This window comes from Magnolia sinica, chromosome 11, assembly GCF_029962835.1.
Source record: "Magnolia sinica isolate HGM2019 chromosome 11, MsV1, whole genome shotgun sequence".
Lineage (NCBI taxonomy): Eukaryota > Viridiplantae > Streptophyta > Magnoliopsida > Magnoliales > Magnoliaceae > Magnolia > Magnolia sinica.
The window spans coordinates 20,931,295-21,003,383 of NC_080583.1; the positions used below are offsets into that span (position 1 = coordinate 20,931,295).

Here is a 72,089-nt window from a genome sequence, read left to right on the forward strand (position 1 = left end):
GATCTGGTAGATCTATGGAAATGGACCAAAAGGCAGGTGATTATATATCAAAACCCCTTTTTTCTCACATTATCCCTGCAAAATACAACAAAAATACAGCGATAATGTTTAAAGGAGAAAAAAAAAAGGTTCCTAAGCACTTCCCATTTTAGAGCAGGTTGGATATCGCAGACATGTTGTTCCATGTATTCTATGATCCGCCTCCCTAGCCCGGCAGCCCAGCGAGCAGAAGAGACCTCATGACCAACCTGTGGTCTGCCAATCTACCTGGCTTGTCGATAGCGGACCCATTAGTGAGCTGGTCAAACTCAGCCTAGCTTATAGCCCCCTCACTTGGGTGGATAAGGCCACACCCCCTTCCATCTGACCATGACATAGTGGGAGACACGGCCTAATGGTATTCGGCACCGGTGCTCATGTTTCCACTCAGTCTAGACATTGAAGCATCTCCTTATATAAAAAAAGGTTTGGAGACTTTCACCTAAGGACATCCTACATGCCTATAGTGCTAGAATTAAATATTTCTGTGTCTAAATCTGGCCATCCACGATGTGCTTGTGGAGGCTACGACCTTGATGACGCTAGGGCGAATAATAATCCGTGTCATGAAAATGTGAGATATATGCAACATACCAATCAACCATGCATCAGTCCTGCGCATACAACGCGCTCATGTAGGGCAACTCCACCACTCAGGGAGTCCCATAAACAACCTGCCCAATGGCACATATCATAATCAATCACTCCCCAACCAAGCATACACATGATGTACATGGGAATGAACCATGAAAATAACTAAGTATGACGAGCGATGATGTTGTACTCTCCTCTTAGCAAGGTCAGGTCTAGGTACTTGGACGATTCTACATAGTATGGAAGAAGCATAATCAATAATGGGGGCCCAACGATTTGGGTTAGCCCACAAAATTTAGGTAAGCAATACTATGGGCCCAATAGATGATAATGGGCCTAACAAAGGTCCTAGAGAGGTTTACAATGTGGACATTTAACCACCATTGTTCCTTAGAAGGTAGCCCAACATGGATATAGCTAAATTAAGGCTCGTGGCCCAAGTACAACTATGAAAAGAAAATGGGTAGCAATCCATAACATCCCATACCACATGATGGGCCTCAAGAAACGACCCAAAGCCTATATACATCAACATGGGCCCAATGGGACAAACCATAGCCTAAGAATCATGGCCAACGAATACATGCATTATGATGGGTCTCACGGGCAGCCCATATGCCCCAAAATAAATGGCTAAGGTACTTTTAACATTCACTTTGTGGGACTTATAAGTCAACCCAAAAGTTGGCAAATTAGAAAATTGGATGAGCCATAAAGATACAATCACATACACTGTAGTGGGCTTATAACTAGCCCACAAGGCCTAACACAATGGATGGACAACACTTGCATTTGGAAAAGTATTAAGGCTGGATATCCAGCCCATATGGGCCTGATTGGACGTCTAAAAAATCTGGGTAGCAAGGTCTAAATTCAATCAGATGGATAGTGGGACATCCAAGACACAAAGGGGGCCCAAAACCTCAGAAAAATACAAGCATGGTGTGTATACATAACACCCTCAATTTGCTGGGCCTCACAACTCCCAAACATAAAACTATATGCAGCAATTTTGGGCCCTTGCTGGAAATCCAGCCACCTAACTTCCTGGGCCTGCTAAAGTCCAACAAAATAGATTATCTGGATAAAACAAACACTCCATGGTAACCCATACATGTTATAATGGGCCCCACTAGATGGAAGGTGAGTATATAACACATAAATCAAAAACGGCCTGGGCGTCCCAATGGGGCTGGACGGCTGGCCCTACAAACATCTAAGGTGGGCCCCACTTATGGACGTCCTACCAGAGGGTGGACCATGTCCAAGTGGGCCACACAGGGGGAGGACGGCATGGACAATACACATCATCAAGGTAGGCCACATAGGAGGGACGACCAAGCCCTACTGGACGTCAGCCTAGCTGGAACATCTAGTAAGTGGGCTGCTGGCCCAGCCACAGTAACCCCCAAAAATGGGTGGTCAGGATGGCCCACATACACCTAAGGTGGGTCCCATCAAGGTGGACCACAAGGAAGGTAAGGGGAGAGGCCATACATACATACAAACAGAAATTGAAAATATGGACAATAAGGTTTTTAAATAAAATTCTGCTACTGGAAAGTTGTTGTCTCCATCTTGTACACCTAATGGAGTGGGCCGAGGCCTGCCTAATCAAGAGGAAAATGGGTGGATTACATGCACCCATGAATGAACAACAAGTGGGGTCCACATGAGTGGCCCACTATCCCCAAAACCAAGCTGATATATGTGTTTTTCCTTCATGCAGGACTGCTAGACAATCTAGAAACTTGGACCGTCCAGCTCTCTTAGGCCTGCTCCATGAGGCTCCAATCACGAGTGGATGTAAAGGGGTTTCACCATACATCCATGTGGGGTCCACACCTCAGAGAAACACTCAAAAAATCAGGGAGGGAAGAACTATAAATAGGGCTTAAGCATTATATAAAACCATATAGCAATGGGCCAGAAATCTAGACAGCAACATGTTGCTCTCCATTCCAGTCCAATGTGTAATAGATTGAGGGATTTATCTTAGATTCATTAAGGTGGGGTCCACCTAAATGGGTCACACATACTCCAGACCCAAGACCTATTCAAAACAACCATACAATCAGGCCTTAATGGCTATCCAAACCATGCAAACAATTATGGGCCTAGATGTCCCTACAACTGGACGGTCTGGAAGTATGGACACATTAGGTGGGCCACACACATTAGAAACCAAAGAAAGGGGAGAGAGAAGGAGAGAGAAAGAAGATCTCGGCCATAGGGAGGGCTCCGCCACTATGAGCCCTCCTCAAACAATCATAACCATATGATCAACTACACATGAGTCCTATGTATGCATGGGCCCTACAATAAAAAATCTGAGGGTCTAGATGACCCACCATGGATCTAGGGTCTAAATGACCCAATGAACTATAGATCAAAGGAAAAGCCTCATGATGAGGTCCATGGAGAATGGCCCCATCATGGCAACATGCATGCACAAAGTGGGCTATTAGCCATACTCATGGAGTCATGTAGGATCTCCACCATTGATTGGTGGGTCCTACACATTCCCTAGCAATGGAAAGAAGGATCCATGAAAGAAAAATGAAAGAACTAAACCTAGAAGAGCAACCACCTCAATGCTTATCTTTCTTCTTCTACACTTGGGTTCTATAGCTCCAATAGGGTAGTTTCAATGGTGGGGATGAGTTTTAGAGGGTTGGATTAGGAGAGATCTAGCTTGGAAGGGGCCGGAGGGATGGGTTCTTATGGATGTCCAAGGGTTCTCTCTTGGTTTTCTAGAGGAGAGAAATTAGCGAAATGAGAGAGAAGGAAGGGGAGTGATGGGTTGTAAGAGGGTAATGATGGGTTTGTAAGAGCCTAGGGAAGAGAAGGAGGCATGCTTGTCCCTCATTACATGTAAGGCATGCTCGTAGGGATGATGTCATCAACCTAGTCTAGATGGGCTAGGCTATAGGTAGCTCTCATAGGAAATGATGGAACTAGGGTGGGTTCACCTAGGAAAATGTGCACAAGCACCAGGTGGGTCCCACATCATGATCAATGGCCCAAATATAGCGCGGGGTACATCTTTTGATCTACACCTTAGATTGGCATACAAGACGCGGTGTTGGAACCGCGACGATGATGTTATGCAATGGACTTGAACTCCTCAGTGCACCTCAAAGATCTAAAAAGACAGGTTTAAGTGTCAAATATTCGGGCCATTCATCAGATAGCAGGCACTATGAACATGCCATATACCAAAACTCAAGGTTGTCCACTCATTGAGTGAGTTGTGAGCCCCACATTTAACATTCACTTTGGAATGTTGGGCTATTTTTGTAACGGCTCATTTTTATCATACAATTTGAGCTACTTGATCAGTGGAGCAACATTATTTTTGGTCCATGAAATGTTTACATTCTACCCTACCTGATGAATTGACTAGGGCCCGCATCTTCTGCCATGGGATCAAATACATTTTCTTGAAGGAAAAAATTTTAACCATATGAGGAAAGAGGGGTTTGTTGGAATGCAGATCTGGTAGATCTATGGAAATGGACCAAAAGGCAGGTGATTATATATCAAAACCCCTTTTTTCTCACATTATCCCTGCAAAATACAACAAAAATACAGCGATAATGTTTAAAGGAGAAAAAAAAAAGGTTCCTAAGCACTTCCCATTTTAGAGCAGGTTGGATATCGCAGACATGTTGTTCCATGTATTCTATGATGCCTCCATCGCACAGCTCGATCCCGAAAAGAGTCCAAAACTGCCTTTGCTTGGAGCACATCCGAGTAGGCCCATAGAAACTTCTAGCAACAATCATACATTTTTTTGAAATTTACCAAAGCAATCGTCTATGCATAAGAAAAGACTACTTAATTTACTGCTGCAATCAGGATGTTTTTCCTCGAACATTTGCTTTGTTCTTCCCCAAAACAACCTACACATTAATTCCAACCCTTTCCAATTAGTTAAAAGCACAAGTGAGCACAGAAGCAAACCAAATCATGCATTAATGGGAGGTCAATAAATAGGCCTAGGTAAACTAGCAAGGACAAGCCCTGTTTATATAAAGAGTTCATTTAGATAGGGAATCTAGCATGATCAGAATTTAAGTCTAATCCCAATTTTGATGACCACATGCCCTCTAAGTCAGATTTGCCGCACTAAAGCGGCACTTTCCTCCACACAAATGCAATTAGTGGCATTTTTGGTTTTTGGTTCTAAAACTTCCTTAATTGTGTTTATGCAGAGGAAAGTGCCAGCCCACCAAAATTGGGATTAGAATCCGGATTATACAGGAGATCCCCTACCCAAGTGGACCCTTATGTTTGAGTCCCAAAAACAGGCCCAAGCGCGGCCTGTTTATGTTCTGGTGCTGAAAATAGACCCAACCCCCATGGCCCACCACACCGGGCTCAAATTATCCTCAAGACCAATTCAGGCCATGACAGCAATAAATGAACCTGGATGCAGGGATGACCATCCAGCGCCTAAGCTAAGGGTCTGATTGCAGGCCAAGCCTGTGCTTTTCACGGGCCCTAACAGGCAGGCATGCTGTAGAGAACAATCGACAGTGCAGATGGACGATTCGGAAAGCTTAATGGGTTCTAAATAAAATGACATATAAAGTTGTGAGAAATTACTTATAACTCCTTTAAGGCGTGTTTGTTTTTGTTGAATCCAATATGTGGAATATGGAATAAGAACATCGAATCAGTTAGAAATGGAAAAGAATGGATTCCATGAGGAATTCTTTTCATTTGCAGTGTGGATTCATGTAGAAATGTAAAAAATGTTAGCCATCAAACAGTCACCAGCCCCTTCACCTCAGAAATCAATTTAAACATTTTTTGGGCAACATGAATATCTGTGTTTTTGCAGATACACTTGGAAATGGAAAATGGATTCCAAGCTTTCTTTTTTCACAAAGGGTTCACAAAGGGTGGAAAGTAGGATACCATGGATATCGTTTTCATTTCAAAGGGATTGCAGGAAAAAAAAAAAAAAAGACCTAGTCCAGAGGGACAGACATGCCCTTTATAGAGGAATTACATGCTACACCCACAACTTTGCACAGCATACAAAGATTTTCAATTTGGAAAAGTGGGGCCCATATTCCATCCTGAGTGAGACGCAACAGACCAACGATCTGGAATACTGAACCATGGGTCCCCCTGCTCACAATTAAAAACATGTACATACCACACCGTCATGTAATTCCTCTGGTTATAAATGGCGTATCTTCATCGTGTAAGGCCAAATAAAGATCATTTAATTGTTTTTCTAATGTCCATTTTGACATCCCCAATTAGTTAGATCACTGTTCTCATGGGCTCAAGACAATGGAATCCATCCATGCTTGGAGGGGACCCACAACTCATTACATGTGTCCCCATCATTCTTGAGTGGATCTGTCATTTTCATCAATTTGAGCCCTGAAGAGCAAATAATTTGACACTCCAGCAGTCTTTAATCAATTTGCACAGAGGAAAGTTGCCAAGTTGTAAAAAGAAGATGATACTTGCCTCATCTATAAGTGGCAAAGCATGATCTTCCCACTCAGCGGCCCACCTTGAAGTGGACCCTGTTTCCAAGGCGCCATCCCTCAGAGATTTCAGAGCATGGCATTGATCTGGGAAACCCTTGAAGAGCATCTGCATGGGTTTTATCAGCAAAAATATTAACAGATAACGTAATAACAAAATTGACATGAGTTTCCAAGAATTATCTCACTGTAAATAGAAAGAAAGAAGAAAAGAAAAGAAAAAAAAAGACAGAAGAAGGTTATAAAGAAAACAAAGAAACAGGGAAGCAACATTGACGACAAATATGGTAGTATAGGCTCGAGCATAGAACAGATGCATCATGCAAATGAAGGCAGCAAATGAACCTTGCTAGATTATAATCAACTCCTGCATCATGTTTACACGTGCCTTTTCTTTAAGAGGAATTATACAATCCTTGAGGTGAGGATATGCACACTATACTCAGGTTTCCAGGAGTGGAGCCAATGGTTCAATGATCCAGACCATTGATCTGTTGTCCCAGCCATAGATGGGCTATGCATAGGAAATTTCCAAGATTGGAAGATCCTAACCATCAATCTTAGACCTTTTGTCAACTGAATATGCACATTGGCTTATGTCACTTCTTGCCATCAACTCGCAGGCCAAAAATTGAAAGGTCAGGATTGTCCTATTGGAAAGAATTTTGGGTCATGGTCCATCCACAATCAGATGCAACAGACCAATAGTCTGAAGAACCAAATGATGGGCATGAAAATGAAAGAATCGAGTATAAAGCTTTGCTATGCCCACACGCATGCTTAATAGAACTCATATATGTGCCACAAGTGATTATAGGTCCAAGATCCAACCCATCCATCATAAAGGCAACGCTATATTGATGCCCTAACCCCATCCATCATAAAGGCAACGCTATATTGATGCCCTAACCCAAGAATCAAGTTAATCCACTGGTCAGGTGAGTCACAAATATATGGCTCTGAAAAACTTGGCTGAAGTTTTCTAACCCATCCACCTGTTTCCAGTATTAGGGCCCAAATGCTGAGTAACCCAGATTCATTATTGGGAAACATGTAGAAGATCGGACCAACCTGATGGATGTATTGGATCTCAAACTTGTGTGCCATGCTGGCACATGTGTGGCATGTACATGAGCTTTCACACACATGCGCTTGGCAAAGCTTTCCAAGTATATTGTGCACATCCTCAGGTCAGCAATCGTATCATGCCGCTTCTTTTTTTTTCTTTTTTCTTTTTTCTCTTTTTTACAGTAGCAGGCAGTTTTTGTCAGCATTAGAGCAAATGCCACCATTAACAAAATCTCCAGTTTTTCTCTTTCTCATAGATAACTATTCTCATTAGTCAAGGGGAAAAGAATACATCAAACTAAGGGAAACTTGTTCCTGACACAGATGAAAAATCGGATCTTGTCCCACTCCCTTTCGCTAAAGAATCAGCAACCCCATAAGCCCTACATTGGCAGACAAAATGTTCATCCTGGAAACTACATCTTAGCCTCTCATGTCAAATATGAAAGAAAGTCACCACGGCTCAAACCCATTCTTGGCAGCCCACACGACATTAACTAGGAAACTCCTTCCATGAATAGGACCCCAAGTAAGATGTCAAACACATGTCAATCCTTCAGAAAGAGACACTGCCTCCACCTCACTTGAATCGCACCACCCAGCTAGTCTGGGAAAGGTCTCCATTATTTATTCAAGCTTTGACAACAATCAAACCTTAACATGTAAAAGGGAATGATCTTATGCAACAAGTTCGAACCATATTATGATGCAAATTAGTCAATCCAACATTCATTCAAGACAAATCACACTTATTGGAAAATCCTAACCATCCTATCGGTAGCTTGCAAGATGGGCATTCCTGATAAGTAAAAGACATCTAAGCATGAAACTATCCAGTACATAAGGTATACCCCACTGTGGATTGCTTATGTCCCTCAAGATTGATTCTCTCAAGAATCACTTTGATCAGATGATCATAACCTCAACCAGTGTCATTAGATTCATGCTTAATCATGCTTATCGTTGTAACTTATAATCCTCATCTTCTTCTCGTTTCTTCTTTTATTTATTTATTTTTATGACGACAAGGTGTCCCCACCCCTTTTTAAGGTGAGACTATTCCCTGTGGATGCATCCAATCACCTGCAAACCATGTGCATCGGGTAAAGCACTAGAGGGGAATTGAACTCACGTTTGTGGGGAGCAAGCCCACAACACTAGCCATTCGCCCAAACCCCGGGCGGGTAGAATCCTCATTGTTTTTAATCTCCTTTATTATAAAAAGGACCACCAGGGAGAATGGGAGATATCTTTTCTTCATTCAACAGTCCCTCTTTCTTTTGTTCCTTTTTTCTCCTATTTCACATGGTACAAGAGTGATGGTTCTGATTTACTGTGTCCCCACCACCATCTGATCCTATCTCCGATCAAGCCAGCCCAAGGCAACACACCAGCACAATCATTGATATCTATCACACCACCGTAGGGAACCCCTCTGCAAATCACCATCACCATCATTGGTCGTCCGATCTCAATCTTGACCCTGCTGGTTTCATCACTATCCCCAGCAAAACCACCATCTCCAACGATCAGTGTGGTGCCAATCCCAGCGCCCTTTTGTCGCCTCCATCACCATGCCCGTAGCTGCTCAAGGGCAACTTTCTCTTGCACGCTGCAGCAACGGCTGTAATTGCCGCTCGAGGGCAACTTCCCAACACAAACCATCTGGCCACCGGGGCCCAGGGATCTCCATCATTGCTGAACCTGGGTGTATGCCTTATTATAACTTGTCGCCATCTGCTACAGCCGATCTAATCACCCAAACCCATCAGATTTACGGCTGGCCATCTCAGATCCAGATCTGAAACCCATTCTCTGTTTGATTCACTTAACGAAATCCAACTGCAACCATTCTGAGCCACCATCATCTCTATTTCTAGCAACCTACTTCATAGTTGCCAGATCTGGTCCCATATCAGTGTATCACAACGTGGTTTCCGGCACTCCTACCTGCACCATCACGTCTCTCTTCTCCACCCAACATCCATCTTCTCCTTCTCGGGTCTGCATCGAGCCAACCACCAAGACACAGCCATCCAGTGCCTAACGTCTTCATGATTGAGCAGGTCCTCCTTCACACCGCTCTATCCTCTTTGTTTTTCGTTTCCACCACTGTGCTCTCATCCCGAACCTGAAACTGATCCACCACACCTATCTTCATGATCCGACCTTGTCATCAGCAATAGAACAATCGTCTTTGGCTAGAGATCTCCCATATCATCAGAGATCTTGCCATTCACAGCTAAGACCTCTTCTTCTCTTTTGCAACAAGAAGAAGCATGGTTGTCTTATTAAGGTCTTCCTTTGGTTCTCTATGTGATCTTTGATTTCTGTGCACATTTGTTGTGCATGTGCACTTGAATATCCGCTACAACATGTGCATACACTCCTATCACCATGCACATTGGTTGATCTGTGTGCATAGTTGTGTTTCTAGTGCAAATTCATTTTCAGCCACTGTTATAGTCACCATGACCCAACACCTGCGTTGCCACACCATCATTGCCCTTGGATCACCACCCATCGTCATTTGTTTGTTTTTCGTTTTTACCAAAACTATTGTGTCGTGCTTTTTGACTAGGATGTGTTTTTTTGTTTGTGCCAGGCTTTTGAACCAAACTTGTTATTGTGCTGGTCGTTTAGACTGAACTTCTTATTGTGTTGGTCGTTAGACCGGACCTGTTGTTGTTGTGTCGGACATTTGGATTGGACCTGTTTTTTCTTTGTTGTCAAAACATCTAAAGCCACTAGAAGAAGAACAATTAAACTCCCAGCCCCCAGAAATGTGTATCCACCTGAAAAGCAATTGTTGAAATCCCCGCCACCGAAAGTGCCACTAGATCATTCGCCAGTCATTGGATGTGCCAATGGTTCACATACCAAAAGTCTGCATGCTTGCCTCATGCTACTTGCTGTTTCGTCACCGTGTTACCATTAAAATTTTCTTTCTTTTGAATAAATGTTCACTGTACCTTTCAAACTCAAGTTACTCCTTCAAGAGCACCTTGAGTTTGAAAGGGAATGTGTTAAGAGTAGATTAGGGTAACCTTACTAGATTATGCTTAATCATGCTTATCTTGTAACTTAGAATCCTTATCTTTTGTAAACTCTTTTTAACATAAAAATGACAATTGTAGAGGGGGGTATACATTCTCCATTCCACACAATCTCTCTTTGTTTTCTTCCTCCTCTCCTATTTCAGTATCCAATACAACTTATTTGCACCATAATTGGGGGGGTTTGTGGTTGTTGTTACTGTTGTTGTTGTTGTATATGGTCATTCCAAGTATCGGCAATGTATCACTAAGTTATCGCCAATGTAGCGCCAGGTATCTCCAATATTATCGAAATATCCCCGATATTATCCGTATCTCTAGCTTGACGATACCGATAACACTGATAGTATCGGAAATTTCAGGTATTGGCGATGTATCACTTAGTATTGCCAATGTATCGATATCGCCAATGTATCACCAATATTTTCGACTATGTAAATTCTAGGTGACGCCGTGTATCACAATTGTATCGGCGATATATCGATGATATCGCCAACGTATCGATATCACAAAAATCTATTTATTAAAAATATTCCGTTTCAAAATTTTTGTGGGCACATGGTTGTACGCAATGTTCAATTTGTTGATGATAATATTGATAATAAATCGATATTATCATTATCGCAACATGCGCGATATCAAGACCACAATCTTTTGTTTCCTTTCCATTTGTTGATGATTTCTAGGCGAAATATCATGTGTTATCAATATTCTGAAATATCGATGGATGGTTGGATGGTTAGACGGGATGGTTGGACTGATTTCTTACGACATCACATGCTCTTAGGCCCCCATTAAATGGAAACTTATTATGTATGCATTCTTTTTAATTTTTTTTATTCCTAAATAAGCATGTGTATTTTAGCATCTGCTGAAGTTTCATTGAAAATTCCACCCTTTTCCCTATGTTTCCCCTCATTTCCAGTTATGAGCGATATTATCGGCAATATCGATATTGTTTCTGTAACCCTGGCCAGCGATACTGATACTTCAAACACTGCTCACAGCAATGTATTCATTGCTTCTTCTTTTCTTTTTCTTTTTTTTTTTTTCGTGCATAAAGAGACTAAAGAGGGCATCCAAGATCACACAAGCTAGTTAGGTATACTATGTTTAATCTACTTGTAACATGGACACGAACATGTATTTGGTGTCAGAAATTATCACAAACTGCTGGCTAGAAGGACCTTGAAAAACTAACAGGACAACACACCCATATAGATCACCACCATGCAAATATGCAAAAGAATAGAGCTTACCAGAGGTTATCGCTGAAAGTATAAATCCTTTCCTCCGAAAGTTAGCCATTCATGGCTCTGATACCAATAAACCCTAAACCCTAAACCCTAAACAATAAACAATAAATACCCTAAACAATAAACCCTAAACCCTAACTACTGTAACAAAGTTACTGTAGAAAAATGGATACCTGAAACTGTTGGAACCCAGACATTTATTTCAAAGTTGCTAAGGTTTTTTCATAAAATATCGGAGAAGTAAACCACACAGTATGACCATTATATAGACCGTAAATCCTACACAGGCAATAACACATGGCGGACACATGGGTAAGAAGGAAGTTGGTAATGACGTAGGGTAATACTGTGGGGACAAGAGGCATAGAAGATATATTTTTAATAAAAATAAAACACGAAATTCGAAACCCTGATAGTCGTCTAAGACGAACTTGGAACTTGAAATAGTTTTTATTTCTCATAAACATTACATCATACTCAAGAAAAGACTTTTCAAATTTAGGCAAACTCTGCCTATTACATAAGCATTTCGGCTATTTATGGATGGAGGTGGTGCTTGTGGATTCTAGGAGTCTTCGAATCCGCGGACTTCAAATGTATTCGAATCCGGAAATCTCATCTCTGGAGATGTGATGCATCGGCTATCATGCCACCTGTCATAGGAAATAAGTTCCTTTGTCGGGACGCACAGACAACATTTACAGCTATCATCTTCCTTTGTCGGGACACGTCGGCAGCATTTACAGCTGTCGTCTTAATGTTGACAGATCTTCCAGCTGTCTGCAGTCACGTTGTCACTTCAGCTTTCTGATGACACTGGATTATCGGGCCATTTAGGCGCTCGTGTTTTGTGTGATGTAATTCGAAAAGTGTGTGAGGGTAAGTAATTCATTCATTTCTGCAATTGAGTTTGCCCATACTGACCTGTTGTTGTTGTGTCGGACATTTGGATTGGACCTGTTTTTTCTTTGTTGTCAAAACATCTAAAGCCACTAGAAGAAGAACAATTAAACTCCCAGCCCCCAGAAATGTGTATCCACCTGAAAAGCAATTGTTGAAATCCCCGCCACCGAAAGTGCCACTAGATCATTCGCCAATCATTGGATGTGCCAATGGTTCACATACCAAAAGTCTGCATGCTTGCCTCATGCTACTTGCTGTTTCGTCACCGTGTTACCATTAAAATTTTCTTTCTTTTGAATAAATGTTCACTGTACCTTTCCAACTCAAGTTACTCCTTCAAGAGCACCTTGAGTTTGAAAGGGAATGTGTTAAGAGTAGATTAGGGTAACCTTACTAGATTATGCTTAATCATGCTTATCTTGTAACTTAGAATCCTTATCTTTTGTAAACTCTTTTAACATAAAAAGGACAATTGTAGAGGGGGGTATACATTCTCCATTCCACACAATCTCTCTTTGTTTTCTTCCTCCTCTCCTATTTCAGTATCCAATACAACTTATTTGCACCATAATTGGGGGGAGGGGGGGTGGTGTGGTGGTTGTTGTTGTATATGGTCATTCCAAGTATCGGCAATGTATCACTAAGTTATCGCCAATGTAGCGCCAGTATTTTCAATTGCGTAAATTCTAGGCGTCGCGTGTATTGCCAATGTATCAATATCGCCAATGTATCACCATTTTCGACTCTATAAATTCCAGGTGTCGTTTGTATCACAATTGTATCGGCGATATATCGATGATATCGCCAACGTATCGATATCACAAAAATCTATTTATTGAAAATATTCCGTTTCAAAATTTTTGTGGGCACATGGTTGTACGCAATGTTCAATTTGTTGATGATAATATTGATAATAAATCGATATTATCGATTTATCGTTATCACAATATGCACAATATCAAGACCGCAAGCTTTTGTTTCCTTTCCATTTGTTGATGATTTCTAGGCGAAATATCATGTGTTATCAATATTCTGAAATATCGATGGATGGTTGGATGGTTAGACGGGATGGTTGGACTGATTTCTTACGACATCACATGCTCTTAGGCCCCCATTAAATGGAAACTTATTATGTATGCATTCTTTTTAATTTTTTTTATTCCTAAATAAGCAAGTATGTGTATTTTAGCATCTGCTGAAGTTTCATTGAAAATTCCACCCTTTTCCCCATGTTTCCCCTCATTTCCAGTTATGAGCGATATTATCGGCAATATCGATATTGTTTCTGTAACCCTGGCCAGCGATACTGATACTTCAAACACTGCTCACAGCAATGTATTCATTGCTTCTTCTTTTCTTTTCTTTTTTTTTCTTTTTTTTGTTTTCTTTTTTTTTTTTTCGTGCATAAAGAGACTAAAGAGGGCATCCAAGATCACACAAGCTAGTTAGGTATACTATGTTTAATCTACTTGTAACATGGACACGAACATGTATTTGGTGTCAGAAATTATCACAAACTGCTGGCTAGAAGGACCTTGAAAAACTAACAGGACAACACACCCATATAGATCACCACCATCATCTAAGCCTCATCCCAACTCATTGGGATTGCCTACATGAATCCTATTCCACCATTCCACTATCATAGACCATATCCTCAGTTAAACCATAGGCCATCAAGTCTTTTTTTACTACGTCTAGCCACATCCTTCTACGCTTTTTTTAGCGTTCAACTAGAACCAACTCAGTCCTAACCAGTACAGTTCTTGGTCTCCGTTGCACATGTCCAAACTTCCTCTTCTCATGAACCCAAACAGATACATAACTATCATGGCTTAAATTTTATTTCATATACATGACAATACAGAGAAAAATGTATCCATCTAACATAAGACAAACTAGGAACCATAGAAGAAGTATACAACTTCAGATAAAAGGGAAGAGAAGATAAATTAAAAAATTTACTCTGGAGTGTCAGTGTGTCCGACACGCACATGTAACATGGCTTTTGGAACTGCACTTCTTTAAGAAATGAAGCATCCTTGTCACATGGTTTTTAACTATCGGAAACAGCCTACCAAAACCAAACAAGCTTACCAGGAGTTCATCAGCTAGTTCAGAAGATGATGAAAAGAGAAGGCCATTTTTCTCTACTTTCACAAGCTCCTCAATGCTTCCATACAATCAAGCAATGAAAGAATCATCACTAAAAGATGCAAAATCGTATCAAAATGTGCGGTAAGTGTCACCTATGCATTGGACATCTGATCAAGGCTTACTGAGGAAATTAGCAGTAAGAGATTACCATGAGAATGAAACAGCACAAACTGGTAATCCACAACCAAACATATCTACAACCTGTTACCATTCATTTTCAAGGAATCAAATATAATTAGTTTTTCAGAAGGAAATCAGTTAGAACAGTTAAAGCATGAGATAATTTGGGCTCTGATCATAGTAAGCTACCTTCATGGGAAGGTCTAAGCCAGATGAAGATGTATGGAGGCATACACCTAAATCTGCTGATCCTGCAAATATATAAGACATAAAGAGTGCAGTTCATCACCAACAATGATGTTCAATAAAGCATAAGAAAAGCAGCGCTGGACCATAATCTTAAATGCATGTATCTACAAAGACCGAGTTAAAAGCATCCCTTGTAGACACGGCACACATATGAAGATCCAGACTGTTCATTTGTTGAGCCCTACTGTAGATGGATTGTTGAAAATCAGTGGTCAAATGATCATAACTGCCAAGTAGAGGATGTTTCCCCATTTAATGTCAACTTCTGGTTGGAAATACTCAAGACGGTCTCTCTGTCATCCCCTAAAAACTCCCCACTTGGTGTATAGGACCATTTGGGCAGTGTAATTTGAGGGTAAATCCCATCGAAGATAGGTCACATGAACTGTTCTTATCTCATAAATGCATATCACTTGTGTGGTGATAGGGTACTTGATAACCTGGATATAGGTGAAAAAAAAACACTGGCTTTTCCATAAACAAAGACTTACCAAGCAACAATGGATAATCCTCTGCTGATAGCCACATTGTACGGAAGGCCACACGTTTGAGATGCAACTTCTTAATTTGCTCTTCATATTTTTCTCTTTCCGGACCTTTACCTTTAAGGATTAGAGGTATAAGATCTCGACTCCAGAAATATAACAGTAAATGTTGGATTTTGCAAAAGAACTTCAAAATATTCATAGGAATAAATAGCAAGCGAAATATGCTAGTTGGCACATGTGGGCAAAATCTGGATCATTATCAGGACAGCCCCACCCTTATCATTCCCTGCCCAAAAATTAGGCTGGTTCTGTCACCGAGTGGACCACACATGTATGTTGAATGTGGACCTTTAGTTCTCATTCTCATTTAAACAGTCCATATTTCGATATATGTAATCAATGGAAGGTCAAGGCGGGCTTTGGTGGTGCTGAAGCAAGAGACCGGAAGCAAGAATGGCAAGAGCTGTGAATCTATGGTAGTTCAAGGAGTGCAATGTGCTGAGGAGCCCTTGTCAGAGGCACTCACCACTCCCCCATTACACGCATCTGGTGGTGAAGGCGTGGAGGAGCTTATCGGGGATTGATCCCCAGGGAACTACAGTGGGTTACTGGAGGGGAGGAATGGTGATTGTGCCTCAATGGCCAGGGGTACACACTGAGTCAGATATGTGTTGGGTCACATGGAGAGGATGGTTGGCATCTCTTTCAGAGATTGCAACAAGGAGCACTACACGTTGTTCAAGTTCATGAAAGAAAGAGCACAGAAAAGTATGGTCGAGCTCCAGAAGAAAATTCAGAGATCACTAAAACGACAGAGGGAACTGGAAAGGCTTGAGTCCTCTATCAATTATAATGCTGGAGCCCTCTCAGGTAGCAAGATGAAGTGAAGACAGGGAAGGCCAGTGTCTCAATGAAGATCCTCAACTGGAATGTTAAGGGATTGGGGTGTTGGCAGAAGAGAAAAGGTGAAAAACCTCTGCCGTGGATCAAAAGTTCAACTAGTGGCATTCCAAGAAACTAAGCGATGCAAGCTGGTGACTAGAAGATGGTGGATTCATTGTGGGATGTGGGGAGAAAAGACTGGGTTTCTCTAGATGCTATTGGTTCAGCAGGGGACATTGTGGTAGCCTGAGATACGACAATTTGGGCTAGAGAAGAGTGGTGGAGAGCTTTTGTCTCCACCATGCTTTATATGTAGAATGTCTAAAGGATTTTAGACCAATTAGCTTGAGCGGGGGACTGTATAAGATTCTAGCGGAAGCTCTAGCATCAAGAGTTTGGGTGGTTCTCAGATGTGATTTTTAAGGTCCAAAAGGCGTTCGTTGCAGGTAGGCAAATTCTCAACGGTCACATGAGTGCATTGATCCTAAGAATAAGATAGCGGAAGCTCTCGCATCAAGAGTTTGGGTGGTTCTCATATGTGATTTTTCAGGTCCAAAAGGTGTTTGTTGCAGGTAGGCAAATTCTCAACAGTGCACTTATTGCACATGAGTGCATTGATTCTCAGTATAAGACAAGAAAAAAGGATATTGTATGCAAGATGGATATTGAAAAGGCATATAATCACATAAATGGACTTCTTTGACTACATGCTAGGGAGACGGAGAGGCTAGCTTTGAAAATGCATCCAGTCGGCCCCAAAAGAATTTTTCAAGACTTCTAAAGGAATTCATTAGGGAGATCTGCTCTCACCATTTTTGTTTGTGGTGGTGGAAGCTTTCAATAAAATGTTGAACAAGGGTTGAGCGGCTAGCCTCTTTTGAGGTTTTGGGATAGCAAACGCGGGTCTTCAGATCTCCCACCTTCAATTTGCAAATGATACTATTCTCTTTCGCGAAGCAAATAGTGTTATGGTGGATAATTTAAGAAAAGTAGTGAGGTTCTTCGAAATAGTCTATGGGTTGAAAGCAAATATTTCCAAAGTGAGATATTAGGTGTGTACTTGACCACAAAAGAAGTGGAGGATTTCATGAGGGTCTTTGAGTGTGACACAAGATCTTCCCCCTCATCATGCCTCAAGCTCCCTCTTTGCATCAACAAACTAGCAAAACATCCATAGGATAAGGTAATTGATAAGGTGGAAAGGAAGTTGTTGAGATGGAAGAGCCGCTATCTCTCCTTGGTAGTGTTCAAAATATCGGTATCGCGTTACGTATCGCACCCTTGGGATACAGATACGTATCGGTTATCGCACGGGATATATCGTTTGTATCAGGTAATTTATCACACTTTTAAGGACACATATGGAAACAATGGGAAAGTGTTGAATTTTTCAATGAAACTTCAGGGATTGTTAAAAAAGACCTTAATGCAGACTTTTAGATCATAACATCTCAAAAAAGAAGCGCACATAATAGGTTTCCTTTGTATAGGTCCTAAGTTATGCGTTGTTTAACTGAACTAATGCAACTATATTCAAATTGATTGAATAACATTTAGAGCATATGTGATGATCGTTTCATCAAACACTCCTAAATACTTCGAAATTAGTCTCAATTGACAGCTAGTTGAAGGGAAATTTCAAAAAATAAAAATATTTTAATATTTTTTAAATATTTTTTTTTTCAAAAATTAACAGCGACTGAACAAATCAGTAGATCAGCCCTAATCCATGCTTGATTTCATGTTTGGAGTGCAAAATTGCAAGCAATTTAGGAGAAATTGGTAAGTTTCGAATTTTTCACAAATTGGACCACCTACACTCAAATTTCGAAATTAGAGTGTATGTGATGATCATTTCATCAAATACTTCGAAATTAGTCACAATTGACAGCCGGTTGAAAGAAAGTTTCGAAAAAATCATAGAGAACATGCAGAACCAATAGATATCAAAATCAAAGCTCCAACTCCATAATTTTTCATGGAAAACATGAACCAATGGATTTTTAACCATTCGACACTACTTCAATATAATTTCAACAAAAAGATAAAAGGAAACGAAAATTGAAAATGCTCACCAAATCGAACATGTGGGATATATTGGCACTACCTATGTGTTTCATATCACACAGGTGGGACACGATATATATCAACCGACATCGTTGATATTTAAAACATTGTCCTTAGGTAGTTGGTTAGAAGTATCCCTGAGAGAACCTTGTGGAGATATGAAACAAAGGAGGAGAACCTTTGGAGAGAGGTAGCTGCCAGTGAGGCATGGGCGTCAAGCTTGTGGAACGGAGCTTCAAGTGTGGTGGGTAGGTTTAGGCAGTGTTTTAAATATCGACGATATCAGTCGATATATCCCACGATATATCTTGTATCCCACCAATGCGATACAAAACGCAAAAGTAATGCGATATATCCCACATGTTCGATCTGGTGAGCATTTTTGAATTTCGATCCTTTTATTTTATGTAAATTATGTTAAATTAGTATCAAATTGTTACAAATCCATGATTTTTCAATTTTTCACGTTTTGCATGAAAAATCATGGATTGGGAGCTTTAAGTTCGAGATTTGGAGGAGATAGGCCGAGTTGAGGAAAATTGAAAAAAATCAAAATTTTCCAATTTCTCGCAAATCATTTGCAATCTTTTTGTTCAAACATCAAATCAAACATGTATGTAACCTAATCTAGTGATTCTTTTTTTTCTTTTGAATGTATCACTTCTATTTCCACGTCTTCTTACATTTATAAATTATATGAATAGACATTGAATATATTTGCATCAATTCAGTTTGACAACACATAGATTAGGACCCCATACAAAGAAAACCTATTATGTGCACTTGTTTTTTGTGATGTTTTGATTTATAAGTGTGTATTGATGTCTTTTTTAAGTTTTAACAATCACTGAAGTTTAATTGAAAAATTCAACCAATTTCCCAATGTTTCCAACAATAATGATACATTACACGATACAACTGATATATCCCATGCGATAACCGATATGTATCCGTATCCCAAGAATGCGATACGTAACGCGATACCGATATTTTGAACACTGCTATAGACAGAGCTCACATACATTCGTAGAAAGATTGAGCCGAGAAACGACCCAACTTGTTCTTAAGCCAAATCATCTTGTCAAGATCATAACGAATTGTAATATAAAGGAAAAGTTTGTTAATAAGACTCATAAACTCCTCTACATCTTCATCATTTAAGTCACGGCGACAAGGGTGACACCAAATAATATTATTTTCCATGATGGAGAAGCAGTCGGAAACTTAATGTCTTTAGCCGAAGAGAGGGTAAGCGCCAACCCACACATCTTCCCAAAAGCAAATTCTCTCACCATCACCTAAGGAGAAGCTTAACCCTTCTCTAACTCCATTCTTAAGCACCGAAATACCCTCTCATATACCAGAAGCTCTATATATAGAAGAGTCATTAACCCACCATCCCGCATTCTAACATCCATCCTTTCCGGCTATGATTTCTTTCCACCACGAGCTTTCTTCCTCCCCAAAGTGCCATATCCATTTTCCTAAAAGAGCGCTATTCATCCACTCCAAATTCCAAAACTCGGCTCCCCTATCCTTCAAAGATTTACAAACCCCATCCCACTTCAACAAGTGGAACTTTTTTCCTATCCTCCAACCCTTGCAAAAGAAAGTCCTTTCTCAACTTCTCAAGCTTGTTGATGACAGAATTTGGCAGGCTCAAAAGAACAAACTTGACAAGCATTATCCATCCACCTAAAGAAAAATAACAACCTTTCCATTTTGCTAATTTCCTTTCCAAATCTCTCCACTACTGTATCATGCTTAGTTGGCTTCCGAATATAGAACAGGAGGCCGAGATAGGTTGTCAGGAAAGGACCCGTTTTGCACCCCAATACCCCTGCCAACCGATCCAACTCCTCAGGACATGCACCCCCAACACTTCGCTCTTAGTAACATTCCCTTTAGTCTTTCCATAGGATGACCTGAAACCGCTTCAAAACCGAGGATGACCATTCTCGATCTTTCCACTATAGTCTCGTTGGCTCCATAGAATAAGAGTGTCGTCAGCAAACTGGAGATGAGAAATAAGCGGTTTCACCCTATCCATTATGAAACTCCGAAAAGACCAACTTCTTGCCCTTTAGATAACACCATTACCAAAGCCTCGGCCACAACTACAAACAAGTAGAAGGATAACAGATTTCCTTGCCTTTTCTTGTAATGAGTACTTAATTTTATTGATAAGCCACAAGACAAAAGTCATAGAAAAGAAGAATACAACCCCATATTACAACCTGAGCAAAGATAAAACTTTACAATCTTTGAAATTCTTAACCCTGGATACCCACTCTTGCACATTTCTTTTAGACTTCCAAATTACCTCCTCCCAAGAACATTTATTATTAAGGAAACACCACCTATTTTTGTTCCTTCCAAATGTTCCACAAAACTGCTAGCAAGACCATGCGCCAGATGACTAACTCATCATTTCCTAGGATCCCACCATGCCAAACCCCAAAAAAGCGCATTTACTAAAGAAGGCATTATCCAATCAACTTCCAATATGGCCAAAAAAGCAATCCAAACTTGCCTCGCAAAGTGACAGTGAAGAAAGAGATTATCCATCGACTCTGCATCGTTCATATACAAGAGACAAATGTTGGGGAAGAATCATAGACTGTTTACGGAGGTTGTCTATGGTTAAGACTCTCTCCCGACCAGCCATGCAAAAGCTGACACCTTAGTTGGAGCTCCATAGAACAAAAAACCATGAAAAAATTCCTGACTTGGAAAGATCAATGATTTTCAGATCAACTTGTAGAAAGCTTGAACTATAAACTTTCCTGATGGAGAACTTCAAATTGGAGAATCTATTAGAACCGAGGAATGATAAATATTCTGCAATCGCTCCAACAATTTGCCATAATCGATCACCTCCTCGTCAGATAAATTCCTCTAATAAGGACACTGAACGTTGTTGCCACCATGAAGCAAATAACAACCAGCTAAAATCATTTTTTTATGGGGCTAGTCTTGCTAGTGATGAAAACTCTCATTCCAACGGATTATACCCACACCAAGGGTCCTCCCAAAATCAGACGCGAGTCCCATCTTCAAAAGAGAGTACCAATCCTTGCTTGAACGAGGGACCGATAGAGTTGAGAACTTTCCATATACCCAAAGCTTGATACCTCTTGATGGCTTAAAGAAACCTTTTAGGGACCCGTTAACCAAAACAAAGAACCAAGCCGAATTAACACATTCCCTTATCCAACCCCTCATTTAGATCCACATGCCAACCGCTGCAACAAACTATCCAAGAAACTATAATTGACATGGTCATAAGCCTTCTCCAAGTCCAATTTACACACCACGCCACCACCCTTTTCATTGTATTGAGTCGATCATTGGATTAAACTTATGAGCCATACTATGAAACTTTAGGAGAGAATGATTAGGCAAAGACTAAGGCATGAGACGAATGTATCAGAAAATTAGTTTGGTTTCATGCCTGGGAGGTCTACCATTGAAGCTATTTTCCTACTTAGACAATTGATAGAGAAATATAAAGAGTGGAGGAAGGATTTTCATATGGTCTTTATTGACCTAGAGAACGCATATGATGGGGTCTCCAAAGAGTAAATGTAGTACATGTTGGAAAAGAAAGGAGTCTCAAGAGGATATATTGACATTGTCAAGGATATGTATGAGGGAGAGAGAACCAATGTGAGGACCACTAGTGGAGAGACAAGTGAGTTCCCAATCATTACTGGCATATATATCAGGGGTTTCGCATTGGTAATGGAGGAGTTCACAAGGACTTTTTAGGAAGAAATACCATGGTGTATGTTGTTTGCAGATAACAATCTTGATTGACAAGACAAGGGAGGGAGTAAACACAAAGCTAGATTTATGGAGGGATGCTTTATAATCTAAAGGATTGAAAATTAGTCGGACTAAAACAAAGTATATAGAGTGCAATTTTAACCATATAGGAGCGAAAACGAGGAATTAGTTAAGACTGTTGACCAAGAAGTTTCCCAAAATGACCACTTTCGATATGTTGGGTTGATAATTCATGAGTAGAGCAGGAGAAAAGGACATTGCCCATAGAATTCAAGCTAGGTGAAAATCGAGATGTGGCCTTGGAGTTTTATGCAATCATCATGTACCACTTAAATTGAAAGGGACGTTTTATAGGACAGACCAACCATGCTTTATGGGACATAATGTTGGGTAGTTAAAGAATAACATGTTCATTGGATACATGTGGCTGAAATGAGGACATTGAGATGGAGGAGTGGCAAGATGAGGAAGCAGAAAATTAGAAATCAATGCATTCAAGCGAGCTTAAGAGTAGCACCAATACGTAAAAAGATGAGAGAAAGTAGACTCGTATGGTTTGGTTGTGTGCAACGGAGACCAAGAACCGCACCTGTTAGAAGAAGTGAGCTGGTACAAGTTGAAGGTGCTAAAAAGGCAAGGGGATGGCTCAAAAGGACGTGGATGGAGGTAGTAAGAAAAGACTTGACCTATGGTCTAGTTGAAGGTCTGGCCCTTGATTGAGTGGAATGGCAGGACAGGATTCATGTATTCTCCCCCAACCAATTGCGATAAGTCTTAGATGATGATGATGATGACATTTTCATACATGTCTTACCCACTTGATGAGTGTTGGGCTGCGGCACATTAACAGGCCAGATCTTAGACAGATGTGCCACATGTGCACATGGAGCATTTGGCTTTTGTAACTGCAGATGTGGACCTACAAGTTGCAGTCTTCATGAACTAATGCTTACCGGTTATGATGAATAGTAGCCTTGGGTACAAGTATTGCTTCCCCTTACAAATGTCCATCCAAAGCATCTCTTCCTCAACTGAGTCGTCCTCGTTTAGGATAGCTGCAACACGCCTATCAAACATAACTGCTGCTTCCAGAAGCATGCTAAAATCTTCATCTGCAGTCCTGAGAAAAGCAGTCAATTTCTAAGATGTTTCATGTCTGTGAACCCAAGGTATTCTTGCCTCTTGGACCCCTTAATTTCAATTTGATTACATCTGTTTATCTTTGTTTACAGTCATTTGCATGACAAAGAATCTCCAGATGAATTAAAAGTGGAAAAAAGGAATAAGTAAACCATCATGAACATCTAAAATTTACAATTATTCTTTCTAAAGTTCTGGTTTGTCATCATTGAATTGCCAACCCACATATATCGACATTTAGTCTGAGATTTGCAATGATTGTCTGATAATAACCCCTTTGTGCAGTCAAAAAAATTATTACAAAGGAAATCAGACTTAAGTTCTATAGATAGTGAGGAGAGTCTTATAAGTCCACTCACACCTCCACATGGACCACTAAAAGTGATCTCACATGTCAGAAATCAACCTGGCACATGTTGGACATCCAGTGGATCATCTCTGTAGATGAACTGACCCAAAAAATCCAAATTAGGTAGATCATATATGTATTTAAGTGATAGACAGTTCAATTTCAGGATGCAAGCTTACAAGTAGTCAAGACTATTAGGCAAACAATAGTTGAGTTTCAACATGTGAAGAATAATTGAATTTCGACATGTGAAACACTGGATCAACAGAACATTGGTCAACACTTGGTCAGACAAAGTCAAGCACTCAGCATTTTATAGCACACAAAGTGCAAAATGAAGCTGAATCTAGCATCAAAAGATGGTTAACAACGACTAACATGATTTCACTTTTTGATGGGCAAAATTCCTACAGGATGTCAGTGCAGTGTGCCAGTCAAATCCATAAATGGACACCAAATACAGCATGTGATTTTGATTTCTTTGCAAGGATTAAAGGGAGCAGCAATGGACATAGCATATGTCAGATGAAACCATAGCAAGACAAACCAATAACTAAAACAAGACCTAAGCCACTCTGATATCATGATATATGATCAGGAAAGGGCAAGTGAGTTCGCACACATGCACGCACACAAAAGCAGATCTACCGATACCATAATAAGATATAAGAAATAGGAAAGCACAAAAATATCCCATATTTAATGAGTTGGGATACACTGATAAGACTTAGAGCTCCTTAAAATAATAATAATAATAATAATAGCAACAACAACAATAATAATAAAAGAAAAGAAGAGAAAAGAAAAAGATCCAGAGCTCCTAAGTGCGTAGACACAACCTCAAGACTAGCTATTATATTCCACTAGCAGATCAAAGGCCCTTCATATAGATAGAGGTCTTAGACTCCTAGGTCACTTTCTATAAATAACTGGTGGATTTCACCTCACAGGATAAGAATGTAACAAGCAAACTTCAGAAAATATTAAGTTTCTATACTCCGTATTTTCAATATATGCCATTAAAAAATAAAAAAATCAAACTCAAATTATAAGTTTGTCTCACCAGCTAGTACTGCTAACAATGAGGGCTGGCCTACTCGGCTTTGCGAAAATGTCATTGCCAACTTGGGTGGTAAAGAGAGTGTTATTTGCATTGAGCTCCTCCGTTTGGAATGCAGCATTGCCATCTCTTCCTGAAGAAAAGTTTAAAATGTATCACAAAGAACATTCATATTTGACTGAATTCCAATCATACCTACAGACTAATTGAGTTAACTAATTACCAACATTACCAAAGCTGATACAATCACGAATGTCACAAAGATTACTGAGATCTCCTTTCAATCTGCAAAACAACTACAAAGGAATCCAAATGTCACATTTTAAAAGCTTCTAAAAGAAAACTTCCTCGAAGAAGAGCTGACAAAACACAACCGACTCACCTCATGCTTCTCTTGTAGCGAAGCAGGATGGAAAAACTCAGGAGGCTGGTCATATAGAACTGTTGCCCTAATCATTTTAAAAGAGGTAATTAACAGAAATTTCACTTCAAGAACACTTGTGATTTTTAATGCACAAGCCAAAGGAATGCATTTGTTTTAACCCTGCCTACTTGATTCCCCAATTTTGAGCTAGTTCATGCTGCATTGCCTTTGTAACACATAAGGCCCCATCAGCTTTCATCCCAAAATGCTTCTCAGCCCTAGAAAAGAAGAGACAAAATTGTTCATTTTCCGTGCAACCAATGGAAGTTATTCATAAACAAAGGGAGAGTTTTTGGAGCAAAATCAATAAATACCAATGGTAGATCTTCACCAAGATATTACTTCTCCCCAGTGATAGACCTAGCAGAGTATATCCAAAATTGTGCCAATCTACTACAAACGCAGACTGCCTCCACCAGCTAGCAAATTTGACAGCAATCAATGCTGGAATAGAAGGTGGGTTCTGCAGAAGCCCAAAAAAGAGAATAAGACAACCAAATTGAGAACTGCTGCTGGACTTGTTGGGCACTAACTACCATATCTCAAGTGAGAAATATAAATAAGTTTATTGAACCTTCTGGTTCTGCCTATGAAAAATGTATGCCGATAATTTGAAACAAAATGTATGAGATGGGGGAAAAAAAAAAAGACCTTTCCATAAATGAACCATGTGTTGCAAAGTACATCCTTTGAGGACAAAACCATCAATTCATTGATTTACTTCAGATTGAAGCATGGTGGACAAATATAGATCTCCATGAAGCATAGACATGCTCCACATGGCTACACATGCCAACATGGCACGTGTTAAATGCCCAAGCAGGCGACAAGTGGACCCTAACTGGCCCAAAAACAGGCAGATCAAATTATTAGGTGGCCCATATGGAAACAACAAAGTTTTAAAATTGCTAATTTACAATTTTTTTTATGACGACAGGGTGTCCCCACCCCCTTTCGAGGCGAGACTATTGCCTGCAGATGCATACAATCACCTGCCAACCACATGGATCGAAGCTTGGCCACTCAGCAAGTCATTATTGGGATGACGATGGGTTGCCAACCCCCTGCCTGCCTGACACTCCAATCAAGTATTCCTTTCGCAGGACTTCGGTCATGGGTGTTACAACAAGTACTCATGTACACAAGGAGTCTGACATGGCAGACCCCCATTTATCAAAGGTTGGATAAAGGCTAGGTTGAGACCCTCATTTAATGGCATGGCATCATTATGGCAGGGCAAGGAAATACAAGATCAATGGGATACTGTGTAAATACATGCGCCAGAAGGGCATAGGCCCTTCCTAGGAGTTGTCTTGCAGAAGGAAAGATGTAAAGCTCCTTTGGAGCTGATTATAATACATTTGACACATGGCAGTTGCCCCTTTCTTAAAATGGAAGAAGCCTTTACTTGGCAGGGCTTGGACAAGGCTAATACAAGCAGTAAAAAAATAAAAATAAATAAATAGAGCACCATTCCAATTTCAATTTGGAGAACTTTTGCCTATAAATAGGCGCTCATATCCCCTCCATTTTCACTATTCTTTACTCCAAAGCTCTAAATTTCTTACTCTTTCTCTCTTACTCTAATCTCTCTACAATCATTTCAAGTATGTTTATTTTTTGTATTTTAGAAGTTGTGCTTACTTTTTGTGTAATTAAGTTGTAAGTTATAACTTGTAAGTTGTTTCAAGTTATCCATTTATCAGTAAAATTTCTTTGTTCGAAGTTTATAATAATTAGTTCTCTTTTAATGTAGCTTGATCGTTTTGTTAAAATTTATATAATATAATATAAGTAATTAAATATATAACTTAATGAAACACTCAAACTATAATGAAATAAGTAAAATAACCCAATCCAATCATGTGTACTAATTAGGCAAGTTTTTCTTATTTTTTAAGAATTTTTTCAATTTTTATTTTTCCTTTTTTCAAATTTCTATTATTTAAAATATATATATATATATATATATATATATATATATATATATATATATATATATATGCCATGGCATATGAGATTGTGCGATCGCATAGGCCCTTCCTAGGAGTTGTCTTGCAGAAGGAAAGATGTAAAGCTCCTTTGGAGCTGATTATAATACATTTGACACATGGCAGTTGCCCCTTTCTTAAAATGGAAGAAGCCTTTACTTGGCAGGGCTTGGACAAGGCTAATACAAGCAGTAAAAAAATAAAAAAAAATAAATAGAGCACCATTCCAAATGCACTTATATTATGGATAACAAATTGAAAAAGCTAGACGCAGACATCAATGCCATGAATTATCAAACTCGTTAGAGTCATCTCCAATTCAAGGGAAATTATGTAGGTTCAAGGCACGGCATAGAGCCCACCATGCAGTGAATTTTTTGACAATTCATTAAAGATTTTTGGGGTTCTAACTTCTTGACGGCAGCCGTTATTTTTGGAAGGTTATTATGGCCAATTTTTGTTGATCCTGATATGATTTTGGGGGTTGATTTTCTGGATGGGCTGATTTACTGGATCTACACATGCAATTTTTGTCCAAATTCTCTGATGATTTTGGAGGTAATTTTCTAAATCTACACATCTTATTTTAGGCAATTACAGTTTAAACAAAACTTTGCAGATACAGGCATACAGATACTTGTCATGGTCCAAGTGCTTCCCCAAGCATGGATGTGCAACACTCATTACCACATTTCTGTCGTGGATGAGTTAAACTACCCCAAGTGCAAACACCAAGTGTTGTGCACTAAACCCCGATGAGATGCAATAGAGATAAATGAGAATAGAAAAGTGATTCTATTAAACAAGAGCTCCAAAGCTTACAATTTTCTAAGGATTCCGAGGGTTCTATGCATGGTTACAACTTACAATGTTTGAATTATCTCCGATGTTATCTTTATCTCTAGCTCATCGATATCAATAACGCTAATAGCGATACCGATAATGTTGGTAGTATTAGAAATTTCAGGTATTAGCAATGTATCGCTAAATATCGCCATCGTATCAATATCACTATTGTAATCACCAATATTTTCAACTATGTAAATTCTAGGTGTCGCTTGAATTGTCAATGCATCAATATCGCCAATGTATCGCCACTATTTTTGATTATTTAAATTCTAGGTAATGCTTGTATCATAAGTGTATTGACGATATTTCAATAATTTTGTTTATTAGAAAAAAAAAATTTATTTCATTTTTTTTTCATGGGCACATGGTTGTATGTAGTGTTCAATTTGTCATTTATAATATTGATAATATCTCGATATTATCGATATCGCAACATGCGTGATATTGAGACCACAATCTTTCGTTTCCTTTCCAATTGTTGATAATTTCTTGGTGAAATATCATGTGTTGTTGATATTTTGCAATATTGATGGATGTTTGGATGAAAGGTTGGATGGTTAAATAGGCTAGATGAGATGGTTAGATTGATTTCTTACAACGGCACATGCTTTTAAGGCCCCATTAAATGGAAACTTATTATGTATGCATTTTTTTTTAATATTTTTATTTCTAAATATGCAAATATGTACATTATAACATCTCTTGAAGTTTCGTTGAAAATTCCACCAAGTGTTGTGCACTAAACCCCGCTGAGATGCAATAGAGATAAATGAGAATAGAAAAGTGATTCTATTAAACAAGAGCTCCAAAGCTTACAATTTTCTAAGGATTCCGAGGGTTCTATGCATGGTTACAACTTACAAGCAAGGACCTCTCCTCTTTATATAGATTATAGACCTAAGAACCTTCTAGCTACTTTACATGGATGGCTAGGATGAGGCCATGTGGCAGCATCTAACAACCCAAAATCCTTAGAAACCTTCAACATAATTCTACACTTCTCTTCCTACAAAGGCCCATTTAGAGAACCCTAGAATATTCTAGAGCTCTCTACACTACTCTATGCAACCCTACATGAGTCTAGCCTTCTCTAAAATTCTCTACACAACCCCACACACTGTACAAAGCCTTTAGCGTGCAATTGAGCACAAATTAGCAAAGTCTTTGATCTAGTCTCTTGGAAGTGTCATGTCCGTGGCATACTGCTACTTGGCATCCTATTTTGGAAACATTTGATTGATCTGGGATCCATCTAAGAGTCGGAATGTCCTGGTTGAAGATTTCATAGGCCTGCATCACATGGCATATGTTGCTACATTGTGTTCACACACAGGCATCAACCGATAGTACCCTCAGATAAAGCTAATAACAGGTCAAGCCATCCAATCTGGTCTTCAAGACCTGCCCCATGAAGGGAGGGGCTCAAGCCTAGACTTGTTGGCCTACGGATCAGGTTGGCACTACAGGTTCAGGCCCAATTAGTTATCAGGCCTAGATCGGTCAAGATCATTGGTCCATTGAGTCAGCTGCCGGTCAGGCCTAGTGCCATATACGTATCACATGCCATTAGTATAGAAATTAATTAACAGGCATTGTATGTTCAGGTCAAGCTCATGCTGACCTTGACCAGGCCCAGGACGCAACATCCATACGCCACAATACATAAAGTTCAGAACGAAGAAACATTAACAAATAGCATTAAAATAATCAATAGGGCCAAAAAAAAAAAAAAAAAAAGAAAGAGTACATAGTACAACACTAAAGGCAACATAAATGTTAGTGAAAAGTGAAAACAAAACCCAGTATGTTTCCATTCGGTGGTGATAATAAACAACACGGAAAAATCTCAATGCATGGAAACATTTGCCCGCACCTGCACAATAAAAACATCTGGAGGAGGTATCTTTACACAGAGAAACCAAAGAAGCACAAAAAATTGAACCAATGCCTTAAGTGGAAGCACCAACAAATGCAATAGCCTCGGCAAGCCCCTGATGACTATTGGCTTCTGCAAAAAATTTAAAATAATAACAAATAGTTAATGACATTATTTTTATAACCAACAGATTCAATGACAAGAAATAAAGTGAAATATATAAGTTTTTTGTTTTTTTGTTTTTTTTGAGAGAGAGAGAGAGAGATGAAATATATAAGTTTTGTAAGAGTATGACAAAAATGATGTACAATACCATTTTGTGAAGATGGATAGATGCATTCTCTAAAAGAGCACCATGGGGATCAGTACCTGTCCAAATATGGAACTTAGAAATATTTGGTGAGCCAAATTAAAAAGGAGATTGATGCAGTAAGACAACAAATTTGTAGAATTGTTAGGAGCGGTGTAGTCAAAGGCGTTCGGGCATGTGGCTAGTGTTTTGGGCTACCTGGCCTCCAGGTATAGCTCTATCCCCCAGCTTGCACCTAGTCACGTGCCTAGCGCCTAATGCCCAGGTGTGCCTAGGTGCACCAGGCTGCCACCTGCATAATGTTGTCTCGTTTTACCCTATTGGATGCCTCAAAGAATGCTATTTCTAGCATGTTGACACCCATAAAGAGTGGAAAGGCGTCTTATAAACCTCCTTAAGAGCATATTTTCCCAAGTTCTATTATATGAGGAACAGTTTTAACGTAACGAAATTGCATCCAGATGGAGAATGAAAGCTACAAAAAAAAAAAAAAAAAAGTATGCTATCATAAGGAAATAATAAAAGGATAAACCATGGAGCTTGTCGAGATAAAAGTGGATGCAGAGATGGTACAAATATAAAAATTTTGCGTCAGCTCTAAGGAGTCCATTAACCACCAACTAAATGAAGGTGACTGCAAAATATGTGTGCTCCCCATGCATTGCCTTCATAAAGCCAAAACTAAAGGAAATCCACAAAGACTACCAAAGGGATCTTAAAACCAAAATTAAAGGAGATCTCTATGGTCACTCCACGGGCCTTCCTATACACAAAACTAAATGAAAACCCAAAACAACATAGCATGACAAATAGCATGAAGCAATAGATGGCAGCAACTCCCACTAAGTCGAGCAAAAGATAAACTCTTCAAAAGAGAGAACTATGTTTACTGTTAATCTACTCTTGCATTAGGCATAGAGCATACCTCCATACGCAACAACATCCACCTCTAAAAGTGCCTGCAAGACCAATAGACTCGGAATCACAATAGCTTCAATGAAATAGCTGAAATAAAATCTGACATGTGATAACAATTAAAAGAAATACAAATACACTAACAGCATACAAACCCAACAAGCAGCAACAATACATGTGTCTCCAAACAATTTGTGTGCTGGTTTCCCTTCTTTCTGCTCGTCACATTTTCCCTTTTCTTTATCCAAAGAGTAAAGTAGGGTAACATTATAGCATACCGCTAGACAAACAACCTAGATCCACCACCCCACCTGCCATGTTTTCAATATTGGACAATTAATGCACAAGGAGAACTAAGACAATTTGGAGCAACAAAGTGGTCGACTAATCCCTCCAAAAAGGGTCAAGTACTCATTCAAAATTGCTGCATCCTTTGTCTGATTGATACTGAATATGTAAATTATTTGTTCGCACATCGACCCATCACATGCCTAATGCATATCTACTCAAGTAGTTTGGAGCAGCTTGGTCAATGCTGGAACCCCCTGCTAAGCTGATGCAAGTATGCAATTTTGACTTCCAATTCCCCCAAGAGCATTCGTTGGATCCTAGATCTTCTTGCTATGATGTGGTCCATTTAGAAATAAATAAATAAAATAAAATGTCTCATGACAAGATGGAGAATTTCGATGTGGTTTTTTAAAGAGCCTGTGGGAGAATTATTGTGGAGGGGAACCGAAGAAAATCACAAGTTCCATTTACTCAAGTGGGAAGACCTTGCAAGCCTATCAATGAAGGAGGCATCGGTTTGTGGGCCTTGGAAACTATGAACAAGGTCATCTTAGGAAAATGGGCGTGGCAATTCAGAACAAAAGAGGGTAAACCTTTAGAAGGAGGCCATGTAATGCAGGGGCATTTTCACATTGGGCTCAAGTGGGATGGCCTGTGTGAAGTGGGGGCACACTTAAGGTGGGTGGCCCGTCGTGTGAGGCAGTGTGGGACTTGGAAACTATGAACAAGGCCCTCTTAGGAAAATGGGTGTAGCAGTTCAGAATGGAAGGGGGTAACCTTTGGAGAGAGGCCATTGCGTTCAAGTATGGGGTCCATAAAGGATGATGGTGGGTGAACCATTCCTCTCTTTATAGGGCTTCTCATGTTCGGAACTGGATGTCAAGGGCGGCATCCCTGGTTGAAAAGCGGGTATTCTTTTCCCTTACTGACGGCCGATAGATCTGGTCTTGGGAAGACAGGTGGGTGGGAAAGAGACTCTTAGGGTTTTCGTTGCTAGCTCGGCTTTCTACGGTTAAGGGCATTGAGGTTGCTTGATGTTTCTTAGTGATTGGAAATAGCATGGTTTAGTCTGCCCCTTGGCAAAGACATTTTTCGAATGAGGAAGCGGTTGATTTTGTTAAGCTCCTGGATTTCCTTCATGGGTGGTTACCTTCTTTGGGGGCAAAAGGATGCAATGGTGTGGAGTAGAGAAAAAAAAGGAAAGGTTAGATCTTGCATACGTTGTGAAGTCTCATCCATACTGATTTACCCTCTCATCCGCTTCATCACTGGTTTTATGGCACCCTCCCCGAGTTGCATTTTTGTGTGGTTGGTTGCTAGGAAGAGAGTGTTGACTATTGATAATGCCTATCAGTATCACCAATGTTTGTCTTCTATGTCTTCAAGGAGTGAAATTGGTGGATCATCTCTTCATCTATTGTTCACTTGCAAGAAAAGAGTAGGACTTCTTTATCTTGTTTGGTATTGAATGGGTTTTGCTGGGGTGTTGTGAAGGACACTTGAGGGACTTTAGGAACTAGGTAATGATGAGAAGGGTTAGAGGAGTGTGGAGGATGGCATTATTATGGGCAATTTCTAGAAAGCCTTTTTTGTGGGGGTACATCTGGAAAGCTGGATGTTATTAGAAGGGATGTTAGGGATTGGGCATCTGTGGCCAAGCTTGAGGATGTTTGTAATCTTTTTTCCTTTGTTTAATTTGTAGTTGGGCTAGAGTGCGTAGCCTGCGATTTTTAATAAAAGTTGTGTTACCTATCAAAAAGAAAGAATTATTGCTTCAGTGGCTCATAAAAGGCTATTGAGGACAAAAGTAGCATGGAAAGTCACTTGGTTTGGAAGACTACTCTAGTTGGGATGCTAAAGACAGTTTGCATTGAAATTTAGTCCAGTGGGATTGGAGGCATAATTCACCAAGCTGGGATCAAAGAGGTTGCCCAGACATCCCTTTATCTGATAATCATCAAAGGATACTACAAAATACTAATGCAATAAAAAAGGATCTTCCAAATTGTAGGTTTCTTTGGAGGATGGGTAATTGAGTAGATGAGATTATGGCAGTTTGCATGGACATTTCTAAATCTTTTTCTCATGTTCCTGGGGAAGGAAATTTCCAATAGCTAGGAATGGACCCAAGAGTCCTTCCCCTTTGTTTATAAATATGGTCTCTCTTTAATGCAACTACCTTGCTTTTTCATTTTAATAAGACATCATTACGGATAAAGAAAAGGGGGTCCACTGATCCCCAAACAATGTGCCAGCATATGCGATGTATGCGATCGCATATTGGCCAACGGTCAGATTTCTGACCGTTTTTTGACCTTTTTTTTTAAAAAAATAAAATAAAATCCGGATTTTTACTCTATATATATATGCATTCTAAGCATTCCTACTTACAAAAAAAGCTCAAACTCTCTCTCTCTATTCTCTATTTCTCTTACTACATCCTCTCTTACTAAGCACTTTACATTTTACAATCTACATTCTACATTCCATCCACTCCTCTCCATCCATATTCCATTTCCATATTTCTTTTCTTTTCTTTCAACTTTCAAGAATCAAGAGGGTACAATAAGAATCAAGATTCAAGATTCAAGAATCCAAGATACATGATACATGATACATCATACATCATTCATACCATCCATATTCAAGATTCAAGATCAAGAGTTAAGACAAGAGTCAAGAGACTCCTCACTCCTCTAGTCCTCTCCAATCTATATCCACTAAGTTTTCTAAGTTCTAACTTCTAAGTTTCTAATTCTAAGTTTCTAACAACTTCTTTCTATCATTTTGTTTTTTTAAAAAATATTTTGTTTGTTAATTGATTTGTTAGTTGTTACTTACTTACTTTGTTAATTGTTAGTTGTTACAACTTATAAGTTTGAAGTTACAATTTACAACTTACAAGTGACAAGTTACAACTTACATTACAAGACTACAAGTTACATCTTACAACTTACAAGTGACAAGTGACAAGTTACAACTTACAAGTACAACTTACAACTTACAACAAGTTGCAACAAGATTTCAAGATTACAAGTACAAGACTACAAGTTACAACAAGATTTGAAGTTGGGAACCTCTTTTAGATTTGTTAGTTGTTAAATTTGTAATTTTACTTTTATTTGTGTGTAAATTGCTCTCTCTCTCTCTCTCTATCTCTCTAACTCAACTCTCTCTCTTTTTCTCATTTTCTTTTCCCTCTTATTCTCCCTTTCTACAAGTGTAGGTGTGTAAGTGTAACTCAACTCTCTCTCTCCCTCTTCTTCTCCCTTTCTAGTTTCTACAAGTGTAAGTGTGTAAGTGTAAGTGTGTAACTCTCTCTCTCTCTCTCTCTCTCTCTCTCTCCCAAGTCCCATCTCTTTAGGCTCTTTAGTCTTTACTCTTACTTACTCTCTTAGTCTCTTAGATCTACTTCTTTCTTACTTCTTAGTTCTTCTTCTTATACTTCTTAGTCTCTTACTTTACTATTCTTTTTATTTGTAGTTTACTTTCTAGTTTCTAGTTAGTAGCTAGCTAGTTACTTTTTAGTGCTAATAATATACACACACTACCATTATCCACCATCATAATGTCTTCTTCCCAATCTTCCTCTTTGAAGCCCAAGTCGAATGACCCGGGTTGGAAGTATGGGCACTACCGTAGCGCTATCGAAAAGAATCATATAGTATGTGAGTTATATGGGTTTGTGAGTTCCAGTGGCATTGCAAGGCACAAGCAACACCTTGCACATTTACCAGGGTCAAATGCAAAAGCATGCGACAAAATTACTCCAGAAACCCAAAGGGAGATCGTGGAGTATATGGAAAAACAATCAAGAAAGAAATGCGATAGTGCCCTACGTCAGGAGGAATATATGGAACAAGATGCATATGAAGATATAAATGTAGTTAATGTAGATGAAGCTAGTCCCACTCCCTCTACTTCAACAGGCCGGTCTAGACCACAAGTACAACCATCGAAAAGAGTCTGAGGGCATGAGCCCATAGATAGATGGTGTAGACCACACCCCGAGGATGTGGTCGACCAAAGGGGTAGAGGGAAAGGGCCGGCTCAAACAACTTTAGAGAACCGGTATAAACAAAAAGATAGGAAAACCACAATTCAATATATTGCTAAGTGGTTTTACCAAACCGGCGTTGCTTTCAACGCCGTTAAATCGAAAAGCTTCAAGGTGATGATTGAGGCTATAGGTCAATTTAGACCTGGGCTTAAACCTCCTTCATATCATTAAATGATGGAGACATGCCTAAAAACTAAAGTTAAATATACACAATCCTTCATAGCTGAATATAGGAAATCATGGAAAATATATGGTTGTTCACTAATGGCCGATGGATGGACCGATAGATCCGGTCGGTCTCTCATTAACTTTTTGGTAAATTGTCCAGCTGGGACAATGTTCTTGAAGTCAGTGGATGCGTCGGGCCATTCACACACAGGAGAATATTTGTTTAACTTACTAGATAGTGTAGTTGAAGAAATAGGTGAGGACTACGTTGTACAAGTAATTACAGATAACGCAGCCTCGTATGTAATGGTCGGTCGTCTTCTTATGGAGAAGAGGCGACGTTTATTTTGGACCCCCTGTGCGGCCCATTGTATTGATCTTATGTTAGAAGATATAGGTAGATTATTTATAAACGTGATTGCAAGGGCTAGAAGAATCACGGTCTTTATGTACAAACACGCCCTTCTTCTCAGTCGAATGAGAAAACACATTGGGGGTAACTTGCTACGTCCAGCAGTCACCCGTTTCGCTACAGCCTTTTTAACACTACAAAGGCTACATGCAAAGAAATCAGAACTTAGAAGCTTTGTAGTGTCGGCCGATTTTACAAGTGGGCCTTGGTCAAAGAAGGCTGAAGGGAAACGGGTTCAACAAACAATTCTTTCTCAAAGTTTTTGGACTCAAGTGGTAAAGGCGCTAAAATCATCCGAGCCCTTAGTCACTGTGTTGCGATTGGTGGACGGGGATGAGAAGCCCGCAATGGGCTACATATATGATGCGATGGAGAGGGCGAAAAATAAGATCATGGACCATTTTAACTATAGAGACCGTGATTACAGGCCAATTTTAGATATTATAGATAGAAGATGGGGCAGCCAAATGTCATCCCCATTGTATTCGGCTACTTATATCCTTAACCCAGCCTGTTTATTCGCTTCTGCTAATTTAGCAGAAGTACTAACTATGCATATGGTTGGATTTATTGATGTCTTAGAAAGAATGATTCCAGATAAAGGAGAACAGGAAAGATTTCAACTTTGCTAGACTTCTACACAAAAAGTGAAGAGATATTCTCAAGGTATATCGTAATAAGACATCGGACAATGAAATTACCAAGTAAGTACCTCTATGAATGAATGTTACTATGTTAGTGTAGGCATGTCAACTGTGTATTGAACTCTTACAAAAAGTTTTTCTACAAAGTGTCTCTAAAAGATCTAACGATTCTAACCTATACTTAAACTGTTTTTCTCAGCTGACTGATGGGCTACCTATGGAGTGGACTCGAACAGGAAGGATCCAGCTCTAAAAAAGTTGGCTATGAAGATTCTCGGACTCACGTGTTCTGCCAGTGGTTGCAAGCGCAATTGGAGCACGTTCGAGTCGGTAAGTAAAAGTTTAGACTGTTTAGTAATTGTTTTGTTTTTTTGTAAACTTTAATTTTTTAGTGGCCTAAGCTAAATTAATTACCTAAATAGCTAATGCCAAATGCGCTTTCTTTCTTGCAGATTCATACCAAGAAAAGGAATCGCCTTGAGCAAAAAAAGCTCAACGACTTGGTTTTCGTTCAATACAATCAAAAATTGCGAGAACGATTCCAAAGTAGGAAAGAAAAGCCCGGCTTCTTTGACCCTATCTGCTTAGATGAGTTGGATGCAGATAACGAGTGGCTCGTAGAGACGGAGGACCCGGTATTTGCTGGAGAGGATCTGACATGGGCACAAGTTGAAGATGTCGCATATGGATCGACACCTGGTGAAGGTAGTAGTACCACTCGAAGGCGAAGGACGGGGGGAAGCCGGGGGGCGAGTAGTAGCCGTCAACCCGTTGATGAGATTGAGGAGATTGAAGAAGGAGAAGGTGATAATGATGATCAAATTGAAGATCATCCACCATTGGATGTTGATGAAGTATTAGTACGTACAGATGACGAAGAAACGGAAGAAGAAGAAGTGTATATGGAAGAAGGAGATGACTCGAATGATGATGATGGTGGTGGTGGTGGTGGTGGACTTGGTGGTGATGTGCCACAATGGATGCTAGATCAATGTATATCATGATTATTGATTAATGATTAGATAAATAATAAATACATAACTTCTTAATTTTGTTTAATGGTTGTCTTGTCTCATAAGTCTAAGTGTGTTGATGTTGTCGATTGTTTGTTGATAACTTGATATTGAATCATTGATAACTTGATATATTATGTATTGTATTTGTATCACTATCATGTACATGTAGTGTTGAATGTTGAATATGGATATTTGATATTTCATATTTCATATTTGTTATTGTTATTTGTTAAATGTAAGTATGTAACTACTAGTACTAACTAAAATGTTAATTGTTAATGTTAAGATCATTTAAGAAGTTAACTATATTGTAATTTGTAAATTACTAAATTGTAAATGTATGATGCATGTATCATGTATGGAGTATGGTTTTTTTTTTTACTTAAATTAAATGTATTTCATGTCCCAATGACATATAATAATTTATTTTATTTTTCTGATTTTTTTTGAATTTTTTCTGATTTTTCTGATTTTTTTTTTTTTCCAATAGCTAGGAATGGACCCAAGAGTCCTTCCCTTTGTTTATAAATATGGTCTCTCTTTAATGCAACTACCTTGTTTTTTCATTTTAATAAGACATCATTACGGATAAAGAAAAGGGGGTCCACTGATCCCCAAACAAAAGAGTGAACTAATCTCGCCAGCATAAAGGTCAACTAATCACTTTTCTTACTGACTCCTTAAAACAAGTAACTATAATAAACCACCCTCAAAACTAGTCAACTGCCCTGGTTATTTGAGGCTATAAAAAGGAGAGGTTGAGGCTTGTCTAAGGCTGGCCCGTAAGCTAACTACCCAGCCCCAGGCTGACCCAGCCAGCTAATAAAGCTTGGCCCCCTAGCCAAGAACCCTATCCAATAGTGTTGAATAAGTTGGATTAAACCAGGCTATACTATTGAGCCTGTTTTATCTAAGTTCCTGCAGTTGAACATTTTTAAGAAGTGACTCTTCTAAAGATCCTCAGTTGTGACTCCTCTAGTTTGCTTCCTTGTGGGCAGACTCTTTTATCTCTTCATCCTTTGTTTTTTCTACATTCTTTCTTCCTATACCATACAATACCCAGTGTATGAATTTATTGGAGAGATTGAGGTGACTAAAGCATTCTACAACTGATCTACTTTTGGAAGCCTAGATTTGTGGAATAAGGTACATCAATGAACTGTTTTAAGATCGAAATCATCGAAGCTATAAATTTCTGATTGCTCTCCATCAGGAAGGATGAATAATTGTCACACTTTCAAAAGGGCTAATAAGTATTGGAGCTTCCCGCTGTATTAGAACTTTTGCTAATTGCCTTTCTTGTTACTATTCTTACTTCTTCTTCTTTTTTGAATGATTTCTTACATTGCATTTTCTTCTTCTTTCTTTTTTTTCTTTTCTTTGCATTCTCAAAATAGATCTTTCTAGCATCTATCAAAGTAAAGAAGAATACTAAAACCTACATAGTGAGGAATTAACAGGGCACCTTTGGATGAACTCTTTCTAGCATCTATCAAAGTAAAGAAGAATACTAAAACCTACATAGTGAGGAATTAACAGGGCACCTTTGGATGAACAGCTAACCAGTTTTCGTTTGCCTTCTTTAGTTGAACCATTCTTTTGAGCTTTTGTTGCAGTAAAAGAAAAGGATAGACGTGGATCCACAACAAAGCTTTGTAGGATAAGATAATGCTACAAAACATTTTGTGGAGCCCACACTATGATGTTTTAATGACATCTAATGTACATCATGTGCACCCCATTATCTTCTCCTTGGAGCCCAAAAATCAGGTGGGCTTGTTTGACAGGCTACGCCATGTAAAATCATGCCAAAAAAATAAAAATCCAAAACCATATTTTTCTCACCCTAACATAAGTTTTTGAATGGCCTGATTTTTGGGGTGTCCATTCATCCTGGTCAAATGCATCTTTGAATGGATTGGACAGCGTACACAAGACAAGGTGAGCCCCACACATAACCCAGAAGCTCCCCTGTGGGCCCCAAATCACATGTGTCACCCACCCCGAGTATGTCCTCGCATCCCACGGGCTACCCCACTCGAGCCCGGTGTGAAATGCCCCTGCATTAATCACCCCCAGTGAGGAGTCTCGAACACGAGACCTCCCGCTTTGATACCAATTTGATGTAGGACAATTAATCACTTGCTCTAAAAGCTCGAATTGTTAGAGTATGGTGAATTAATCCCTTTATCTCATAGCCTAGGCCCTACATCTCATGGGTTAGGACCTCGGCCGAACCCCCCTCATGGGCCTCAAATCACATGGGCCGCCCACCCCGAGTGTGTCCCCGCATCCCACGGGCTACCCCACTCGAGCCCGGTGTGAAATGCCCCGGTGAGGAGTCTTGAACACGAGACCTCCCCATGGGCCCCAAATCGATGGGTCACCCAAGACAAGGTGAGCCCCACACATAACCCAGAAGGTTTTAATGGTGGGTGTTCCCATCCCAACTTTTCACCCTGGTGTGGTCCACCTGAGTCTCGGATCAGCCCAATTTTTGGCAGCCAAGGAGAACATGAGGAGACGCACGTGATAGATGGATTGGATGCTTACAAATCACGATGGTTCCCATGAAGAGTTTTGTATGATTAGCTTATCCCACGAAGCTTTGTAGTGGATCTGGCCTCAGAACGGAAACCACATCAAACAAGATTTTATTTTCCGTTCTCTTGCTAAAAATATAGGTTAATCTGCGCAAATGCAATAGGGCATCCATCTGCTGCCGCAAGACAGTTGCCAAATGGGCCCTAAGCAAAGGTACTTGAATTCATAGTTCTTGATTTCAATTCCCAACTCTTTTTCCCAAAAAAAAAAAAAAAAACCTTCAGTTTTCTTCCCTTCTTTCATTGTCAGGTTGTGCAGACGTCCTGGCAGCGTGTAACAGATTTGGTTGATCCAGACCATTGATATGAAGGGGGGGGCCACCCAAAAACCTCCTGCATTGGCAGGTCCCAGAAACCCAATCTTCTGCCTTTTCCAATTGAATGTGAGCCGTTGACCCATTCATTCCTCTACTGTTTATGCGAAGGCCACCGGGACGGTTAGGGGTTTGGCATCGCAAAGATAACCGTAGCACAATCCATCAACGTGGGGCCCACCAGATCAACGGTCTAGATCACCGGGCAGTCGATACCACTTGTGTGTAAACTACAAACTCAGGGACCGAGTGATGTCATATCATCAATCCAGAAAAAGAAAACAAAAAATTCAACGGTAGAGATTACCTGGCGGGAGAGGGAAAGAGCGTGGTATTGCATCCGAGGGCTGCGGCCGAGATCGCCGAGGACCACCACAGCTGCCCTACCTCTCCTTCCCATTCTCTCTCTAACCTTCTCTCTCTTTCTTCCGGAGGTATACTGGGAGCCTGACTTTCTTCCTCCAAGCTCCACGCGGTAGGAAGAATTCATGGAGGGAGATGAATTTATGGCTGCCAATGGCCCGGGTTGGCCCGTCATGCTCGTGCTTGCCATTGTTCTCATCCAGCTTGGGCTGAAATGCTGGGCAGGGGAGACGGACCAAGGCCGAAAATTTAAGCCCGTTTGTTAAACCCGGTGGGGCTCGGGTTACAGCAAACAGCCCAATATAGGTTGAAGGGAGCCCATCAAGCGTAAGCTTTGTGGCACCCACCCAGTCTCATTAGTTTCATCGGCCCATGCGAGAACATCAGCCCATAAATAAAGAAAATTTTATTTATAAGTAACTTACAAGCAAATTTTTTCCCTAACTGTTAAGGATCGAGGGTGAAAAATCACTTCCTTATAAGTAGGGGTGTACATCGAGTTGACCTCAGCTCGAACTCGGCTCGGTTCGGTCCTCGAGCCTGACTGGCCAGGTCGGCAGCTCGGGCCAATTCAAGCCGAGTTCGGCATTGTAGCATTTTCTTAAACACCTGGACTGCACCTTCAAAACCCCACTGTATTTGAGACAACAGTAATGATTTTACAGGTATTTTATCAAACACCTTCTAAGAAACATAAAAATCAAGAAAAAAAGGGTGTTGGTTTCATATACATACCTTCCTTGCCACTAGCCACACTTCTTTGAGTCATTTCATCAAACACTTGGTGAGCAACGTCAATATCAAAGTAACTGAGTCACCGAACTATTTCGATCTGAGTTCAATTTGAGTTGGGTTCGATCCGAGTCGAATCTAGCTGGGGCCAGCTCGAACTCATTTTCAAGCTTAAAAAATCAGCTCAATTTGGCTCGAACTCAGCTTCAAACCAAGTCGAGTCGAGCGAGCTAACTGAGCTAGCTCGACTCGTGTACAACTCTACTTATAAGTACAGTCGTATACAAACTAAGTTAGCTCAATTAACTCGCTCGAATTGACTTGGATAAGCTCGACTCGACTCGAAATTGTGTTTGGGCTAAATCGAGTTGAATTTTTTAGCTTGAAAAAAAAATTGAACTGAGTCCAAGTTGGCCTAAGCTTGACTTGAATCAATCCATGACTCAAACTTGGCTCAGCTCGAATCGGTCTAACTTAGCCCAGTTAGTTGATATAAATATCAACTTTTAAAAAATAATAATAATAACTACCCCCCAAACCCTTTTTCCTCTCTCTTTACCCAAGACACTTGTCCATCCGTCCTCTTAACCTCTGGTTTGACCTCCAAGCCCATCCCTCACTGTCATGTTCGTCCTCGTCCGACTGTCCTAGTCTCTAGTCCGAGCTCAGCTCGTCACTGCCTTGTTTGTTCGTCGGCTAAACAATCTAACCCTCTCACATTTTTCATTGTATTTGGGCGACCATGGCACCCTAGCCAAACATTGTTCATAGCTGCCTAGGATTAACACTATTGAGTATATTATATTATATTATGTGTGTATATACATATTACAATTTAAAAAATATATATTAATTATTAATTATTAAAGCAAAACCCTAAATCCTAAAACCTATATTATATATATAAACCTTGTATGTGTGTATTGTTGATGTTGTTTTTTGGTCGTCCCTTCCAGACCGTCGCATACCTGTAAAAACCAAATGACAATGGGGACCCTGGGCTACGACAGGGGACCCTTTGAAGCCAAAGTTAGATTGGGCACTCTGGGTATAGGAGGGTTGGGGTCTTTTTTCATACCTTTCCCTATAGGTGGGTGTTTTATTTATAATTACATGGTGCCAGTTACATAAATGGTATCTTCCCTACTTGGCAGGCATGTATCTTGGAAGGGATCTCCTTATGGGCATGTCACCCTTATCTTTCTGAGATATCTAACGAGGATCCAGGGGGGACCTGATCTTAGTAACAACATCTCCAAGTGGTCGGCCCCCGAGGGGCACGTGGTTGATGACCAAGTCCGACCTCATAAGCGAGGTGGCCGAGGTTTGTGGTCAGTCTTGAATGACCAAGGCTGACCTCAAGGTCGAGCTGGTTGAGGTCCTACGGACCAAGTAGAATCATTAATTGTGGTCAGCATCCACCTTGAGGCTGAGTTAGTACTCAACCATTCGTTGGTCATGATAGTGGGGTGTTAGCTAGAGTCAAGGTCACACCTTGTGGTCGGCCCTCGGGCTGGTCGCAGGAGTAGTGCTCAACAGCAACGGCTGAGCTGATCTCCTCTTTCTTGCTTTTGTGTTCTCTCTCATGTTGGTTAACTTGGTTAGCTCATTTTTTTCCATAACAATAGCTGTAACGCCCCAAAAATCGAGGGTCGAGCAGATGCTCAACTCCTGAGTTCTAACGTATCACTTATGCAATATAGATAATGATGATTAAATGTTGTTCATATTTGTGCATTAAACATAAGTGGGGTTATAATAAATCAACATATCATACTCCAGAGGCGATTAAATTAAGCAAGCGGAAGACTGTGGTAAATATATAAAGCATATAAGTGAATATAAACCTCATAGTATGATCATGTCATCAGGCTGAATAATTACATGAATAGTTTCAAAATATACAAAATGATAAAGTGTAATGTCATCTAATCCATATCCCTATAGCCCCGGTGACGCAACTCCAGGTCTACATAGACCCTCCAGAGAGTTGCAGGTAGGAGAACTCCTCCTCCTCGTCATAGAAGGTAGGTTCCGTCTCGTAAGCCTCGACGTCATCTGAAACTACAACAGAGCCTGGTTGGTGTTTTAAAATACCGTAACAGAGTGGGAGTCAGTGATTAACTCAGTGGAGCTATAAGGTAAAGGTTAACATGTTATCAATTCAATCAAGCAGTATGATAAAGCAGTACAAGAAGCATTCCTAAGTACTCTGGTTAATGCAAGGATGATATGTATTAATGATGCATGCCCTCACCTGCACTCCCTCTGCGACATCATCTCACAATCACGTATGCAACACTCCCGCTGTGCTTAACTCCAACGCCAAAGGCACATGCAATGCTGTGCATGTGCGTGATTAGTCAAGTTCTTAATTAGACTTATTCATACAGCAGGTTCGGGAAGCTAAAGTATCTCATTTTATATCATTGACCCAAACAATGATCCATCTAGGGTCGTCAATCCTAGTTAATCACATACGATAGCAAATTTACGAGTTCACATTGTAGGTTGCTACAGGAGGCTCGCCACCTCAGCGTAGGCTTAATTCATACTCGAGGTCACTATAAGAGGCTCGTCACCTGATCGTAGGCCTATTTTATACTTGAAGTCACTATGAGAAAGGCTCATCACCTTAGCGTAGGCTGACAACTCAAATACAGTGTCTCATACTACCGTATTCGGCTCACAAGTTTGGTTTGCTCACTGGTCACTATGGGGAGGCTCATCACCCCAGCGTAGGCCGACAGCTCAACCACAGTGTCTCATACCACCATGCCTGGCTCATGAGTCTTAGCGGATCATGGTACCAAGGTTAAACGGGCTTTTCACTAGTAAGTTGGTACCTTAGATTCAAACAATAGCGTTCATACATGGTTAACATACATTAAGTCAATCAGGTTACTAGACAAGCTCGACTGGTACGAGTGCACGTTGAATTAATCGATATAGAGTATGTAAGCACTCTGCATATCCTAACCACTATCGACAAACAGCGTACGACTCGGATTCATCGAACATGTCTTGTATGGCGAAACGACCTCGACCACTAATTCGGGAATTATTACCGATTACCTGGACTACGCAATAGTCCCAATCACATTCAAACACAATAGCCATTCATGTGTGATAGTCAAAATAACATGTGATAATCAATTCAAATATAAATCTCATTTGAGCATTTTAACAAACACATAGTACACATGTTATTATACATAAGCATTTCATTCATAAAGCACATAATAGTAAGATAGGTTACATGAAGGAAACTGTAGCTATAGATAAGGTGGTTGAGAATCCTATCTCAACACCCTCATTAAATACATTTCAACAAGCAATTTCTCATTTAGGCATTTTAACAAACACCTAGACTACACATATCAACATACATGTAATAAATTAGTTATAACGTATATTATAGCAAATCCTTTCGCAAGGGAGTTGCCACACATACAACAATCATGTATTCTTAAACAACAATCATGGCAAGCATAAATCATAATTCCATATTCATACAAACATTTCAACAAACACATGGAATGCATTAATTTCAACATGGTTCATATATATATGTGTGTGTGTGTGTGTGTGTGTGTGTGTGTAATACGCAGAAAACATCGCATCTAAGCATATGTGATAGCAATCAAGTCAGTCATAAATCATTAACTGATATTGAAAGCCTTGAAAACCATAACCTAAATATTTATAGTCCACACCTTCCATCGGTAAACTCGTATTGAACTCAGTTCTTTCTCTAATTTGTCGTCTACGACACAACGACAACCTAAAGTTGAAATAGGTTAGCTATTTCATCGATTCTTCTACTTGGATACCTAAAACATTTTAGGGTTAGGGTTCCTTACCAAAAAATGGAATTGAAATTGCCGGTATAGCAATGCAGGCAGGATGATTTGGCATGTGGAGCGGCGGGAACGAATCCCAGCATCTATCTCCCACTCTCTCTCTTTTCTCCTCACTTTTTCCTTCTCTTTTTCTCTTTTCTCTCTTTTAGGGTTTGAAAATTCGTATGGAATGAGAGAGGGGTGGGTTAAGGCCCTTATATAAGCCCAAAACTGGTGTCAATGACCCTAGGGCCATGGTATACTTAGGTTATATCCAAAGGGTGGCTGTTTCGGTCCAACGGATCCCATCTAGAGGCCCGTTTTCTACATACGATCCAAAGAAAGTTCCCTGGCAATGGATCTATGTCAGTTTAAAGTTTCAGTTCAATCAGATTTTTAGATCGACCGTGGAGGACCAGTTTCAGTTTAACGGTCATCGTCTCTCGATCAGGGCCACAAGTGCACTGACATGTGTAGGAAAATTTTCCTGATCCAAGGGTGTAGTTGGGTCAGAATCTGATGGTCTGAAACCTTAAATTTGGCCTGCAAGTGAACGGCCCAAATCACTTAAGTTTGAGTTCATTTTCTAAAGATATTCGCGTTTCTCACACACTTCGCTCCGGGCTCAAGTTGTGCATTTCTGGATACTATTTGGACTTGATTTCTGAGATGGTTGTCAAGCCCAGTAAGGTGGTCATAACCGTATAGTTTCACGATAATCGGACTTTCGACGCGCGGTCCAGGTCCGATACGGAGTTTCAGTGTGCTCTCAAAAGCAACTGGGTTTTGAGATTCAAACAATAGCGTTCATACATGGTTAACATACATTAAGTCAATCAGGTTACTAGACAAGCTTGACGGGTACGAGCGTAAGTTGAATTAATCGACATGGAGCGCGTAAGCACTCCGCATGGCCTAACCACTGTCAACAAACAGCGTACAACTCGGATTCATCAAACGTGTCTTGTATGACGAAACGACCTTGCCACTAATTCGAGAATCATTACCGATTGCCTGGACTACGCAGTAGTCCCAATCACATTCAAACACAGTAGGCATTCCTATGTGATAGTCAAAACAGCATGTGACAATCAATTCAAATATAAATCACATTTGGATGCTTTAAAAATCGCACCATATTTTTTTCATTTAGATCACATTCAGCTACATTCATGAAGGTAACCATTCACGAGAATAAAATCAAATGTATTTATCATTTTATAAGAGTAAAAGAATTTAATAAATTATCAAATGCCCTCTCAATGGGAGCTTATTACATTATTGAGTTTGTAGTAGAAATATAAAACTAAATTATAAAACTATCTTCTTATTTATTCAGTATAATTGTTTTGACAAGAAACGAATGTGGTTTGATAGGGAAAATCTCATTTAATAATTAACAAAGAAAATAGAAGAGCATTCATCATTATAGATTTCATTAATTCTGAGTTCATTTACATCCCCATGTTTCCCTTGATTTTGAAATAAAATATAATGAATCTGTCCAATGAAAGAAATGATAATCAATTCAATAGCAATTTCGGCAGCATTTCGTTGTATTTGATGTCCGTTAAAGTGAAAGATGGGTTGTGCAGGTCCAAGATCATTTGCTTCAAGTTGACGCTTGAGAGGTATCTGTATCGAAAATCGAACTACGAAGAGAACCCTCAAAACTGCAAAGCATAGGGCTTTGGAGGCCTTTTATTGCACGATCGTGCAACAGACCCATCAAATCCATGCAACACTATTCATGCACAATAAATTTTCCAAAGAGAGGGATGACAGAGAGAGGGTCACGCAAATGGGAGAATGCTGCGTAAGGGGAGATGTAAAGAGATAGAGAGGGCCGAGAAATGGGCAAGGCTACCTATCTTGGATCCTTGATGCGCAACAATCCAAACTCTTATCGACTCATGCATTTTTTGTGCCCCCTCGATCATTCTTTGATTGATTTACGAAATCAAATGGAGGATCGATCTTCCTTCTGCACAAAAATTCTTTCATGTTAAAGAAAGATTCTTCATGAAAATAGAGTTGGTCGCATAACGGAGAAGGGTTCGAGCTCAAGAAAATCAAGCTCGGAGGAATCGTGTTCGAATGAATTGTTGTCAAATGAATCACAGTCGAAGGAATCAAGCTCAAATGAATTGTGGTTGAAGGATAACTGAATGATCGCGTTCGAACAAAAGACTGAATGATAACGCTCGACGAAAGACTGAATGCCCTCAGTCAGAAGTACCGAGTGAATGCTTCAATAGAAAAGATAATGGCGGCAACGAAAGCACTCTGTCTTCATAGCAGTCAATCGGATAGAACATCTTTCTATTAACAGGGCCGCAAATGCATCCTCCAAGGTTTTAACTCCCTTATTCACGCAATTTTCTTTTCATCAAAACTTGTCGCTGTAACAATTGTAGTGACTTCATCTTTGAGTAACTTGATCAGAGAACTGTCCTTCAATATTGCTCCTATTGTAACAATCTCTTTGATCAACTCCGGCAACTTTCTTTGAACTCTGTGGCTAAGGAATTGTTCTTCGTTGTTGTTCCTACTGCAACAATATTTAAGAATGTCTCCTTTATTCATGGCCTGCATAATCCAGAATTTTTGGTGATAATCTTTCCTACCAAATTAATCGAAATTAGTATCTCAAGATATCACAACTTTCTAGTTCAGTCTCATGAAGTATTGATAATTTTAAAAATAGATTCAGAATAATTATGGACAATTCTGAAATAATCATAGCGTATTGACGTCTTTGAAATAATTAAAATGTATAATGATTTGAACTGCATGTTCCCTTTATTTGTGATATATAATATGACAATGATTTGATCATTTCATTTTTTATGCTTGTCGGTGTACTTTGTATTGCATTTGTTGCATTCTTTTTAGAATTTAGTCCGTGAGATTAGTCATATCAATATGATTAATATGTCAACTTCGGTCCATAGTTTAAGCTCTTAAGGTATTAGTGCGAATATAACTTTTACTAGACATACTTTGACTAGACCTGACTTTAATTGGACTTGTCCTTTACTAGACTTGACTTTGACTGGGCTCAAGAAGCAATTATAGTTCACCCCTGATTTCGGGCAGGGCTCAAGGAGCAATTATAGTTTACCACCGATTTTGAACTAAGCTCGAGAAGCAATTATAGTTTAGGCTCTTTAAGTTGTTGGAGCATTGTATATAAGTCTCATGCGTGGTTGACCTGCTTGGGCGCTCACTGCTGTCATATATAAATGAAGCCTTATGCGCGGTTGGCCTTCTTGAGCACTCACTACTGTCATATATAAATGAATCGTCATTACTGATAATATAGGGCGTATGCATGGTTGGCCTTCTTGGGCACTCACTACTGTCATATAATTATCAATGTTATGTAGTCAACAATAGTAGTGATGATCGATAGTCGGTAATATCATTAACGTGAATACAATTTTCGTTATGTTGATAATAAGCGATGACGTCTGATAGTGCTCGACGATAATAATAGCTCATTGATAAATGATAACATCATTTTGTCGAGGTGATAATATTAGCTTGACAGCAATCATGGCAATATCAACGATGATCTGTAATAATATTCTACAATAGATGATATCTTAATGATCGTCGATGCTTTGTAATAATTTTCATAACCAATGATCATTGGCGATATCAGCGATGACCAACGATATTTTGATAATCAGCAATGCTTTGTAATGTATATAAGATGATAGTTCTTTAACAGTTTGTGAGAATGATTCTGTTGATTGACCGATGAAATATTTTGTCATGAAAATTGATATAAGGTGGCTATCGTCTTGTTGCCAATAATTGTCACTTGCAGAAGATATAATATGGGCATGACTTTAATAAATATTCAGGCGATAGTACGCTTATTACGGCTATTGTATAACTGTTACCTGATATGTCCCATTTTGATTAGATGAGATCTTCTTTAAGAATCTTTACAATCAAAACTTATTTACCTTTCTAGAACAATAATTTTTTATATGATGAATATTTGCAGGCATTCCGATACTTTATTCATTTTCATCTCTAGCTTGATAAGTTCTGTTGATATAATCTTCAGTGATAATATATTGATGATCTCATTTAAGATTTAAACTTGGCTATGGTCTCATAGTTGACCTTTAATAAATCCTAGTATATCATCTTTCTTAAAGAATATATGTTGAATCTCTTTATGTCTTAATTGGCATTATAAGCTTGATAATTATCGATAATCTGGATATAATTATTGCTTCATAAATCTCGCAGATAAATGGCCAGGGCTGAAAAATAGTTTTCAGATGGCTTTCCTTTTTTAGAATATAAATAATTTTGGAGCCACTTTTGTCGGTCGTAACAATAATCCAATCACAATAATAATCGCGGGCTTCATCATTAATTTATAATAATTCAATAATAGTAATAATTCTTACCCCAATGTTGACCAGCAAAAATTGATATCAACAATTATCATCTTAGGAAATCAACAATTACCTTCTTTGGGATTAGGTAGATTGAGAATTTCATCTCGCTACTTAAAAAGTATATGAACATATTTTTAGAAATTTTCTTTCTTTGACTCTTTCATTTGCTAATCATTCTTCATATTTACTTCGCTAAGAGATGAAAACCCATGAAGATATATGACTGAAGATTACTCTATATCAAGATTATTTGTCTATTATGTTGTTACATAACTCTTTTTTTTAATGCATAAGCATGATGAACCATACCAATAATAGAATCTTGTTCCATTTCTTAAAAGATTATCAATGTTTTGGACTCGCTATTCTTTTCTTTCTGTCATATTCTTCCATCACAATTTCTCTCTTATTGATAATCTTTTGTAGCTTTTTTTAGGGCATTATAACTTTCTGTATGATATCCAAATGTACGATAATAATGACAATAATCCTTTCCTCTTGTCTTTTCAATTTCTTCGGAGTGTTTTAATCGAGGTAATTCGATACTCTTCATAGCCAACAATTGATTCATCATAGGAAGTACGTCTTTTCTTGCGAATGTATACTTCATATGGTCTTTATATTGTCTATACCTTTTATATGTCATCGTAATTGCATGATCGTTTCTATCTTCTTCGTCACTATTTCTTTCGTCATCTTTATAATCTTCTTTATTTTCTTCTTTGCTAGTGATGTTGTCCGATGTTTCATAAAAATTATGATATAATGACTTTATATAAAAAGCAGATACTTTTTTAATCGTCTTTTCAAGAGCATAAGCCTTTGTAGCAAGATCACGAAAGGTCTGTATATCTGCACTAATTAGATTGCATGTCACTTCTAGTCTTATGCCTCCTAAACATTGCTTAACCCGTACTGATTCTCTTGGAAGATATCAATATAATGCCCCCAAGTCCTTCCATCGACTGATGAATTCTTCGGCTGGTTCGTTTTTCCCTTGGCGAATAGAGGCTAATTCAGTCAAACTAACTTCTCTGTCGAAAGAGAAAAAGTTCGACATAAAAGTATCTTGCATCTATTCTTAAGTATGAATAGGTCCTGGATCCAAAGTTAAATACCATCTAAAAGCTTTTCCTGTTAAAGATTACCTGAATAATCGCAAACAATATTGAGAAATGCTAGAAAAATTTCTCATCATTATTATGAAGTGCATCATATGTTCTTCCGGTGACCAATCCCCATTAAATTTTTGAAAGTCTGGATGTTTGAAATCAACAGAAAATGACATTTCTTCTATTATAAGGGGATACGGTGTCTGATATCAGAACCTTTTATTCTGATTTTGTTCATTCTCTAGATGAATGGTTTCGATGACTATCTGTCAGATTTCTCCCTGCGTCATGATTTGAACAATATTAGGTGTCGATTCATGAAATCTAACCACTCGTGGTTGTGGCCTTTCTACTTGTGGTTTAATGTTGTTCATGGCAGTCATTATCGAAAGATTAGGGACTTCTTCAGCCACGTGCTCATCTGGTAAAAACCAATTAGGCTGATTTATATCTGTCGACAAGTTTTATGTTTCTTTATACTTCGATTATCTTGATATTGAAGGAAGAAGCAAGCGTTGCATTGCTGATGCCGTTGAGAAAAAATTGTTGTTTAATTTGAAACCAGCGTAGTGCCGCTTCGAAGGACCAATTGACTCAACTCACAATATCCTTAGTGCATAAGTTTGTGTTAAATTCTTTGAGGGGGGTGTTGTAAGCGAACATTCACTTGTCACAACGACTTTCCCTTTATTCTTCTGAATTCGTAATGAGACTATGGAAGATCTCTTTACAGTTGTAGTTGGCGGTACTAGAAGATATTCGGGAGTGACGAGCTTTTCAATCCTTCTTGAATGAAATAATTGCGTGACTAAGGCAAAACTGCGTCTCGCGACATTTCGCATAATCGACCCTCTAACTATACTTGGCGGGACGATACTTCTTATGGGAGGATATTGAACCCTTTGTCTTTTAAATGTCACCACTATCCGTCCTTCATTGTCCTGTTGTGCTGTCGGTGAAGCGAAAATCATTCCAGACATCACTTGACATTGCTTATCCTTGATTGTAACTGATTTAACATTCTCTGGTACTTTCTATAGTAGTGATCGCGTGTTGTCGATGTAATCTACAGTTAATCCATTAGATGTGAAGTAAACAACTACATCAGTCAAGAGGAAAGCCATTGCGGTTGTGTAAAGACAGAATACCTGCTGTTCGAAACAGAGCATCAGTTACTTTAATAAAATAAAATTGTACTTTGTTTTAGAGATGAAGGGGAGGATGTTTCTGTTGAGAGTCGTCATTTTTGTGTCATTATAGCGTCAATTGATGATAACCGTTCTTCAAATAATTTTTAAGTTAATATTGAATGACTTGTTATCCCCAATAGAGTCACCATTTTATTTCGACAAGAAATGAATGCAATTTGATTTGGAAAATCTCATTCAATAATTAACAAAGAAAATAAAAGAACATTCATCATCATAAATTTCATTAATTCTGGATTCGTTTACATCCTCTATTCCATTGATTCTAAAACAAAGTACAATGAATCTGTGCAATGAAAGAAATGATAATCAATTCAATAGTGATTTCGGCAACATTTCGGCGTATTTGATGTCCATCAGAGTGATAAAGGGGTTGTGCGGGTCCAAGAACCTTTGCTTCGAGTCGACACTTGAGAGGTATATACATTGAAAATCGAACTGTGAGGGGAACCCTAAAAAATGCAAAGCACAGGACTGTGAAGGCCTTTTATTGAGCGATTGGGCAACAGATCTATAAAATATGTGCAACACTATTCATGCGCAATAGATTTTTCAGAGAGAGGGATGATAGAGAGAGAGTCATGCAAATAGGAGAATGCTGCACAATGAGAGATCTAGGGAGATAGAGAGAGGGCCGCGAAATGGGCAGAGATGCTTATCTTGGATCCTTGATGTACAACAACCCAAACTCCTATTAACTCGTGCATTTTTATGCCCCAACAATAATCTTCTATAGAAAGATGGTCCTCTAGTTCTTCAGTCTGTACATCACCTGCATTATCTGTACGGTTGGAGATGGTTAGCACCTTACTCATAGTGATGGTTATCCTTTAAGATTAATAGTAATTCAAGATATTTATAAACTAAGGTAAGGGTTTTGATACGTCACGTACCCCACCACTGCGAGAGCTATCAGTAAGCATAAACAATATATATAAATGCATGTCTAGGAAAGTGTATATGGCTTATCATACATAGTGATCATCACAATATGGAATACAATTTATAGGAAACCCGACTCGCCCCGCATCCCATAACTATGGAGATTTACCGGGGTGTCTGATGCTACCATGGATTTACGTGAACACCTCAAGGCGACACAACACATGAGTCAGATAAATTACATGACATGATTTGTTCATGGAGTGACTATTTACAACATCTAATCTCGAAAGTGATGTAACACGCATTGCGAATTACTTACATCGATTTATGTACCACTACCCAAACCCATGGAATTACGCATTGACCAAGAGGGTCATTACCCAGAGCGCATTACATCCACGATAAATATCTGAATCACTAGTTGTGATATGTAATGCCCCGACTTTTCAGGACCTGGGTGTACGACCCGTTTCCTAAAACTCGAGTGTTAACTTATAAAGAGCCGAAGTCCACATATTTTTTTCTTTCATCAGAGTAAGCAGATGAGCATAGTATGGACAAATCAGAAATAAAAGAAAGTTGCATTATCATTTAAATATACAAGAAATTGCCCATAAATGACTTATACAAACCAATGTCTTCATTCTTACAATACAAAATGAAATAACATTACATGTGAAACAAAGTAAATTACAACAATCTTGAGCTGTGAAATCCTGTAGCAGCCCTTAGCAATTACAATCATGCACCCTTGTCAGCCATAGCCTGCTCCTCACCAATATGAATGTGAACATCATCTGGGCCACCTGTGCTACCTATACGGTTGTATATTTGATGGATGAGTGGCCAACTCAGTGTGAATTCCTTTCAAGATTACACACAGCCACATTAGGTAAGCATAATCATAAAGCAAAGCAAACAAAACAATACATGATGCAGGTCTTATTAGATATATGGATGCGTGAATGCAGTCACGCCCTGGGGATGATCATCCGTGTGAAATTTAGGTTCGTCACCCATGCACATACTTGATCAATGTCCCGGGGTCAACCGTGCGAAATGCAATCATCGACCTGGGAAAAACATTCAGTCAGACAGAGGCTAGTCGTCAGCGAAAGCATATTAAGTGCGGCGTAATGACTGCCTAGCGATAGACGATGGTCTGTGCCATGTATATATGATTAGCCAAACCATTATTAGTCCAGTTACAATCAGCCAATTTTAAATAAGATCAAGGTCACTACGGGGTCTCGTCACCAACGTAGGCCGACAGCTCGGGCATAAGTCTCATACCACCATCCCCGGCTCATGAGACTATAATCTTAGGATGTTTAATGGAAGCCCGTCGACTAGTAGTCAATCATATTACAGTATATGGGGCTTACCATCGCATGGTTGCACGGTATAAAACATCGAACTCATATAGAAAAAATACCAGAACAAAGCTACATATGGCGATATCAAAACAAGCCATATAGGGCAATTATCAAAATAGGTCACATAGGGCGAATATTAAAACCATGCGACAGAAAATCATCCTTGGAAACCATTGGACACAACAACCCTGAATGGTAGGCCTATATCAATGGTCAATTTAAACCACTATTCAATAACCACTAAACCGAAGGTCCATTACAATCACAATCAGTTGGGTTACATCCCAGGTATAGGTGTACACATATAGGTGGGGGTTTTCCACTGATGTACCAGCTTAAGTTCCATAAGCAATCCACAAATAATCCACAAGCATGAATAAATATGCAGGATAAACATTAAGCATGTAATGTAGCAATTTAATTTCAACAATTAACACCTGTGATTATGAAATAGAGATATCAATTACAAATTAAAATAAAAATTATAACTTAAGCTAATGGGAAAATGAAAAGCTCAAGGGGAGAATCATCACCTCATGTGTCGAATCGCCAACTGATGTTGCTAGTGAGCGCGTGCACCCTTAGAACGGAACCCTACCATGGATAGTGAAGTTGTACACGAGATCAATGCCCTACCAAGTATCTATGGTCAAGACCAATACAACCTAGGGTTTGGATTACTTATTTTTAAGGTTTCACCCCAAAGTCTAAGTCTAGGCTTAGGTCTTTGGGTTTGAACCCTAGTTGGTGTGCAATTGATTTTTATATTAATTTAGTAATATTTATTAACGTTAGTGTTATAGTTAATATTAATTAATAATCATCATGATGATAATTAATATTGTAATATGTTATTTATGATAAGATGATACATTAGTGTTTAATAATGATATTATTTTAATTTCTTGTATATAATAACTATTATTAGAATAGATAATTCACTAATGGTCATGCATTTTTTATATTTGCAAATCCTAATGATGATAGAAATAGTAACAAGTTAATCTAATAATTAGAAAATAATTGTTATTATTGGCGTTGTAATTAATAGTAGCTACCATAGTAATAATGATAGTCATGATAACAATAATCACTAGGACTTACTATTAAGGACAATATTTGAGACAGATAATTAAACTACTTCCATTTGATAATTATGATTTTGTTTATCCTAACTAACTTGAGCACAAGTAACCTACTAATGACTATTCACGGTTAAGGTCTTAACATAGGGTTTGGATTACCTAGGTTTAGGGTTTTAGAGTTTAAGATCTAACCCATACAGTTAATTTGTAACAATATGAGAAATGAAGTAATGATAAGCAAAAAGTTATCAATTAATATTGTCAACTCAAATCTTATTATAAATAGCATACTAATGACATCATAGAAATAAATTAATAATAATAAATGTTAATATCTAAGACTAACAACCAAGTATTAGAACTTGTAGCGTCCATTAATAGTCCCAAAAAAATTTAGTAAAGTATTGATAATTTGATTTTTAACAATTTTAATGAAAGAAGATGGGAAGTTGGCGTACCTCCGATGGTCGGATTTTGTTCAATCCCGATCATCAACGGTGATCGACATCCATGGTCCACTATTAGTTGTTCTTACATCTCAATTGAATGGTCAACCGTGAATCTAAGCAACTAAATCGTTTCAGAGCAGTTCTGAAATGATCTAGGAGTCCTTTAAAGCCTCCAGTTGATCATAATAGTTGATTTTTAATGATCAGACCTATCATTATGTGACGTGAGGTCTTGACTGATCTCGAATCCCATGATCGATCGTAAATTTTAAGGGCCAGATCTTGAGATTCAACTACGATGTTGTCCCAAAGTGTTTCTCACTCGTTCTAGGTATCCTAGAGCTTTCATCGTCGAGAATATAACTTTGGTTTATAATTAATTAATTGAATAGTTCAATCTATAGGTAAGTTCACTCTCGAATGGTTGGAATTAAGCTATCATGAAGCCAGATGTTTAAATAAGATAGATCTATATTTATACCATGTCGGCGTTTCATGGCAACACCCGAGTGTTGGAAGTACAGGGTGTTACATGATACCTCTAACCCATTACTTGCACCAAAGAGGAAATAAATTGAATCTTGAGAGTTTTAGAATTCCAAGACACATGCCTGAGCCTTAAAGGTAGGTATCACAAGGTTAACATAATAAAGGAAGAGAGTAGCAATAGGCTAACTCAACAAAAAAGGAGAGTGACAATGATTAACTCAACAAAAGAGGAGAGTAGCAAGGGCTAACTCAACAAAATTGATAAAGATAAGGGCAATGCTTGTATCCATAGCCTCACATAAATTCATAAAGATCACGCGTAATATAATTCATACCTTAACCGTAATTTTCAAATGATATATAATTGATGATGGTAAATCAAATAATTGCATAAATGATTCATAGTAACATGGAAACATGTAAAAGGGCAAGATAAATCATCTCAACTCAAATTAATGTAAGCTTAAAGGAATTCCTCACCTTAGTCTTAGATCTAAGCCCTAGGTAGATGTCCATATATGAAAGCTTCTACATGAAAAGCTTCCACATGAATCATGACATCGCTTGAGCAAGAGTGAGACACTATATATATGGAGAATGAAGAGGGCTTCTGAGCTTCTCCTTCTCCTTCTCTTTCTCTCTCCCTTTCTCTTTCTCTTCCTCTTCCTCTTTATTTCTTTTTCTTTTTATTTTTCTTTTTCTTTCTCTCTCTCTATTTCTCCTTGGACGTTAGGAGATTGGGTGTGTGAGTGGAGAGAGGAACGCACACCCCTTTTTAAAGGGAGTGGGCGTGTGAGAGGGGAGTGTTTCACATCCCACTTGGATTGAGTTTCTCCATTTTTTACTTTTCTGACAATCTTTCTTTAAATCTAATTCATCTATTATGTCAAGGTCGTCGAATAGAGCTAGGTTATATGATTTTCTTAATGATTCGAAATTTAGATTAGCCTATCTTGAAAATTCTCCTAACGGGTGCCAAAACAAACTTGATCTCAATTAACGGTCCACACATAATGATTAGGGCCCAATTTTGGAAGAAATGTGTAGTCAGGATATGCAAACAATTGAATAAAATTTAGTGATTGATCGATGGTGGAAAAAACCTAAATATAAAATTTCACCTTTTGTACCAAAAGGAAAGAACTGACTTCAACATTCAATGGTGTAGAATCATAAATCGGGGTCTAAATTTTGTATAACATCGTAATTAAATGAGACCAAAGTATGATCCAAATTTGAGTTGCGATGGATGAAAGAAAGTGGTTAAATTGAAATATCTATATTTATAAGGAGTTGGTAGGCCTTGAGAGGATAATTTTGCGCCTATGGAAAAGCCTACCAAAGTGGGATCTTCATATTTCACACTTGGTCTATATGGTGGGTAATACAAGTCATTTATATGAAGGTAAATATCCTATTATGACTACCCACGTGATTTCTTCACTCGATGGACACTAAAATCAACGGTTAAGGGGTTGATTTGTCAATTGAGTTACTTTTACAATGATCTGGCGGCTGAAATGTGACATGTATGGTTAATTTATGATACATAGGCATGGTATAAAATTTTACATCAAATGGATCGTCAGAACCATGTGATATATAATTCAAGGGTCTAGGTTAATGGCATTTTCTTAATTATTGCTGATATGAGAGTTTTGAAAAATCTAACGGTTATACATGATTATAGGCATGTTTTTAAGTAATTCTTATAAAAGAAATTATATCTAAGTTCTTTTGAATAAAGAATTATTCACTAAATTAATTAAGGGAATGTATGTATATATATCAACTAATAAAATGGATGGTCAGATGATATGTTAAGAATAGAAACACTTGATGGTTAGTATTCTGATCATGTATGTAAATGGGTGTATGGTCAGTTTTGTAAATGGATGATCACAAGTGAGTTTTTAGAGTGATCAAGAGGCAGAACATGTATACCATTAGATTCAAGTGACTTATTCACATGTGTAAGTTTCTCATATTGTAGTTTTGATGGTGAGTTAAGCATATTCATAGGTGATGAACAAGATGAACGGATTATAATCTCAATTTGAAATGTGTACGAGCGGATGTGAAGATCAAGTAGCTAGTTTGTTACGATCGGGTGGTCCAAAATCAAAGTGGACGGTTATATGTCTTTATCTAGTAGTGCATATTTGACTGAACAGTTGGTTATGATGGACATGTAAGAATATTTGGGTATATGATGATCCTATCTTAAAATCAACAGTTAGATTGCTTAATCTATGAATGACGATTATTCCCAATGGTCAGATTCGTGTTGAAGAGTAAATGTAACTTTAGGATAACTAGATTGGTATCATACACATGTACATAATAAGTTAAATTTTATAGTAACACTCGATGACTTTTAATACTTGGGTTTTAAAAAGTTCGGGGTGTTACATGCCCAAAAGGATATCCCTTCCATGATACGTGCCTACATAGTAAAGAAGATATCATCTATGTAACTGGCACCATGCAACTAAAAATAAAACACCCACCTATGGTGAAAGGTATGAAAAAAGACCCTAACCCTACTTGACCTAGAGTGCTTAATCTAACTTTGGCATCAGAGGGTCCCCTGTCATAGCCCAGGGTCCTCATTGTCATTCGGTTTTTGCAGGTATACGACGGCCTGAAAGGGATGACCAAAAAACAACATCAATAGTTTGGGGCTATTTGTGAGAACGACAGTGAAGCCATTTCCCATTCACCTATCACCTTCAGTTGCTTTATGATGGTGAAAGGAAGAAAGAGGGCTTTACACGCTATCACTGCAACTCCTCCCGCGCTAGCCGAGCCCAAGCAATCTGTAGACCCTCAAGATCCACCCTCGCAACACCAAGTTGATTCCGCCCCTGTGGCGCCCGCAATCGAGGGGAGGGGGGCATCTTGTTTCCTTGAAGAATCAGGTCGAAGCCTTAACCGACAATATGAATCAACTAATGCATATATTGGAAAGGCAAATTTCACCTCTTAGTTATGAAGCGGAAGTGCCTACAACAACCGAACTCTCTCGACCTCCTCAGCCATTGATCAACTTACACAGGACCGATTAATAACCTGGGTCGCACGACCAGGTACACACCCACACTGTGGGAACTGCCGAGTTCGACCTATGCCACGCATTGGAGAAGAGAAGGCACGGGAAAGCTCTCGAGGTGATGGCAGAGAACGAGGTCCCCTGGGAGGCAGAGCTCAAGGAGATACAAGGGCAGATCAGCGACATTCGACAAGCTCACCATACCTAAGTCCCAACCTTAGTTGAGGCCATGTTAGAGGAAACAGAGCTACCTTTCACTAATGACATCATGGCGTCTCCACTCCTGCCAAGATTCCGGATGCTGTAGATAACTCCTTATTTTGGAACAGGGGACCCCACTAAACATTTGGAGTCCTTCAGGGCGTGGATGGAATTGCATGGTCCAACTAGTTCGGTAATGTGCCAAGCATTCTCCCTGACCTTATCAGGAGCTGCACGGAAGTGGTATTGGCAGTTGAAGCGGAGGTCCATCAGTTCCTTCACACAACTTAGCAAAGCCTTTATCACTTAGTTCATTGGCGGGAAAGACAGAAGGAAACCGATGACTCATCTCCTCACCATTACCTAAAGGGAAGACGAGTTGTTGAAAGACTACATCATCCATTTCAACACGGAAGCAGTACAGGTAGAAGGCTATTTGGAGCAGATAGCTTTGACTGCCATAATATCCAGTCTCAAGGGGGGCAGATTTCTCTTCTCCATCGACAAGAACCCTTCGACTACATTAGTTGATCTCCTTAGCCGAGCACAAAAATACTCCAACATGGAAGAGCTCTTCAGCTCGCGGAAGGCTACTTAGAGTGCGGGAAGCTAGGCTAAGGACTGGAAGTGCAAAGAGGAGCAACCACCACTCATGGTCGGAAGCAAGAAAAGGAAGGATGATGACCCAGGCAGAAATCAGCACTCGAATTGTCAACTAGAGAGCAGGTTTCATTCTTACACTCCTATGAACACGACTCCCAAGCAAGTCCTCATGGAAGTTCGTGATAAAAGGATCTTGAAGTGGCCAAGCAAGATGAAAGCCAACGCCGACAAATGGGACAAGCGGAAGTACTACCACTACTACCGCGACCACGACTATACCATCGCCGACTGCTTCGATCTCAAGGAAGAGATCAAGTCCCTTATTCGTGACGGACATTTGAGGGAATATGTCTATAGGAAAAGAGACGAAAGACCAGACCAGAGAGACGAGCAACAGGGTAACAAGGATGATGTTGATGGGCGAGATTTGCGTAATATTTAGAGGCCTCGCAAGAGGAAGAGACTTGAACAGAGCTCACAAGGCTCATGCTCGGAGCATCAGTGGTAGCAGCACGGAGCATCATGTCAACTTTGCATATAAGCCTACCAAGGAACAGAGGCTGAATCCCTGTGGTTTGACTTTTACGAAGGAAGATGCTCGAGGAATCCACCACCCGCATGATGATGTACTGGTGGTGACCATGACAATGGTCAACCACATGGTGCACCGCATATTGGTGGATACCGACAACTTGGTTGCCATCCTCTTCGCTGTTGCTTTCGACAAGATGGGGATCGAAATGTCCCGGCTACGTCCCATAGGAACTCCATTGCTCGGGTTCGCAGGAGGTAGGGTTACCTCTGAGGGAAGTATACTATTGCCTGTGACCGTGTGAGAAGGTATCAACCAAACTATTGTGATGATTAACTTCTTCGTAGTTGACTGTCCTTCTATCCACGACATCATTTTAGGATGGTCGTCCATCAACATCGTGCGAGCAGTGGTGTAGACTATCACCTCTCGATAAAGTTCTCGACCAAACATGGGGTCGGCCAAGTCAAATGCAATCAGCACGAGGCCTGAAAATGTTATTCAACAGCCTTGAGGAGGGGAACATGACAACAAACGATGGTTGTCACCTCCCTCGACCCCCGAGAAGAATCAACTGAGAGAGGGTCTCCGATGGAAGACCTGGTAGTCGTACCTCTTTGCGAAACCGATCCATCCCGCGTGGTTTCGGTTGGTTCGTTATTGGCACTAGGTCAGCAAGAGGAGACCGTCAACCTGCTGAAGCGACACGTCGACATCTTTGCATAGTCTCACCAAGACATGCCCAACATTAAACCCGAAGTGATGGTTCACATACTGAACATCGACCCTGACCATCGACCAGTCAGGCATAAGCGACGGGCATTTAAACCAGAACTGTTTCCCATCATTGGAGAAGAGGCCAGTAAGCTCTTTGATGCCAACTTCATCAAAGAAATCTACTACCCCAACTGGATTGCCAACATTGTGCTCGTGAAGAAGTCGAATGGAAAATGGCCGGTGTGCGTCGACTACACGGACTTGAATAAGTCTTGCCCCAAAGACAGTTTCTCTCTTCTAAGGATCAACCAACTAGTCGATAGTACTGCAGGGCATGAACTCATTAGCTTTATGGATGCCTATTCAGGATATAATCAGACCACAATTCATCCACATGACACGCAGAAGACAACCTTTGTTACCGATAAAGAGCTTTACTGCTACAAAGTTATGTCTTTTGGGTTAAAGAACGCTGGAGCGACGCACCAAGGACTTGTCAATAAGATGTTTGCTAATCATATTGGGTGTTTTATGGAGGTATATATCAATGATATGTTGGTAAAAAGAATCGAAGCTGTAACCTATGTGGCTGACCTAGAAGAAATGTTTGTCATCCTGAGAAGATACCAGATGAAGCTAAATTCGAACCAATGTACCTTTGGGGAAAGCTAGGGAAAGTTCCTTAGTTTTCTGGTCAACCAAAGGGGAATTGAAGCAAATACTGACAAAATCTAGGCGTTGCTGAACATGAGCACACCCAGAACTCCAAAGAAGATTTAGTGTCTCGCAGGTAGAGTTGCAGCCCTCAACAGGTTTATCTCCCGAGCAACCTACAAATGTCTCCCATTTTTTCGTCAATTGAAAGGCAAAGCAAAGCCGACATGTACCGATGACTGTGAACGAGCCTTTCAACAATTGAAGCAGTACTGGGGGTCGCCCCTACTACTTTCTAAGCCTGAGTAAGGAGAGTCGCTGCTACTCTACTTGGTGGTCTCAGTCGCAATGGTCAGCTCGGCCTTAATGCAAGAGATCGGAGGTAAGCAGCTCCATGTCTACTACGTCAGCAAGGCACTAGTTCAAGCTGAGACCAGGTACCCTAATATTGAGAAGCTCGCGCTAGCCCTGATTGTGTCATCGCACCGCCTCTACCCCTACTTTTAGGCCCACACCATCGTGGTCTCGACCAATCAACCCCTTAGTCAAGTACTTCAAAAACCCGAGGTATCAGGGAGACTGACCAAGTGAGCGATTGACCTCAATGAATTCGACATCGAGTATCGACCCAAACTGCTATCAAAGGCCAGACAGTGGCCAACTTCATCGTTGAGTTCACCTACACCATGCTTCCGAGAAAGCACGAGGAAACCAGGGAGGAAGTCAACCCCCATGTATGGACCCTCCACGTTGATGGGTCTTCCAACTCTAAAGGCAGTGGGGCAGGGATAATCCATGTGGCACCTGACCAGACCTGCACACAATATGCCTTAAGATTTGGATTCCCAACATCCAATAACGTGGTGGAATACGAGGCACTCCTCGTCGGGCTCAGGCTGGTGAGAGCCATGGGAGCCCAGACTTTGAAGATCCATAGTGATTCGTAGCTCATCATCAATCAAATTGTCGACGGGTACCAGGCGAAGGGAAAAATATGATCGCCTACCCTTAGGAGGCGAGAGACCTTATCAGAAAATTCAGTAAATGTGAAGTCATCTTGGTCCCCCGAGCATAAAACAAATGCTCTGGAAAAGGTAGTAGTTGCGGTTGATGTTGACATCACCAAATTGATTCCTATCGAGTTCTTGCCTGAGCCCAACATCAGCCGACCTAGACCAAAAGAAACGCCTCTCATCGTTTCAACTCCAAGCTAGACAAACCCGATTACGAGCTACCTTCAGGAGAACAAGTTACTCGACGATAAGCTTGAAGCACAAAGAATTTGGAGCAGAGCAGCTCGGTACGCCATGGTAGGGGACGTCCTTTACAAAGCAAGATTCTCCTTACCATACCTGAGGTGTCTCCGACCTGACGAGGCCGACTACATCCTAAGGGAGATTCCCGAAGGGATCTGCGGTAACCACCTGGGTGGAAGGGCACTTGCCCACAAAGTGATTTGATAAGGGTATTTCTAGGCAACCATCCAAGAGGATGCTAAACAGTATGCAAGGAAATGCGACAAGTGTCAACGGTTTCCCATGATACTTTGGCAACTATCTGAGTAACTGACCCTCATGACTGGCCCTTGGCCATTCCCCTAATGGGGAATCGACATGATAGGACTGCTGCCAATGGGTAAAGGACATACCAAGTTCGCTATCATAGTAGTCGACTACTTTACCAAGTGGATTGAGGCTAAGCTGTTGGCCAAAATCACCGAGCAAAAGAACACTGACTTCGTATGAAAGAATATCATCTTTAGGTATGGGATCCCACACACTACTGTCTAAGACAACGACAAGCAATTCGACAAGATTATAAAAAACCTGCTCAAGACCAAGCTTAAGAAGTCCAAAGGGGCCTAGGGTGAGGAGTTACCATACGTCCTCTAGGCCTATCGAACTACTGCTCTGACATCAATAGGGGAAACTCCCTTCTCTTTAGCTTTCGGCGCAGAGGCCGTAATACCAGTGGAAATAAGACTCCCAACTGCACGTACCACCTCTTTCAACAAAAACCAAAATACCGAGAAGATGGCTTTAAGTCTGGATTTACTTGGAGAAGAGAGGAGACGGGCGTAACTGAAGATCACCGCCCATCAGCAATGTGTTGCCCAATACAATAGCTCTCAGGTCAAAGTATGAAGATTTCAAGTGGGAGACCTGATCCTTCACGAAACTTTTCAGAACACCAAAGAGCCCAGCTCAAGAACTTTGGGACATTGATGGACAATGTGGTCAGGAGCATATCGACTTGAAGACATTGATGGACAACCCTTGCCTTACCCATGGAATGCTGAGCATTTCAAAATCTACTACTCTTGAGGACCTGAGAAGTCCCCCGACCAGAAGTGCATTGACTGACCAATACACTCGATTGGAGTGACCTCCCTTCTCAAAGGAAAAAAGGTGCTCGGGGGCATTGCTACCATTTTACTCAACCAGAGCGACCTCCCTTCTCAAATGGAAAAAGGGGGGCTCAGAAAGCTATTGTTTTATGTCTGCTATTTTTATATCCTACAATAAAAAAAACTTCTTTGGGTTAGGGGAAGAGAATTTCTTTTTATCATTTTCGTTTATCCAAACTATGTAGCCGACTATGGGGGCTTCCCTTAATGCAAGGGAATAAAATCCTCTTACAAATTCCTCGATCCACTACTAAGTGGTCAGCACATTAATTCTTCCCTACTATGAATTCTACAAGGAAAGAACTTCCTCAGGTCAGGGGAAGAGAATTTCTTTCGAAATCCAACTATCCGAGCCATACAGTTGACCACAGGGACTTTCCTCAATTTAAGGGAAGAAAGTTCTTGTTAGTGCTTGGCTTACTACTATCTATGGCTACTATCTTGAGGTCAACCTATTGATGTTAACGTGCACGGCCTACCACTACATGGTCCACCTATCTACGCTACTCGACCTACTCGCTCTACTACATCCAACCTACTAGACTACCTCTGATCTACTAAGAATACTCGAGAACATTAAGTACAACGATCATGACAAAAGTTGTTCTTTTATTAATAAAAGGATCGTTACAAAAAAATAGAGAACTAATTTATTTATTTATTTTAAGTATGAGGGGGTGGCGAGGCTCAATCAGCTTGAGAGGGAGGCTGCTCGGCTTTGGTGACGATCGGGGTCGGATCTTCAGGGGTTTCCTCGCCCAAGCCGAGGCAACGTTTATAGCCGAGGCTATAGTATACCTCCCCTTCATTAGCCCGCTCCTTTGAAGCCTTATACTCCTCCATCGCTATCACTCGAACTAACGGACTGGAGGCTTCGACTTCAACCAGCTTGGCCATGACCTCTGCGGCCTTGGCCTCTGCCCCGGCCCCCTCTCCTTCAGATTGAGAGAGGCGCGACCTTAACCCCTCCGTCTCAGCTCATAAAGAAGCTTCCTTCTGTTAAGCTTCTTCCAATTGGATCTTCAGAGCGGCCTACTCCCCTCTAGATGTTCACAAAGCCCATTATTGGGTGGTATCCAAATAAGCCTTGTAATAACAATATGACAATGGGGAATTAATACGTATTGTTGACTAAAAAGTTTTTTTTTTTAAAAAGAAAAAAAAAGAAAAAAAAAGAGGAAGAAGAAGACCACTTCTATAATATTGGGTTGATAATTGATTCATAAAAATTGAGATACTAAGAAGGATGATACCCATAGAATTCAACTAGAGTGGAAGAAATGGAGATGTTCCCCTGCAATTTTATGTAATCATCATTTACCCCTCGAATTGAAACGGAAATTTTATAATATGGGTATAGGACCAACCATACTTTATGGGACATCATGTTGGGGCAGTTAAGGAACAACATGTTTATAGGATGAGTGTTGAAAGGAAGATCTTAAGATGGATGAGTGACAAGATAGGATGATAGAATTAGAAATGAACACAATTTAAGAGATTTTGGAGTAACACTAATAGGTGATAAGACTAAGGGAAGTAAACTTAAATATATAGTTTAGTTACATGTAATGGATACCAAGATCTGCGTTAGTTAGGAGTGAGTTGGTAAAAGTTAAAGACTTTAAAAGGGTAAGGGGAAAAGGTCAAAAGGACACACGTTTAAGCATAAGAAAAGACTTGATGACCCATGTCTAAGTGAAGTTATGACCCTTAATGGAATGGCATGTCTGAAAAAGGATTCATGTAGGGATCGACAAGGCTTAGATGATGATGATGAAGTGCCATGTTATGTGAAAAGCCAATGTTAATTTTGATGACCATGGGTTGTGTGTAGACGTATTATTGGTATATAATTAGTGTGTGATTTACCTTAATTGTCCATGTATTCACAGGGTTAAATGAGAGGGATTTCTCTACTGTTCTTGAGAACTTGACTTTGGATACAACAAGAATTGGATAGAAGAGAGTTATATTCCACGAATCTTAGTACCCTTTGAGTCCATGACCACTTGGTAGGTTTTATGACAAACATGTGATTATTTTTATATCACTATTTCCTGTGAGGGAGCTAATGACAAGTTGGGATGAAAAGTTTCCATTATTAAGTCGAATGACAAGTTAGTGTCCTTTTGCCTTACCGCATATGGTAGCGTAAATGTATATTGGTATATGATCTTATTATGAGACTATTTGGATACTTGTATTACAAGACAAAAGTCTTTGGAACGAAAGACCTTGTGTTAGTACCAGCTTCCATTAAGACACATGACGAGTTCAAGTTTTTAGTGTAATGTTCTTTGGACTTGATCATGAAGTCAGTTTTTATTTATTTACACACACATTCCCAGACACTCACAAGTCACAATGTAGTGGGATTTCACTAACTATGGATACTCAACCCTTGACCGGGGGTTGAAACTCCTGAGAGTCTACCACCGGAGCAAGCGTAAGGATCCCATGAAGTCAGTTCAATTACTTATGTGTGGGTCTGGTGGGGTGCATGTATTAAGATACCACCGTACCCCATATGTGATCTAACAAAGGATCCACCAGTTGTTGCTTAGGAATACTTTAACGCAACTCTTGTTGATTAGGCTGCCCATCAAATTATTTTTGGCCGGCCGACACTTCAAATTGTTTAAATGTTTGAATAAACATGTTTCAACCGTTGATCTTTTTTAATTCAGCTTGATGTATATCCAATGGACAAGATCTTATGGTCCATTGATTAATTTACATAGGTATTGAGCCAAAGGTGGATGACCATGTTTAATGAACGGATTGAGTTTATTTAATTATATAGATAAGCAGGAGAAGAAACTTTACATACGACACCAAATTACCCAAGTTTAGAAGAAAGATGTGTACCATAATTGGTGTATCCTTAAAATTATAACTCTTTCTTATAAATAATTATGTCTTATATTTGAGGAAGGAGAATAACCTAATGCTTTATCTGCATGTTCACACATGGGGGGCCCACTTTGGACGTCTTCACCTTGAACGTCTCTCACGTTCACATGCTCGTACTGCTATAACAAGGATTTGTAGGAAGGCATCTTGCTCACTTCTTATTTAATATAAATAAGGAGAGGGATCTCTTACCTTGGATGGTCAACATCAAGTGACGTCATTTGATTTTGCAGCTTTATTCCCAGGTGATCTTACCAACTTGATTTTTATTATTTTCAATTTAATTATATTTAGATAGAGATCCCTGATAATATTAAAATCTGATTTTATTATTATTATTTTTTTTTGAGTTCATACTTCCATAGTCTTTAAAAAATGAGAAATTTATCACCGTACGACCCATTTATGGCCCATTTACCCGCTTAGGCCGACCCCATTTTACCTGACCAGAATAACCCCAGCTTTACGGACGCCTTCCAAAGGTCGAAAATGCCCCCTGCTTTTACCTTCAAGCGGATCGGCTGGTGCTCGAAGACGAGCGCTGACGCTCCTTGAACTCCGAGTTACGGTTCAAAAGAGATCAACGTTACATGGGCCCACAGTTATGTATTTATTATATCTACAACGTTCATCTATATTTAGAGATCATCTCGGAGCATTATCCAAAAAATATATATATATCCAAAGATCAATTGGACCACACCACAAAGAGAAGCAGGAAAATTGATTTTCACTGTTAAAAATTTTGTAGGGCCCACCATGACATTTATTTTCCATCTAATCTATTCATAAGGTCACAAAGACCTGAATGAAAAGGAGAATCAAATTTCATAATGATCCAAAACTTCTGTAACCCTTAAAAGGGTTTCAATGGTAGACGTTTAATTCCCCACTGCCTTTTACAGTGTGGTCCACTTAATAGTTAGATCTGTCTTATTTTTCATCTCAAGCCTTAATATGAGCTCACCAAATAGATGGACGGTTTGGATATAACATAGACCTCATGATGGGATCCACAAAAGCAATGAAAATTCTACGGCCAGAAAAAAAAAAAAAAAAAGCCCAGACTGTCCGCGCCAGTCTGGCAGAATTTAGTTATTTATTTATTTTATTTTTTACAAGGAGAACTTTTTCCCCCTTTTTCTCTAATACATAATTATGTCAATATGTATATATAAGTATATAAAAATATTTTTCTATCTTTTAATTCATTTCTTTATATATTTATTTAACAAGCGTATCTTCTAAACTAGAATGAGTTACTTAATGTACTACATATGATTTTGGGGTAGGAGTAGCTAATTTAGCCAACCAATGTAATTATTTTCCAACATTCCATCGGGTCGATGGTCAAAAATCCATTTCATTCACTTTGCGGTCAATTTCATTCGTTTTATTCACTTCACGGTCAATTTCATTCACTTCGCGGTCAATTTCAATCAGTTCGTGGTAAATTTCATTAACTTTGCAATCAATTCCATGCATTTCGTGGTAAATTTCGGCGAATTCCCTTCGCTTCACAGTCAATTCCATGCATTCCCGACGATTCCTCATCACTTCACGGTCAATTCCATGTATTTCACGGTCTATTCCCTTCACTTCACGGTCAATTCCGTGCATTTCACGGTCAATTCCCTTCATTTCACGGTCAATTCCATGCATTTCACGGTCAATACCAGTGATTCAGCTTCACTCCACGATCATTTCCACACATTTCACGATCAATTCACTTCACTTCATCGTCATTTTCATAAATTTCACAGTCATTTCCAGCGATTCTGTTTGGATTCACGGTCAATTCCATGCATTTCACGGTCAATTCCCTTCACTTCACGGTCATTTCTACACATTTCACGGTCAATTCGCTTCACTTCACGATCATTTCTACGCATTTGACGGTCAATTTACTTCACTTCACGGTCATTTCTATGCATTTCACGGTCAATTTGCTTCACTTCACGATCATTTTCATGCATTTCACGGTCATTTCCGGCGATTCCGTTTGGATTCATGGTCATTTTCATGCATTTCATGGTCAATTCCCTTCACTTCATGGTCATTTTTACGCATTTCACGGTCATTTCTATGCATTTCACGGTCATTTTTGGCGATTCCGTTTGGATTCACGATCATTTCCATGCATTTCACAGTCAATTCGCTTCACTTCACGGTCATTTCCATGCATTTCATGGTCAATTCGGGCAATTTTCCTTCACTTCACGGTCATTTCCATGCATTTCATGGTCAATTCGCTTCACTTCACGATCATTTCTATGCATTTCACGGTCAATTTACTTCACTTCACGGTCATTTCCACCGAGGCGATTCCGTTTGGATTCACGGTCATTTCCATGCATTTCACGGTCAATTCCTTTCACTTCACGGTCATTTCCATGCATTTCATGGTTAATTCGCTTCACTTCACGGTCATTTCAGGCGATTTCGTTTGGATTCAGGGTCATTTCCATGCATTTCACGGTCCTTTCCCTTCACTTCACGGTCATTTCCACGCATTTCACAGTCAATTTGCTTCACTTCATGGTCATTTCCATGCATTTCACGGTCATTTTCGGCGATTCCGTTTGGATTCACGATCATTTCCATGCATTTCACGGTCAATTCCATTCAGTTTGAGGTCATTTCCACGCATTTCATAGTCAATTCGCTTCAATTCACGGTCATTTTCATGCATTCTGTTTGGATTCACGGTCATTTCCCTTCACTTCACAGTTATTTCCATGCATTTCATAGTCAATTCGCTTCACTTCATTATCATTTCCATGCATTTCATGGTCATTTTCGGCAATTCCGTTTGGATTCACAGTCATTTCCATGCATTTCACTGTCAATTCCCTTCACTTCAAGGTCATTTTTACGCATTTCACGGTCAATTCGCTTCACTTCACGGTCATTTCCATGCATTTCATGGTCAATTCCGGCAATTCTGTTTGGATTCACGATCATTTCCGTGCATTTCACGATCATTTCCCTTCACTTCACGGTCATTTCCATGCATTTCATGGTCATTTTCGGCAATTCCGTTTGGATTCACGGTCATTTCCATGCATTTCACGGTCAATTCCAACAATTCCATTTCGATTCATGGTCATTTCCATGCATTTCACGATCATTTCCCTTCACTTCACGGTCATTTACATACATTTCACGGTCAATTCACTTCACTTCACGATCATTTCCATGCATTTCACGGTCAATTCTGGCCATTCCGTTTGGATTCACGGTTATTTCCATGCATTTTACAATCATTTTCCTTCACTTCACGGTCATTTCCACGCATTTCACGGTCAATTCTGTGTTGATTCACGGTCATTTTCATGCATTTCACGGTCAATTCCCTTTACTTCACGGTCATTTCCCTTCACTTCACGGTCATTTCCATGCATTTCACGGTCAATTCACTTCACTTTACGGTCATTTCCATGCATTTCATGGTCAATTCTAGCGATTCTGTTTCGTTTCATGGTCATTTCCATGCATTTCACGGTCAATTCCCTTCTCTTCATGGTCATTTCCATGCATTTCACGATCAATTCGCTTCACTTCACGGTTATTTCCATGCATTTCAAACGGAATTGACCATGAAATGCATGGAAATGACCGTGAAGTGAAGTGAATTGACCGTGAAATGCATGGAAATGATCAGGAATGCACGCGAATTCATAAAATTGGAATCATGCGATAATGCAACAAATTGATCGAAATGCATGAAATGACCATGAGTGAAGCGAATTGTGACCGTGAAATGCGTGAAATGACCATGAAGTGAAGTGAATACGTGAAATGCATGAAATGATCGTGAATCAAACGGAATCTAGCCGTGAAATGCATGGAAATGACCGTGAAGTGAACGAATTGACTGAATGAGTGTGAAATGCATGAAAATGACACTGTGAAATGAAACGGAATCACCGAAATGCGTGAAATGCATGGAAATGACGTGAAGTGAAGGAAATAGGCCGTGAAATGCATGGAAATGACCGTGAAATGAAACAGAATCGCCGAAAATGACTGTGAAATGTATGGAAATGACTGTGAAGTGAAGCGAATTGACCGTGAAATGCATAGAAATGACCGTGAAATGAAATGAAATTGCCGGAAATGACCGTGAAATGCATGGAAATGACCGTGAAGTGAAGCGAATTGACCGTGAAGTGCAACCATGAAGTGAAAGGAATTTACCGTGAAATGCATGGAATTGACCGTGAAATGAAGGGAATTGACTGTGAAATACATAGAATTGACCATGAAGTGAAGCAGAATCGACCGTGAAATGTGAATGTGAAATTCAGGACACTATTCTGGTTGTGCTGAGTGTTATAGGAATTGACCGTGAAATGAAGGAAATTGACTGTGAAATACATAAAATTGACCATGAAGTAAAGTGGAATCGCCGGAATTGACTGTGAAATGCATGGAAA

At 39.6% G+C, this 72,089-nt stretch overlaps 3 protein-coding genes across 8 annotated transcripts; 2 read left to right on the forward strand and 1 right to left on the reverse strand.

Annotated features, from left to right (window-relative positions):
• Positions 1-4,149: 4,149 nt before the first annotated feature.
• On the reverse strand, positions 4,150-41,219 carry LOC131218928 (UDP-glycosyltransferase TURAN). 6 transcript variants are annotated; one of them, XM_058213809.1, is made up of 16 exons: positions 40,911-41,217; positions 31,106-31,139; positions 30,184-30,239; positions 29,868-30,002; positions 25,469-25,617; positions 25,283-25,372; positions 25,113-25,179; positions 24,963-25,026; positions 24,734-24,863; positions 23,135-23,301; positions 15,447-15,557; positions 14,896-14,957; positions 14,735-14,787; positions 14,527-14,602; positions 6,127-6,255; positions 4,150-4,538 (listed from the first exon to the last, which is right to left on the reverse strand). In XM_058213809.1, exons 1-16 carry the CDS (start codon positions 41,163-41,165, stop codon positions 4,491-4,493), a joined length of 1,626 nt encoding a protein of 541 aa, XP_058069792.1. In that variant the 5' UTR covers positions 41,166-41,217; the 3' UTR covers positions 4,150-4,490. The 6 variants fall into 6 exon arrangements, 5 of the variants coding, with proteins under 5 accessions (XP_058069792.1, XP_058069791.1, XP_058069793.1 ...); XM_058213808.1 differs by having other exon boundaries at positions 24,954-25,026; XM_058213810.1 differs by lacking the exon at positions 4,150-4,538 and adding an exon at positions 5,288-6,036 and having other exon boundaries at positions 24,954-25,026; positions 40,911-41,218.
• On the forward strand, positions 36,864-37,689 carry LOC131218930 (uncharacterized). Its single transcript, XM_058213814.1, has 2 exons — positions 36,864-37,000; positions 37,123-37,689. The coding sequence occupies exons 1-2, from the start codon at positions 36,935-36,937 to the stop codon at positions 37,672-37,674; spliced, it is 618 nt and encodes a 205-aa protein (XP_058069797.1). The 5' UTR covers positions 36,864-36,934; the 3' UTR covers positions 37,675-37,689.
• Positions 41,220-60,473: 19,254 nt separating the features above from the next.
• On the forward strand, positions 60,474-61,260 carry LOC131218052 (uncharacterized). Its single transcript, XM_058212736.1, has 2 exons — positions 60,474-60,844; positions 60,927-61,260. The coding sequence occupies exons 1-2, from the start codon at positions 60,474-60,476 to the stop codon at positions 61,258-61,260; spliced, it is 705 nt and encodes a 234-aa protein (XP_058068719.1).
• The last annotated feature ends 10,829 nt before the right edge of the window (positions 61,261-72,089 follow it).

Bases quoted from the DNA above. Each gene is read 5' to 3' on its own strand.
- LOC131218930 (XM_058213814.1), top strand. From the start codon at position 36,935: ATGAAGATTCTCGGACTCACGTGTTCTGCCAGTGGTTGCAAGCGCAAT. The intron at 37,001-37,122 runs GTAAGTAAAAGT...TCTTTCTTGCAG, and splicing joins ATTGGAGCACGTTCGAGTCG to ATTCATACCAAGAAAAGGAA.
- LOC131218928 (XM_058213808.1), bottom strand. From the start codon at position 41,165: ATGAGAACAATGGCAAGCACGAGCATGACGGGCCAACCCGGGCCATTG. The intron at 31,140-40,910 runs GTAATCTCTACC...TTGGTCTTGCAG, and splicing joins CTCTTTCCCTCTCCCGCCAG to GCACTTTTAGAGGTGGATGT. The intron at 25,618-29,867 runs GTGCGGGCAAAT...GGGCTTCTGCAG, and splicing joins CAGATGTTTTTATTGTGCAG to AACCCACCTTCTATTCCAGC.
- LOC131218052 (XM_058212736.1), top strand. From the start codon at position 60,474: ATGGTCGGAAGCAAGAAAAGGAAGGATGATGACCCAGGCAGAAATCAG. The intron at 60,845-60,926 runs GCGAGATTTGCG...TCGGAGCATCAG, and splicing joins AACAAGGATGATGTTGATGG to TGGTAGCAGCACGGAGCATC.